Below are 72,089 nucleotides of genomic sequence, written 5' to 3' on the forward strand. Positions count from 1 at the left end.
TTGTTAATCCCTTGTAAGTGGTATTTTTTGTTGTTGTTCCTCATTGCTATTAAGAGGTTTTTGTTTTTTTGTTTGTTTTGTTTAGGTTTTGAGCTTTTTTGTTTGTTTGTTCTGGGATGGAGTCTTGGTCTGTTGCCCAGGCTGGAGTGCAATGGGCACAATCTCAGCTCACCACAACCTCCGCCTCCAGGGTTCAAGTGATTCTCCTGTGTCAGCCTCCTGAGTAGCTGGGATTACAGGCATGAGCCCCTAGGCCCGGCTAATTTTTGTATTTGTATTAGAGACGGGGTTTCACCATGTTGGTCAGGCTGGACTTGAACTCCTGACTTTATGATCTGCCCACCTCAGCCTCCCAAAGTGCTGGGATTATAGGTGTGAACCACCGCACCTGGCCAAGATTTTTAAAAAAATAATTTATTTTTAGAAATTTGTGCCATTTTCTGATTTACTGTGTTTATTTGTCTTGGGGGTTATTGAGATTCATAGATATATGAGATCTTTATCAGAGTTAAAGATATGTTATCAGATAACTTCTACAAATGTTTTTCTTCTCTATTTTCATTTTTCTATTCTAACATATGTGTTTAATACATATCTAATATGTATGTTACTAAACACATATTGATATTATCCAATACATCTGTATTAGTTCATTTTCATGCTGCTGATAAAGAGACTGGGTAATTTATAAAGAAAAAGACATTTAGTGGACCAATAGTTCCATGTGGCTGAGGAGGTCTCACAATCATGTCAGAAGGTGAAAGTCACATAAGTCACATCTTATATTGTGGCAGGCAAGAGAGAACTTGTGCAGGGAAACTCCTCTTACAAAACCACCAGATCTCATGATACTTATTGACTACCATAAGAACAGTATGGGGGAAATCACCCCCATGATTCAATTATCTTCCACTGGGTTCCTCCCACAACACATGGGAATTATGGGAGCTACAATTTGAGATGAGATTTGGGTGGGGATACAGCCAAACCATCTCCATGTCATTGAGTTTCATTCATTTTATTCTGACATGTTGATCTGAATGACTCTGTTTGGAGAGTTTCTATTGTCCTATCTTCATGTTTGCTAATCATCTCTTTGACAGCTTCTAATATGCTTCCAAGTTCATTTAGTGACATTTTTACTTAAATGCTTTTTCATTTTAGATATCAGTTTGTATTATTTTTATATTCTCATTTCTTGCTCAAAATTCCCTATTTGTTCTATAATTTTTATTTGTTTTTAAACTTTAAGTTTAGCATTACATGTGCAGGATGTGCAGGTTTCTTACATAGGTAAATGTGTGTGTCATGGAGATTTGTTGTACCAGTTATTTTAGCAACCATGTATTAAGCTTAGTAGTCATTAGTTATTTTTCCTGATCCTCATCTTCTCCCTCTTCCCACTCTACACCCTCTGATAGGCCCCAGTGTGTGTTGTTTCCCTCTATGTATCCATGTGTTCTCATCATTTAGCTCCCACTTATAAGTAAGAACATGCACTATCTGGTTTTCTGTTCTTGGATTAGTTTGCTAAAGACAATGGCCTCCAGCTCCATCCATGTCCCTGCAAAAGAAATGATCTCATACTTTTTTATAGATGCATAGTATTTTATGGTGTATATATACCACATTTTCTTTACCCACTCTATCATTGATCGATATTTGGGTTGATTCCATATCTTTACTATTGTGAATCATACTCTAATGAATGTATACATGTGTGTGTCTTTATAATAGAATGATTTATATTCCTTTACTTATATACCTCGTAATGAGATTGATTTTTGGGTCAAATGGTATTTCTGACTGTAGGTCTTTGAAGAATTGCCACACTGTCTTTCACAATGGTTTAACTAATATACACTCCCATCAACAGTGTATACGTGTTTCTTTTTCTTTACAACCTCATCAGCATCTGTTATTTTTTTACTCTTTAGTAATAGCCATTCTGACTGGTGTGAATGGTATCTCATTGTAGTTTTGATTTGCATTTCTCTAATGATCAGTGATGTTGAGCCTTTTTTCATATGATTGTTGGCTGGATGTATGTCTTCTTTTGAAAAGTTTCTGTTTGTGTCCTTTGCCCATTCTTCAACGGGGTTGTTTGCTTTTCTCTTATAAATTTAAGTTCCTTATAGATGCTATATATTAGACTTTCGTTGGATGCATAGTTTGCAAAAGTTTTCTTCCATTCTTTACACTGTCTGTTTACTCTGTTGATAGTTTTCTTTTGCTGTGCAGAAGCTCTTTTTTAAAACTGAATCCCATTTGTTAATTTTTGTTCTTATTGGAATTGTTTTTGTCATCTTTCTCATGAAATCTTTGCCTGTTCCTATGTACAGAATGGTATTGCCTTGGTTGTCTTCCAGGGTTTTTATAGTTTTGGGTTTTATATTTAAGTCTTTAATCCATGGATTATACAGAAATAACCCATAAATGTTTGTACATGGTATAAGAAAGGGGTCCAGTTTTAATTTTCTGTATATGGCTAGCCAGTTACCCCAGCACTATTTATTGAATTGGGAATCCTTTTTCTATTGCTTATTTTTGTCAGGTTTGTTGAAAATCAGAGAGTTGTAGATATGTGGTCTTATTTCTGGGTTCTCTATTCTGTTTCATTGGTCTATGTGTCTGTTCTTGTACCAGTGCCATGCTGTTTTGGTCCCTATAGCCCTGTAGTATAGCTTGAAGTTGTGTAACGTGATGTCTCCAGGTTCATTCCTTTTACTGAGGATTGCCCTAGCTATTCAGGCTCGCTCTTATTTCCACATGTATTTTGAAATCATTTTCTTTATTTCTATGAAGAATGTCAGTGGTAATTTAATGGGCATAGCATTGAATCTGTAAATTGCTTGGGTCAGTGTGATCATTTTCACAAAAATGTAAGACAGTTCTTGGTCTTCTTTGCCTTCCACCATGATTGTGAGGCTTCCCCAGCCATGTGGAACTGTAAGTCTTAGTAAACCTATTTTTTTGTAAATTATCCAGTCTCTGTTATGTCTTTATTAGCAGCATGAAAATGGACTAATACAGAGTTCATTCATGATTTGGCTCTTGGCTTGATTATTGTTGGTATACAAGAATGCCAGCAAGTTTTGCACATTGATTTTGTATCTTTAGACTTCGTTAAAGTTGCTTATCAGCTTAAGAAGCTTTTGGGCTGAGATGATGGGGTTTTCTAGATATAGGATCATGTCGTCTGCAAACAGGGATAGTTTGACTTCTCTTAATATTTGAATGCCCTTTATTTCTTTCTGTTACTTGATTGTTCTGGTCAGACTTTAATTTTGCTTATACCTTCTTTCAAATCTTAGAACATATTTATTACAGTTATTTTAAATTTAGTGTTTGCTAATTTCATAATTTCTCTAATTCAATATATATGTTTCTACTGGCCGATTTTTCTCCTGGCTATGTATAAAATTTTCCTGATTCTTCATAAGTTCAGCAATTTGTGATTATGTGTTGGATGCTACTAAGACTGCATTGGTTAGTGTCTAGATTTTGTTATATGTCTTAATAATGCATTGAGTTTTCACCTAGCATGCAGATAATTTGCTTTTGTTTCAGCTTGACGTTGTTGAGGCTTTTAAAATTTTGATTAATATAGAGTACTCTTTAAGGCTTCATAATGCTATTCCAGCTCTGTAAGCTTTCTGAGTTCTCAATGGAATGCTCATGATGTTCATGAAGCTGTCTTCACTTTGGAGACTTGAAACTCTGTTGTCTAACTACAGTGTGGAAACAGTTTTTTATTCAGAAGATTTATGGTAATTTTTGTATCAAAAATCCAAGCTATACTCATAGTTCATTCTTTAATATCTGATTCATTAGTTTGGCAAGATTATCCTGTTGTGAGTTCCTCTCTGCGATCCAGTTAGAATAGTAACTTCATACAGAAATTTAGAGTAATGATTGAGGAAAATTTGTTTACTTTGCTCAAGGAGATAAGTCCTCCACACCCTTTAGCCCAACACATCTAAAAGGCTTATAAAATAATGTATTTTATTTATATAAAATATAATTTTTCTAATTTTAGAGTGATGTAAAACAGGAAGACCAGTACGTTAAAAGTTGGATAATAGTAAAAATGGACAGAAGTGAGTAGATTTAATATCTGTTTTCTTTAAAAATTGGATTAAATGGGCCGGGCATGGTGGCTCAAGCCTATAATCCCAGCACTTTGGGAGGCCGAGATGGGTGGATCACGAGGTCAGGAGATCGAGACCATCCTGGCTAACACAGTGAAACCCCGTCTCTACTAAAAAATACAAAAAACTAGCCAGGCGAGGTGGCGGGCGCCTGTAGTCCCAGCTACTCGGGAAGCTGAGGCAGGAGAATGGCTGAACCTGGGAGGCAGAGCTTGCAGTGAGCTGAGATCCAGCCACTGCACTCCAGCCTGGGTGATAGAGCAACACTCCGTCTCAAAAAAAAAAAAAAAAAAAAAAAAGGATTGAATGTATCAGTATATCTTTCCAGTTCTTAGCTATAGACATTAGTTATAAAAATATTGGTTAATTTATTTTCTGAAAATATCAACACAATCTGAATGAATAAAAATTGGCATATACTCCTGAGTTTCCAAAAAGGTTTTTGTCCTAATGCTTCAAATGTGGCTGATGTGAGTCCCAGGAATTTCATGTTCACTGAGTATTGCTATGAAATAAATATTTTATTGCTATGCTTCACTAATATAATTAAGTCCCTTTGGATATACCATAGGCTTTGAAGGGTGATACATGTGGGAAAAAACATTAAAGACTCATTTATTTTATGTATTTGTTCTCTTACAGTGCTTTTTTTTTTTTTTTTTTTTTTTTTTTTTTTTTTCTTTCACTGCTCTAACCTGTGCTTCTGTGGTTCCAATCTGACACAAGCTAAGGCATCAGGGATTACAGAAAATTGAAGTTATTTGGTGCTAGTATAAATGAGAGGCCATTCTTAATATTTACATTATAAATGTTCACAAGCCATTTTGAAATGATGCTTAAGTATAGAATATTATTTATTTTCAAAGGAATGCAAAAGTATCTAAGTAGAGTTTCAAACTGAAGCCATTGCTTTATTAATAAAAAATATAATCAGCAAAAATATTGCTTAATAGTATTTAGAACTAAATTGAGAAAATCCCGCTTTGATGATTAGGAAGATCATTATTAAGCTCAGTGCTTTTTGATGTATATTTATTTTTACTGGAAAAATAATATAGAAATCTTACCTAACAAGAACATGTTGGACAAATATCTTTGAATTTACCATTGTCTTTAAATAAGTGACAGATCCATTTCAGAACTGCTCTGATTTCTAGCTTCCAATTCTTTCAGACATGCCTGAGATTTTTGCTACTATGTGAGGAGAATCAGTGCATTGATCTGACAGAAAGTAATAGATAAAATAGTTGTGTGACAATGCTACTACTCAAAATAGCTAGAAATAGTTTAACACTTTATTTATTTGACTTCTGTGAGAAAATGTAATAAGGCTTCTGATACTTTTTTCAATCAATTAAAAATGCCTGCGTGTTTTTGTTCAGTTCAAATGTATGCTTCCACAGACATGTCTCTGACAATTCTCTCTTAATTGTATTTGTTCCTCAGAAATACGGGAGTATAATTCTGAGAGAATCTGTATACTTAAATTACTAACTGCTTGCTCATGCCATTAGAAAGCACTTTATTTTGTAATGGAATCTTTGTTAATTGTTTCACATGGAAAATGAACAGTTGTGATAACAAGTAGATTTTAATGGTTACTTTTATATGTTTGTTGGATTGGACCAAGAAATATCCATGTCTAGGTAAATGTAATTATACTTAGAATTTGATTATACCTATAAACAATGTGAATATATGATAGGTACTTTGGTATGTTATCAGATAAAATCCAGCAGTTAAGTTCTCTCTCAGAGATGAAAATATGATTCTACATTCTGGCATTCCTAAGTAACTTCTATCACTTAGGCTAGTTTATATCAGTTTATTTTCTCCTGTCTTGCCTAATTTTTTCTTCTGAACTTACAGTTTTCAGTTTTATATCTTCTTTCTTATCTGAACTTACAGTTTTCAGTTTTATATCTTCTTTCTCAGTACATTGACTCAAAAGTAAAAACAAACCCACCTGTGGTTTTCCAGATAAAAACAATAAAAACACTTCAAAAATTGCAAAAATGTATTAGACTTAACTCTTCAGAGACCATAGGGTAGGAGTACCAAAGTATAAACTTTACCAATCTAGTATGTAGTTGTTCTCATTCGTGTCTCTCCTTGCTTCTCATTCTGTTCTTATAGAAATATCTCGAGGACTTCCAAATATTCTATTTTATATACATATAACAGCATTTACTAGGGGGTCAAAGACACTCAGTTAAAGTCCTCTCAGGGAAATGTATACCTCTGGCATTATAATTATTATATAATAGAGGCCACTTATGTTTTTATTTCCGAAATAAATTAAATACAGTTCTATGTCACTTGTCTTATATACCTAAACATCAAAGATGTATATGTATGTATTTAAAGTATACCTCACTAAATACCAAAAAAATAAATTATATATAGACCCTGTGGATTAGTAATATGTTGTATAAGATATTATTATGATAAAGACACCCTTATGGAAAATGAATTACTTGACACAGAGAGCTCATATTTTTTGAGGGCCATAGAAAGTAGTGATGATTGCCTAGATAAGTGAATGGAGAGGGTGAAAGAAGACAAAACTAATGAGAACTGGATAAGTCTAACTTTAAAAGAATCGAAACTTACGGAAAATTTGGAATAGAGAATAAGAGAGTAGCACAGAGCTGATAAAAGCTCAAAAAGCAAAAAGGATGAAAGGAAACATGCAGAAAAAAAGATTGATGTTGAATGAAAGAGGGAAAAGATGGAAAGGAGAAGGGTTGTGAGCATCCATGAGCAAGGAAGTAAATACAGGCTAGCAGCAAGGGTGTAAGCCAATCCAATATTAACAATTCAAGTGTAAGAAGTGGATTACTTAACAGCAGATATTACAACTTAAAACGTGAGAGTGTGAGATTTTGACCTTTATGACAAAGGAAGATGTATAAATTATTAGGTGAAGGCAATTTATTTTATTAAAAATAGTAAAAATTTCATTGACAGAGAAATAATGTAGAGTTTAGACTCACCACAAAACTTTTAATAATGCAGATATTACAAAGGAAAATGAAAATAATTATAAAATGACAGTAATGAGAAAAGGAGAGATAAATAAAATTAGAGCCGAATTTTATCATTTTGTGGTGCCCTTGTAAGTTTAAAAACAATGAAAGTCATTACAGAATAAAAGTTATGCTTGATTATGATGGCGCTGACAGACTGTCTGGAGAGCCCACTGCGAGGAAGACAGCTGCAGCAGGGGAGGCAAGGCCAGGGCTGTACACTCCATGGAACCATGGGAGCTGGGAACACGCAAGAGCCCCACTCCCAACCCAGTTGGCAGGGAAGGAGCATGGGCTCCTGCCCGGAACTGCAGCTGTCCAATTGCAGCATTACTGAGCTCTTGGGGGTCCAGGAAGCCCCCTACCCCTGCAGGCTTGAAAGTGCCTGCTCCTGCTTGCCATCCTCTCCTGACTCCTGACACCTGCTCTATGGTGGATCTTGGTGAAACCCCACCTTCCAACCAGGGACGGCCTGAAGCCTGGAGGCTGAACTGCCAGTTCCGGGGGAAGTCTGCAGCCTGGAATGAGAACTTCATTGATGACCATTCAGCCAATCGGATGGAACTTTTTCCAGACTTGTCTATGGTCGCCATGGTCCAATCAGCATACACTTCCTTCATTCACATAAAAACCCCAGACTCAGCCAGACTCACTCATCAAGATGACCTGCCTGAAGAAAGAAGCTACTTACTACAGATCTCTTTTCCACTGAGAACTGGACACTCATCAGGACAACCTGCCTGCAGAAAGATGCTATCCACTTTGGGTCTCCTGAAAGCTGTTATGTCACTCAATAAAGCTCCTCTCCATCTTGCTTGCCCTCTAGTTGTCCACGTACCTCATTCTTCCTGGATGTGGGATAAGAACTCAGGACCTGCCAAATTATGGGACTCAAGGAGCTGTAATACAAACAGGGCTGAAACATGCTCCCTCCCTGTGTCCTCCATTCTGTAGACAATGAGAAGAAGAGAAGAGCTGCAGTCCTTTGGGAACCCCAGACCTAGGGACTCCCTGAGCTAGAGCTGTAACACCCTCTTTGGGGCTCTGTGGTTCTTGGTGTCTCCAAGCTTCTGGGTACCACCACGTTCACCTTGCCCAGGCGTGGGTGCCCACAGTGGAAGCCACTTGCAGTACATCTAATCCAGCCACAGCCTTGCACGAAGCCAATGCCTGTGCTGACAGTTGAATCTGCCAGCCCCACACAGCAGCTGGTGTGCCTGGCTCTGCACAGTGGCTGGACAGCATGCTCACTTACTCACACACCCTTCACCACTCCTGCCTGGCTTGCCCTTGGCAGGCATGGGATCTGGGCTGGTAGTATGAGTCGAGTGCAGCCTGCCAGGCTGAGTGGGCAGAACAAGCCCAACAGGCCCCAGCAAAACTCAGGCCAAAGCACCCCTAGCCACAGACGTTTCCATCAGGAAAAGCAACACCCTAAGGATGCTGTGACAGTTACGCATTCTAAAATTAATATCTACACATGAAAAAATGTTATAAAAGGCAACTAAATTATGAGAAATTGATATGGTTTGGCTCTGTGTCCCCACCAAAATCTTATTTTGAATTGTAATAATCCTCACTGCTCAAGGGCAGGAACAGGTGGAGATAATTGAATCATGGGGATGGTTTCCCCCATGCTTTTCTCATGATAGGGAGTTCTCACAAGATCTGATGGTTTTCTAAGGGGCTTCCCTCTTCGCTTGGCACTCATTCTCTCTCCTGCCACCCTGAGAAGAGGTGCGTTCCACCATGACTGTAAGTTTCCTGAGGCCTTCCCAGCCGTGTGAAACTGTGAGTCAATTAAAACTCTTCTTTATAAATTACCCAGTCTCAGATATTTCTTCATAGCAGCATGAGAATGAACTCATGCAAAAATATTTGTAGCAAATGTTGAAAACTATTAATATTTTAAATGAAAATGTTCATATAAATCAGTAATATAATAGTATGGAGGCAGGCATCCCCTAAAATAGCCCCTTAGGATTCTTGACTCCTCATATTCAGTAGAAGTGCATATATGTTATTAGGTGTTTATTGTCAACGCAGAAAATTGCTCTTGATTTCTGTACGCTTCCTTGTTAGAAAGTTGTTTTAACTAAGAAAGAATATTAGTATATATTTTATGGATAAATATTTGCACATATTTATGGAGTACCTGTGATATTTTGTTACGTGAGTAGAAAGTGGAATAATCAAGTCAGGATGCTAAGGATGTCAATCACCATTTATTATTTCTATGTGCTGAGAACATTTTAAGTCCTCACTTCTAGCTATTTCGAAATGTACAATATATTGTTGTTAACTATAGTCACTCTACTCTATAATTGAACACTAGAATTTATCCCTTCTATATAACTGTATGTTTGTGCCCACTAAAAAACTTCTTTATATGCACCTTCCTCATATACACCCATATCCTACCCAGCACCTGTTAACTATCATTCCACTTTCTACCTTGACAATATTATTTTTCTTTTAGCTTCCATATATACAAGAAAGTCTGTTTATACAATCATATCATCAGCAAAAGTGACAGTTTTGCCTTTTTTTCTACTACTTTTTGAGATAATTCTTATGTGGTGATCATAACATATCATTCTTTAGATATATTATTGAATTCTATTTTTTGTTATTTTAATTATAATTTTTGTTTTTGTAATCATGAATAAGATTAATCTGTAGCTTTTAAAAAACTCCATTTGTTTTTGCTGTTAAACTTATCCTGACCTTATGAAATAAATTTGGGGTTATACTTTATGGATTGAAATATTTTAAATAATAATGAAACTGTTCTTTCTTTAAAGGTTAGATAGAACTAATTTTTATTTTTATTTTTTTATTTTTTTTATTTTTTTTTGAGACGGAGTCTCACTCTGTTGCCCAGGCTGGAGTGCAGTGGCCGGACCTCAGCTCACTGCAAGCTCTGCCTCCCGGGTTTACGCCATTCTCCTGCCTCAGACTCCCGAGTAGCTGGGACTACAGGTGCCCACCACCTTGCCCGGCTAGTTTTTTGTATTTTTTTAGTAGAGACGGGGTTTCACCATGTTAGCCAGGATGGTCTCGATCTCCTGACCTCATGATCCGCCCGTCTCGGCCTCCCAAAGCGCTGGGATTACAGGCTTGAGCCACCGCGCCCGGCGATAGAACTAATTATTAAACCATGTGGGTATGGAGCATTTTTTATCCTTAGATTTTTAATCACTCTTTCGAATTCTTCAATAGTGACTGTTCTATCATGTTTTATACTTCTTATCACTATTTTTGTAACATATTTTGTTGAAAAGTATTCATCTGCTATTCTTAAAATGTATTTATTAGAATTGTATTAGGTAATGCTACAATTGGAAAGTTTGCTTCACCTCAAAATTCATATCTCAAAAGCTAATATTCAATGTCATAATATTTGGGTGTGGAGACTTTGAGGGGTGATTAGGTTATGAGTTAGAAATCCTTATGAATGTAATTAGTACCGTTGTAAAAGGGATCCCAGGGAACTTCCTCTCCTCTACTACATGTTAAGTTATGGTTAGAAGATAGCTATTTATGAACCAGACACTAAATCTATAGATGGCTTGATCTTGGACTTCCAGCTTGCAGAACTTTGAGAAATAAATTTATGTTGTTTATAATCCACCCAGTTTATGGTAATTTGTAATATCAACTCAAATGGACTAAGTCTCGTATTTCTTGTCATTCTTTTAATTGTGTCTATATCTATGATTATGTAGCCTTTCTCATCAGGATCAGACATTCTGACCTGGAGGAAAATGTTGAATAAAGTAGGTTTCAAGCAGACATTTATTTTCTTATGTGGATGACATGCCAACTCAGGAAAGTAGACCTTTTAAAATTATAAGAATGATTTAAAAACTTGGTATTAAGCATCCAGGGCATTCATAATACCTTTTTAAACTTTCACATTCCAGAATTCACTCTTTCCAGAGTGATTATATTTACGTTTTTAAAGTATATTCATAATCTCGTTCATAAAATAGTGTTCACACTTAAATCATGATAGCACTTAAGCCAAAACAGTTTGTACGAATTATCTATATTGATAAAATTTCTCCTAAGGATTAATTCCTGAATACACAATGAAATTGGGTATCTTGGTCAAGGCTCTCTCACAATTATATTTCAGTTCATCTAGGCATTCTTTCTAGCATGAGTTTATCATGTCTACCAGTGTTGTCTTCTGATAGAAAATGGCCACATTCGTTGCATCCATAAGTTTTCTCTTCTGTATGAGTTCTCCAGTATTTATTGATGCATCACTTCTGGCTAAAGGATTTTCCATATTCTCTACAACAATAGGTCTTTATACTGCATGTATTTTTCAAAGTACATTGAGGTATGACTTTTTGTGAAATGACTTTCCACATTCATTGTACACAAAGGCACAATGGATCTTTCTCCTGTATGTGTTCTCTGATGTTCTGTGAGATATGATTATAAGTGAAGTCTTTCCCACAAAAAACATAGTGTGAATTGTTTGATGTTTGATGAGGGTTAGCTTACGTGAAAAGCCTTTCCCATAGTTAGTACACCCATGTGGTTACTCCCTAGTGTGATTTCTCTGATGTCTAATGAATTCGGACTTGTGGCAGAAGGCTTTTTCATATTCCTCACAGATGTGTAGTTTCTCGGCAGGTGGATCTTTATTCATTTGTACATAAGATAATTGGTTACTGCTAGTTTATACGTAAGTGCTGTGTTATTCTTGAAATCTTTCTCACAGTGGCTGCATTCCCAGGATTTTTCCTATTATGTCTTCTATCACGGTTTGTACACTTATCTAACAACTTCCTATGCAACTTATTTTTTTGAGTAGTTTACCGTAAAACCCACCAGGTCTAAATTACATTTCAAACTCTTTCCAGAAGTATTTCAATTATTAAAACCTTGAATTGAACAGAAATTATCACTGTTCAAAGTGATATTTTCCTGAACATTATTCATAACTTCTTACCTTGGGCAATGTTTTTTGTTTGTTTGTTTTGTTTTTGTTATTTATTTATTTTTTTAATTGAAGGGCGCACCTTATCTTAAAAGCATGCCTTGCTGTCCTTTCATCTGGAAGTTTACTTGCCAGATACCTTGTCAACAGTGGCAGCCTGGACATGCATCCTTGAAAATCCATTGTGCTTCTTCCTGCTCCATCCTGAGGATCACATCTGATTTGATGCTTTCATAACCCACTGAGATGAGGTTGCTCTTTTAATGTTTTCCCTTACTCTATTATGCTATCTTACAGAGGCTTTGAACTACATTTGGGTGAGGGACCAAGGAGACACAAAGAGACTGTGTATCTTCTAAACCCATTTAGGGAATACAATATCTAGTATATTTCCAGTTAGTCATTTTAGCCTTAGGTGGCTGCATTTGGGATTCCCAAGATCCTTCAGAGTCCTCAGTGGGGTAAAGGAGCATGAAGTTTGAGTAACTATAGGTAGTTAAGTGACTGGAGTAAGGTAGGTGAGATCATGCACATAAGAGCAAAAAAACGCCTTAAAAGTGTTATATAAATATTGCTAGAAAGCTTAGCCCTCATGTTGAGCAGGCAATCTCAACTCATCATAAGTTGCAGTTATGTTAGAGCATAGTTGGTCTTTTTTTTTGTTTGTTTGTTTTTGTTTTTGAGACGGAGTCTTGCTCTGTCGGCCAGGCTGGAGTGCAGTGGCCGGATCTCAGCTCACTGCAAGCTCCGCCTCCCGGGTTCACGCCATTCTCCTGCCTCAGCATCCTGAGTAGCTGGGACTACAGGTGCCCGCCACCTCGCCCGGCGATTTTTTTTTTTTTTTTGTATTTTTTAGTAGAGACGGGGTTTCACCGTGTTAGCCAGGATGGTCTCAATCTCCTGACCTCGTGATCCGCCCGTCTCGGCCTCCCAAAGTGCTGGGATTACAGGCTTGAGCCACCGCGCCCGGCCATCATAGTTGGTCTTATTGTCTCTACTTGGTCAACTAACTACAGTAAATGTTGAAAGGATTGTGGAGTAAATAAAGGAAGGTATAAAGAGGGGATGGTATTGAAGCATTTTGAAATTTTACTGAGGCTGCAAGAGTACCTAGCTCTGTCATTTGTGCTCTTTTGAGTAACTACCAGGCATACTATGCATGACATATTTTTTCCACATAGATGTAGGTTTGACTTGGATTAGAATTATTAAACCATGTCCTCATTTTTTTTTTCTCAGAAATCTGTAGATACATTTCACTTATAATATAAACATGTTTTGTTAAAATTAAATATCTTATATGTTCTTCAAGGGTATGCTCACTTCTAAATTTTTAAAGAGTAGTACATATTGAGAGGCAGTTCCCTTGAAATGGGTGTATCTCAGATATCTGAACCTGAGAATCAGAGGAAAAACCTCAGGTGTCCTGGAAAATGGGATTGGTTTTGACAAGGAAATGTCAAGGTGTCTAAGAAACACATGCCAAAGTGTGGGTGTTAAATGTCTACCTTCTTGAAGAGAGTTCAGGAACTAGAAAGTTAGTATTAATAAGTCAGACAAGTAGACTGTGTAGTTATGCATGTATTTCCAGGAAAAATACATCCCAGCTATTAAGGACCTGTAATGTAATTAGTTTCCGGACAGTGGAAGACGGCGTCTAAAAAATCATGAAGACTCTCAAGTCAAGTCCTCATGGTATAAATTGGATAGTTTGATGCTTCTTGACACTCATCTTGTTTTTGTTGTGTATGATCTTTTAGTGAAATCTTTAGAATGTTTAAAAATTGATAGAACAATATGACTGTGAGTGAAAAGAAGCATCTCTCTGACAGAAGGGCTCAATTCTATAAATATTTGAGGAGTTTTTGGAAAAAAGAATTGATAAACTTGGCTATTGCCTTTAATGTATAGTATAAGGAAAATAAAACTTTAGAAGAATGATATGTTTAAACAGATTTAAGTATCAGCAGAGCAAACTACAACTTTTTAACAGTGGAGAATAAAAAACAGCATTGAAAATAAATTAATGAAAGAAGAATTGATGCAATATGTTTGCATATAGTTTACCAAGCCAAACAGGTAATTTAGCAATTTTAAAAGAATATGGTCAGATGAAAATTTGGATAATCATTATTATGGTGAAGCAGGGTAAGAATATGTGTTTTCTGGCATAGTACTCTGGGATATTACATATATGTGTGTTTCAAGTAAAGAGGAAGTAAAAAAAGGAGTAACCTGATAACTTTGGAACAGTAAGGACACAGTCAAGACCTAATTAGGATAAAGGAAATAGATTCAGGTATTAATCTAATAATGTATAATATATATAATTGGGACAGGTTGGGATCTGCATGTAAAAGGTTACATTACTATTTTTCCTAGAAGTCTACATTTAGATGTCAGTGTTATTTTTAGAATTCCAGAAAAAAGTATTGTAAAATGCCTTTTAATTCTACTTTTATGTGACAGAAACAGATACAAGTGCACTGATAGTTTTTTGAAAAGAAGAGAAATTGACAACCCAGAATTAGAAATGCAGTTTTCTTTGATGATAGGCAGCATAACAAAGAATTTAGTAGCGTGAAATCTGAAAACAAAATGCTTGGGTTCAAACCCCAACTCTACCACTTATTAGCAGAGTGATATTGGGTAATTTGCATAACATCTCACATTGTTTTTTCATTTATAAAGTTGGAGCTGATCATGTTACCTATTTTATAAACTTACTATCAGTTTAAATTAAATTAAAAATGTAAAGCACTTAAACACTGATTAGCACATTACAGTTACTGTATAAATATTTGGTTCATTTTATAATTTTCATCAACAATTATGAAAAATATGTTAGTCACTTAACTATGGTCCATGACTTACTGGTATATTGAAGTGTAGGACAGAGTGAAGTTGAAATATTGCTATTTTAAAAGTAAAAGCAGAAAGTATTGGAAATAACCATCACAATAGTATATAAACTACTTCAGGATGAGGAAATTAAATAGATCATTCAGACTAAAGTGAATTTCAGAAAAAATCAGATTCCCACATTAAATTTCCAAATAGGTGAGGAAAACTCATGGATAGTGACTGAATTATCAAATAGAAATATACTCTGGAGATCATTTAGCCAGGATTATGGTGTTTAAAATGTGAAAAATACCATCTGAGAGCAGAGAAAACTATCTAAAAACATCATCAGGCAAGAAAGCATATGTTTTAAAGAGTAGAAATACAATTTAACATTCCATCAACCAACTAAAATGACAAAATAATACAACAGAATTTAGAAGCATTGGTCTTCAAATAAAACCAAACTAAATATGTTTCCGACCTCTGATACTATGTGAGGAACTACATGAGCCTCAGTTACCTCATCTATAAAATGAGGATATAATATCTATTTTGGATAGTGTCATTAACGTTAAATATGATAGTAAATATAAAGTACCTGGCGATGACCAGGAAAAGAGTGAGAATACAAAGTACAGTAAGTAATTATTAGTTTTTTAAATGAACATTGAAAGTATAGAATGTTAAGATGAAAAAGGAGACTGAAAAAAGAATAATCATGTGACTAACTTGATTTATAAGATATTAATAACCTTTATAATTAGAAATTGTACCTACTGGTCAAAAATATAATCTAAGTATGTTAATGTACTTTATTATTAAAAACCCATGAGGATCATATAGCATACTCTATCCCAAAATAGAAGAATTACTAAGTGCTAATTAAATACATTGGATAAATAGGTACTAAAATATCATTAAGTTAAAGCACCAGGACCATTAACAGATGAGAGAGCATGTATAGTTGAAAATAATACAACGTTGATGTTAGGAATAAAAATATAAATTACTGGCCAGGCGTGGTGGCTCACGCCTGTAATCCTATTTTGGGAGACTGAGGCGGGCGGATCACGAGGTCAGGAGATCGAGACCATCCTGGCTAACACGGTGAAACCCCGTCTCTACTAAAAATATTTTAAAAATCAGACGGGCGTGGTGGTGGGCCCCTGTAGTCCCAGCTACTCGGGAAGCTGAGGCAGGAGAATGGCTGAACCCAGGAGGCAGAGCTTGCAGTGAGTCAGGATCGCCCCACTACACTGCACTCCAGCCTGGGCAACAGCGCGAGACTCCGTCTCAAAAAAAAAAAAAATAAATAAATAAATAAATTACTGTATAATGAAGAACAACTCAAAAGAGCAGGAGAAGGAAACATCATTTTTGAAGGTCTAAATTTAATGAATTTTTGGGACTGTAAGCATGCCTTGTCATTGAGAAGTTTTGACATATGTATATGCCCATGAATCAATCATCATAGTCAAAATATTGAATATATTCGTTACTCCAAATATTTTTGTAGCCAATTGCTATTACTTGCTTTCACCTTTCCCTGTCTTTTTAAACCAACAACTGATGTGCATTCTGTCACGATAGATCAATCTGAGTTTTCTAGAATTATAGAAAATTCTATACATGGAATTATGTATAGAATTTTACTGTACTGTACATGGAATTATACAGTACGCATTTTTGTCGTTTAGTTTCTTTCAGTCTAATTACTTTGAGATTCATTAATGTTGTGGCATGTGTTATTAGTTCATTCCTTTTATTGTTGTGTAGTATTCAAGTGTTTAGGTATAGCATCAAATGTTTACTCACTTTTCCATTGATGGTCATTTGGTGTTTCCCATTTTCCCATTTTTGACTATTATAATAAAAACTTATAGTAGTATTCATATTCAGCAAGAAGACCTAACTATCCTAAATATATATACACCCAACACAGGAGCACCCAGATTCATAAAGCATATTCTTGGATACCTAAAATAAAGACATAGACTCCCGCTGTTAATGTTAATGACCCTTTGTGCATGATAAGTTGGATTTCTCTTGCTTCTTTTATAACTGTCTGGCTTTGTTTTTTAACAATACTTTTGTTCACCTCTCTTTGAGTTGACCTTTTGTAGACTATGTTGACCTCCTTGGATATGCAGATAAATGTTTTTCATCAAAATTGAGAATTATTTATCCATTATTTAACTACTGTTTTGAGTCTATATCTTCTTTTATTCTGGGATTCTATTGTGCATACATTTGGTAGTGTTCCACAGGTCTCTAAACTCTATTTCTCTTTATTGTTTCAGTGTTCCTAAGACTGGTTAAACTCAATTGACCAAGCTTCAAGATTGCCTATTCTTTCTTCTACCAGCTCAAATATATTGTTGAACCCCTATAGTAAATTTTCATTTCAGTTATTGAAATTTCCAACTTCAACATTTCCATCTGTCCCTTTTTATAATTTAAATTTCTTTATTGGCATTCTCAAGTTGTTGTCATGTTTCCCTATAATTCTTTGACAATGTTTCCTTGAAATATTTGTACATATGTATAATGCTGACTTAAAATACTTTTCTAATAATTCCAGCATGTATAGTTCCTTAGGGAAATTGTCTATTGTCTTTTAATTTGTCCTGTATATGGGCCAGATTTTCTGTTTCTTTGCATGTCTGCACATTTTAAATGATAATGTGGCAACTGTGGAAATTAAGGATCCCATGTCCTGGGTTTTATGTTATTGTTGTTGTCAATTGTTTGTTTAATAAATTCCATGAACAACTTCTGTAATTGAGAGGTGAGGCCAGCTAGACTTCCTGGGCCAAGTGGGGACTTGGGGAACTTTCCTTACAAGAGGATTGTAAAATGCACCAATCAGCGCTCTGTAAATTGCACCAATCAGCACTCTGTAAAACACACCAGTCAGCAGGATTCTAAAAGTAGCTAATCGCGAGGAGGAATGAAAAAAGGACACTCTGATAGGACAAAAATGGAATATGGGCGGGGACAGAAAGTGAATGAAAGCTGGCCATGCCAGCCAGCAGCTGCAACCTCTCTGTTCTCCTTCCAGCTGCGGTAGGTTTGTCCTTTCACTCTTCACAATAAACCTTGCTACCGCCCACTCTTTGGGTCAGTGCCATCTTTAAGAGCTGTAACAGTCACCTTGAAGGTCTGCAGCTTCATTCTTGAAGTCAGCGAGACCACCAACGCACCAGCAGGAACCAGCTCCGGACACATAATGACTGTATTCATTATTGCATGTGGCCACTGAAATCTCTTTTTGATTAGCTTAGTGGCCTGCTAATGACTTGACAGAGATTTCTTAAATAACCTGGAGCAGTTTCTCACACAATTGCTGGAGCGCTGTGTGTGTTTGTTGGGACATGCTTTGAATGATCAAGGAGTTTACAAGGCTCTTTTAGCCTTCACTTCCTGTTTTTACAGAGGCCTCAAGCTCGGACAGAAGTGAGAAATTGGTGCCCTCTCAGGTCTTTCCGCACATGTATCTTGGATAAGTATTTTTGTCTGCCTCTTTTCTCCCAGGGATATTACCACCTCAGATAATACGTTCAGCTGCAATGCTGAACAATTGTTAACATTTTTCAACAAAATCTCTGGGGATAGGGCTTTCCTCACTGAGCAAGTCCTCAGGTCAAATGAAGGGAAGCAGTAAGAATAGGAATTTTCCAGGTAGCTGCTACACAAGTCATTATAATTCCCTTAGGTTTGGGCGTGGAGGGATCTCCAAATCCATTCGGTTTTCTCCAGGTGATGTTAGGTTTTCTTTTCTTTTTTTACTTTTCTTTTTTTTTTTTTTTTTTTTTAGAGATGGGGTTTTGCCATATTGGCCAGGCTGGTCTTGAACTCCTGACCTCAAGTCATTTGCCTGCCTCAGCCTCCCAAAGTGCTGGGATTACAGCCATGAGCCCCTGCGCCCAGCCAGGCTTTTTTTTTTTAAATGAGATCCGAAGAAAAAAAATCAAAAGTGAGGAGTTCAGGAAAACACACTCTGTAGATTGATTTTATGGGTTACTATTATCAAAAACTATTATCAAAGAGGTAGGTGACGACCTATGGAAGTTATCAATGAATGACTTACTTATGAATTTCATGAAATATTTTGAATTTTATTTTCTGTTAAAAAAATTTATAGAAACCTTAAAATCAAATTTTGTATACATTAAAAAATTTAAAAAAATTATGTTTCGAGGGCTTATTTCTTGTATGGAAAAGAATTATATCTTTACAAATTAAATATTTGGAATTGGCTGGTGATAAATGATTCAATATTAATTGTTAAAACAGACTTTTTTTCATTGTCGATAAATTACATTAAATATTTTTAATTTTTTAATTACAATCTCATCAACGTACATGTGTAAAAATGATTTCTCCTCACTGAATGCTATTAAAACAAAACGTGGAAACAGTTTAGCTACACGTCATCCCTTGTGGATACCACTGTTATCAATCTGTCCAAGATTAGATAATGAGCAAGAAGCAAGTTCATTTATTATATTACAGTACTTTAAGTATAGATACACACAGTGTTTGTTCAAAGTATGTGTATATATTTGTCGTTCAAAGTATCTATATATAAGTATATATGTGTGTATATATACATATGTGTGTGTGTGTATATATCGATATACACACAATACGAGGAAATCATTATTTCACTTATAATTTTTGTTTCATTATAATGGCAGAATGACAACCTTGCAAGTATAATGGTGGTTTGCCACAGTACCTATCTTTGTGTTCTTGTGCTGCCTTTGTGTTCTTTCAGTGAATGTTATTTACAGGTTTCTGTTACATGCTACTGATTATATTTACTAAAATGCAATTTTCTTTGTAGCCTCCTATAATTTAAAATGTGCTTGGCTGGGCGCGTTGGCTCAGGCCTGTAATCCCAGCACTTTGGGAGGCCGAAGCGGGTGGATCACGAGGTCAGGAGATCAAGACCATCCTGGCTAACACGGTGAAACCCCATCTCCGCTAAAATACAAAAAAATTACTGGGCATGGTGGCGGACGCCTGTAGTCCCAGCTACTCGGGAGGCTGAGGCAGGAGAATGGCGTGAACTCAGGAGGTGGAGTTTGCAGTGAGCTGAGATCGCGCCACTGCACTCCCGTCTGGGTGACAGAGCAAGACTCCATCTCAAAAAAAAAAAGAAAAGAAAAGAAAAGAAAAATGTGCTTATAATTTGTATATCTGTGGCTTTTCAACTTATTTGATTCTGGTAATATTTTTATATTACTAGAACTACTAGTATTATTTTGATAATAAAAATAAAACTGATTGGAAATGCAAACATTTGTTAAATAGCTGCTTATCACAGATGCTTAAACAGTAATGCATAAGAGGTCTCCTGGTCTGTTCCTTCTCTTTCCAATGTCTTTCTTGGAAAATAAGAAAGCAAGAAAGCACCTGCAACCAACCACTCTCCTCTGCTAAACAGGGCTCCTGAGAACGGATACCCTTGATTTTCTATCAAAAAATTCTCAGACCATTTCTGGGGCCTCTACCAGCCTCTTTCCTAGATATGACTTCAGGTGGGCAAATCACACTCCTGATTTGTGTACCCTGACAGTGATCAAACGGTAGACGTTTCAGGGAGTGTTAACAGAGTAACTATTTATGAACTAGGACAACTATATTGTTCAATGTAGCTGTGTATCTCAGGCGCTCCTGGACATCCAAGTCACTTAAAAAAATACAGTTGTTAAGGGGAGAAAAATAGAATTTGTTTTATTTAACAGCTTCTTAGCTTTCTTATAATTTTAATATGTTCATACATACGGAATGTGTGCTTCCATTATACTCTCCTGCCTTTGTCCGAGGAAATGGTTGGGGTGGATTTGACTATCACCATTATGGTCAATATTCATTGATTGATTCATTCATTCATTCAGTAAATGTTTAATTCCTACCATATGTCAAGCACTTTATTTGATGTTGATAATACAGCAGTAAAACACCAGAGTCTTATACCTCACCGACTTCATATTTCTGAGGAAAAAAAGTGCAATATTTTAATTTGAACATTTCCTTATTAAATGGCACAGCAGTTCCCATTTCTAGGGATATTCTCCAGATAATGTCTTACATCTTTACATGAAAATATGCAAAAACATGTTTGTATCAAAAAATGGAAATAACCCAAAATACATTTGCAAGAGATTTATTGTATACTGTGCTATATCTATAAGTGCAATACTATAAAGCACTGTAAACCCCCACAGGAACTAAGTCTACATGTATTTTTTAAATTTTTAATAAAATTAGTGACATAATTTTAGAATATGTATTTATTATAATATTTAGACAGCATTTTAAAACATGCACAGCTCTTAGGATAGATATAAATGGAATTTATAAATGAGAGATATAAATGGGATTTACAAAATCATGGAAATAATAAACCTCCATTCTGGTGAATGTTTATTCCAGCAGGTAGGTGCTGTAATAAGATTAGATAGAAGATTGCACTGAAGGGTCCAAATATTTTGATTTCATGTTAATTTTTAAACTGTATATTGGTTATATGGGTGCTCAGTATATTATTCTTTACATCTCTTCACCGGTCTCAAAGTTTTTTACAATAAGTTAGAAAAGAATAAATATTGTCAAGCAGTGATGTATTGGCTTCCATCATTGTGGACTGTGGACTTACTCCAACAGGGCTTGTTAGCTCATGTATTTAAACAGATGATTATGATTATTGGATTTATGAAGCCCTATAATGTTTTTCTTTTCCCAAGGGTGAAATAACAGTGGTGGCATGACTCTGTTCTGATGAGGGCAAGGCCATGTTGATGGGCCTGGAAGTGTGGATGGAATGTAGTAGAGTAATTTTAAAGAAGAATGCTAGAGGCCAGATGGATTTCTACTTGCTATTCCTAGTTGTCTCTTTCTCTTTCTCTCTCTTACTCTCTCTCTCTGTCTTTGTCTTTCTGTATCTCGTTTCTATGCATATTTCCTTCCAACTCATTCTGTTTTAGAAAGATAAAGGAATAATATTTTGGAAGAAAAATGATACCAACTTTTGAGCAGCACTTATAGCAAATACAAAGTAGTAAATCTAAAAACAAAGGAAAGTTTCCATAAAATAAATCATTCAGTAACAAGTTGGAAGATGTTTGATTATTTGTTTAGAATAGCATAAAGTTCCAACAGGCACTTGAAAAATTTAGATGGGCAGAAATCAATGCTGGGGAGGGTGCATGTCAGGGAACAGAAGCTCGGGCTTCCTTCTGCAAGAATTTTGGAAAAGGTAGGCACTTTTAAACAATATACACCATAGAGACTTACAACATATTGTTTATACGATTTTTGGTGTTCAAAAGACTTTGTTCCCTAGGTGGAGAATAGAGATGTGTCTTAAATACCTATTACAACCTCTGTGGTTCATGCCATGTCATCTTGTAGCAAATGTTCAATAATTTGTATTTCAGAAGTACATAACTGTGGAATGTTTTAATAAAATACATTGGAAAGACCATTCTTTGTTAAAGAGCACTAAGGTGTATAAAAGGCAGTAATAAATTATAGTTTCAAAATATTCCTCAGGGGTTGGAGAGTTCTCAAATAACTGAAAATAGAATTGCCATTCAACCCAGCAATCCCATTAGTGGGTATATACCCAAAGGAAAATAAATTGTTCTATGAAAAAGACACTTGCACTATACATTCATTGCAGCACTATTCATAATAGCAAATATATGGAATCAACCTAGGTGCCCATCAACGATCGATTGGAGAAAGAAAATATGGTACACATACAACATGGAATATTACACAGCCATAAAACGGAATGAAATCATGTTCTTTGCAGCAACATGGATGAGGGTAGCGGCTATTATTTTAAACAAATACTTGCAGAAACAGAAAACCAAATACCACATATTCTCACAGTGGGAGCTACACATTGGGTGCACATAGATACCAAGGTGGGAACAATAGACACTGGGATTCCAAAAGAGGAGGGAGGGCAGGCGTTGAAAAACTACATCTCAGCTACTCTGTTTACTACTTGGGTGATGGCATCATTAGAAACTCAAATGTCAGCATTATGCAGCATACCCATGACACAAACCTGCACATGTACTCCTTGAATCTAAAACTAAAAGGAAAAATTTTACAGGGCTATGATTCTATTCCAATGTTAATTAATATAAAGTCTACCCTGTTTCCAAAAAGAAAAACCCAAAATAAAATAAAATAATAAAAATCACTTGAGATCTTATCAGGTATATAAGCCAAGATACAGGTCATCAATATCTCAAATGAAAAAGTTGTAGCTTAATGATTCATGTGTTCATTCCATCAATATTTTTACAAACATATGTATTGAGTATTCTATGTATGATAATAAATACATTTTTTAAAGATTTAAACATATTTGACAAAGAGATGAGAGGAGGTAAGAGACCAAATTACCAAGTTTCTTAGTCTTCAACTCTGTGAGATTTGATAGATGATTGCTTTTGTTTATATTTATTTTATTTCTATAGCACCATTCCATAATATGGTTAAATCCATTATACATAGGATATACAAAAATTAATTTTTAGCATTTTTTATGTTATAACAAATAAGTGCTCAAGGAGTTCCTTTCTGATATTATAAACATGTCTTTGTCTTTAACTATAGCCCCCATCATAATACTGAACTAGCACCCCAATCCACTTTTATTTATTCACAAAGTATCAATCTAAGTTTGCTTTCTTATGAGAATTGTTCACATAAAATTTTTATTTCAATTCTTCACAATAATCTGACATCTGTATTCCTTATTCATTATGTGTCACATAGCTTGTTTTCTGACATTCATCTTGTTCTCTTTTGTCTAGAGTAAACACATTTTAAAATTACATTTCAGATTCATTGAGGTCTGTTGCCTTTGGCAGAAAGGTTTCCTTACTCTGGTTTACAAAACTCACTCAATGGTTTTTAACATAATTTTCCTTTATTGTCCTTCCGCAAAATTTTTCATTCTTTGTACTACAAGCCATGTGCTTTTTGAAAATTTCAGAGTTTATTTTGAACCTACCTTATATTTATCAAGGTTTATGATTAAATTGTCCTGAATATTTATAACTAGGTATGTGGTCAAATTGCATTATCACGTCAGAAGACATTGTTTTCCTGACCACACAGAATATTCACATACACATATACAAAAACATATGAATTCAAGCTATTTCTATCAGCGTCCCAATAAAATTAATGCACTGTATTCATTCTATGTGATTTTGTTCAGTGCATTTCAGTTTCTTGACGATTTACTACTGTGTGCAAAAAAGCCTACTTTGGCACTGTTAGATTGTGGTATTTATGTCAAGCTACTTTCCAATAACAAATGCTTATGAGAACTCCAGATGAAAATTTCTTTGTTTATCTGCTGTACTACTGAGATATCATAGCACAAAAAATGTGGATAGACTTTAGAAGTCATCAGGACCACATTGTTATTTCTGCCTAAATCATCCTGGCGACATTGTGCCTATCCTGTAGTCATTCATTTTTCATTTGCATCTATTTAGGTTAGAGAATCTATTACTTTCTCAAAGCAGAATGTTATATTTCTGGACAGCGCTGCTATTAAGCCAGGTCATGAACTTCTTAAACCCATTAATTTGTCCTAATATAAGAAGAACTATTTGATATTTTATTTCTCCATGAGAGCTATGCGAATTCCTGAAGCCATTGGTCTTACCATCCTTTGTATCTATTCTAAGTCACACGTACCCATTTTAAGTCATTTTTCAAACTCTAGTGAGGTTATTTCTGTCAGCACTCCTTAGATTCTTCTATATCATTTGTGTTTATACCCAAGATAGGTGTCTCTCATGTTGCTAACTATCTTGGAATGAAAAATAAATGCAAAACATATTATAATAATACTTATGTTCCATGTGTCCATTTTAGTTTCCATCAGCCCTCTGTACCCTCACTCTTCTGTGTAATTATGTTTTATCTTGTCTCTTTTTTCCTGTAATATTGTAAACACCGTTGAAGATACGCACTCTGAGTGATTTGTGTTTGTATTCCCCATGTATCAGAAATTTGTGCTTTGCAAATCTGAGATACTCCATGCATGCCCCTGAAGTAACATTGATAAGTGCACCTACAGTTTCCATAAGAGTGAGGTGATAGCATACTATTAAGCTTTGAGTTATTGGTCAGAGCTCATTAAATAATTTGATAATTTTGTAATAGAAAATTTTGGAAGATTAAAAGAAAACATTTTACACTTTCTGGGTCTCTGTTGTGATAGACTTTTTAGAGTAAACTTGTGTTTAATATTAGCCTGAGGTACTGAATCACATTGGTTGCCAGAAACTATCAGTCTATTCTCATAAAATAATTGAGTATGCATTTATAACTTCAATTTGTAAACAATATGTTTCTAGTTTGCCTGATTCAAGATGCAATAGCTCAACTAGCTTTTTAAATCTAATAAAATAGTTATTAATTATATAGTTATATATTATAAATATATATGTATATTATAAATATATTTATAATATATAGTTGTTAATTATATATTAGTTAAAATATTAATTTTAAGTAATTAATAATATTAATATAGGAAATAAAGTCTTCTATTTGGATTGACTTTAAAACAAACTTGTTTTTTATTTACATATCATCTTTACCTCACACCTTCTTGTCATATTTAAGTACTACTCTATTGATACTTTATTAGTTTGTTTTTAATTGAAACTAAATCAACTTACTTTTCAAAGTTAGTTTCATTCCAAAATAATGTTTTCATGAAATCATGAGTTTTCTATGCCAATTATATTTATTTTAATATGCATTAAAATTGATGTTATTAAAATTTTTTAAGTGCTCATTTATGTATCACATAAAAATCATCTCACATATTATCACTGATACACACCTGTAAAATAATGTGTGGGAAGATTATTCTTACCACTTCCCAATGTAATTGTAACTCAAACCTGAGGTTTATAATACCCTCTTTTATAAAGAGAGATATACTAGGAGCTACAAAAATTGGTTGCGGGCACTTATCTTAATGTTTATTCAGAGATGATGGCATACAGTCTGGTAATCTAAATATTACATAAGCAGAAGCATGAAAAGTAGTTTTGAATTGTGATCTGGAAGAGAGTACTCTGTCTGCTACCTAGACGGGCATTAGTCCAGTACATAGTAACCAAAGAAGCAATACATCCAGCAACCAGCTGAATTGTTTAATGAAAGACTCATTTCTTTTCCTCTCATCTGCCTCCAAGCTTCCTCCAATCCTAAAGCAGTTTAACTTAAAACAATATAGAGTTAATCTATAACCAGATCCAGCTGCCCACCTTTCTTCCAGTATTAGAGGGGAAAGGAATAGACGTGCATTGCATATCGTCTTCCTTTCTTCATGTACTTGAAGGGACAAGTTGATTAGCAATGGGGGGAGGAGGACAGGGGATGTTTTGAGAATCAGATAAGAGTTTGGAGCTTAAAACTGAATAAAATTTTAGTAATTGAAATTGACAGGAAATTATGGGCCAAGATCAAGATATAACTAAATGATCCTCTGCCCATTGACGAAAAAATAGGTTGACATGAAACTGTTAGAGAAAAAGAATAGGGGAAAAGGTAATTTTCTTGTAATCATACTCCATCAAATTGAGTTAACTGGGTAAATCCATTGCATAAATCCACTGTGTTGATTACAGCAAAGTGGAAAATGAGCTAAGGACACAAGGTTGAAACATAGGTTTTGGGAATTCAGTACATTTAGTGTATTAGTCCATTTCACACTGCTATAAGGATACTACCTGGACTGGGTAATTTATAAAGAAAAAAAGGCGCCGGGCGTGGTGGCTCACGCCTGTAATCCCAGCACTTTGGGAGGCCGAGGTGGGCGGATCACAAGGTCAGGAGATCGAGACCATGGTGAAACCCCATCTCTACTAAAAATAGAAAAAAAAAATTAGCCGGGCACAGGGGCGGGCGCCTGTAGTCCCAGCTACTCGGGAGGCTGAGGCAGGAGAATGGCGTGAACCCGGGAGGCGGAGCTTGCAGTGAGCCGAGATTGCGCCACTGCACTCCAGCCTGGGCGACAGAGCGAGACTCCGTCTCAAAAAAAAAAAAAAAAAAAAAAAAAAAAAAAGAAAAAAAGGCTTAATTGACTCACAGTTCTGCATGGCTTGGGGGTGCTCAGGAAACTTACAATCATGATGGAAGCTGAAGGGGAAGGAAGACACATATTTTCATGTTGGCAGGAGAAAGAGAGCACACAGGGGAAGTGCCAGAGTTATCAAACAACTAGATCTCATGAGAACTCACTATCATGAGAACAGCATGGGGAAAATCGCCCCCATGATCCAATCACCTAAAACCAGATCCCTCCCCGAACACATACATTGGGGATTTCAATTTAGATTACAATTCAACATGAGATTTGGATAGGGACACAGTCAAACCATATTATTCTGCCCCTGGATCCTCCTGAATCTCATGTCCTTTTCACATTTCAAAACCAATCATGCCTTTCCAACAGTCCCTGAAATTCTTAAGTCATTTCAGCATTAATTGAAAAGTCCAAGTCCAAAGTTTTATCTGATACAAAGCAAGTCCTTTCTGCCTATGAGCCTATAAAATCAAAAGCCAGTTAATTACTTCCAAGATACAACGTGAATACAAGCCCAAAGCAAGTCTGAAAGCCAACAGAGTAGTCATTAAACATTAAGACTCCAAAATAACCTCTGTTGACTCCATGTTTCACATTGAAGGTGTGCTTATGCGAGGGGTGGGCTTCCAAGTCCATGGGCGTCTCTGCCCCTGTGGCTTTGCAGGGTACAGCCACTGCAGCTATTCTCACAGGCTGGTGTTGAGAGTCTGTGGCTTTTACAGGAACATAGTGCAAGCTCTCAGTCAATCTTATTCTGGGGTCTGGAGGGCAGTGGTCCTCTTCTTACAGCTCCACTGGACAGTGCCCCAGTGACAACTCTGGGTGGTGTCTCCAACCCCACATTTTCTTTCTACATTGCCCTAGTAGAGGTTCTCCATGAGGGCTCTGTCCCTGCAGTAGACCTCTACCTGGACATCTAGGCATTTCCATACATCCTCTGAAACCTAGGCAGAGGCTCTCAAGCTCAACTCTTCTCTTCTCTGCACATGCAGGCCCAACACCACGTGGAAGCTGCCAGTGCTTGGGGCTTGCACCCTGTGAAGCAATTACTTGAACTGTGCCTTGGCCCCTTTTAGCCATGGCTGGAGCTGGAGGGCCTGGAACATGAGGCACCAAGTCCCTAGGCTGCACACAGTAAGGGGGACCCAGGGCCCAGCCTAAGAAACCATTTTTCCTTCCTAGGCCTCTGGACTTATGATGGGAGGGGCTGCTGTGAAGATACACTGGAGATACTTTTCCCATTGTCTTGGCAGTTAACATTCAGTGTCTCATTACTTAAGCAAATGTATGCAGCTGACTTGAATTTCTCCCCAGAAAATGGGGTTTTCTTTTCTACCACATGGTTAGGCTGCAAATTTTCCAAGCTTTTATGCTCTGCTTCCCCTTTAGACATATTTCAAACCAAATCTTTGTGAATGCATATAGCTATATACTGTTAGGAGTACTCATAGCATATAGCTGTTTACTGTTAGGAACACCCAGACCACATCTTGAACACTTTGCTGCTTAGAAGTTTCTTCTCCCAGATATCCTAAATCGTCTCTCTTAACTTCAAAGTTCCACAGATCTATAGGGCAGGGGCAAAATGCCACCAGTCTCTTTGCTAAAGCATAGCAAGAGTGACCTTTGCTCCAGTTCCCAATAAGTTCCTCATCTCCATCTGAGACTGCCTCAGCCTAGACTTTATTGTTCATATCATTATCAGCATTTTGGGCAAAACTATTCAACAAGTCTCTAGGAAATCCCAAACTTTTCCTCATCTTCCTATCTTATTCTGACCCCTCTAAACTGTTTCAATCTCTGCCTGTTACTGGTCCCAAAGTCACTTCCACATTTTCAGGTTATCTTTATAGCAGTCCCCAATCCTACCAGTACCAATTCTCTGCATTAGTTCATTTTCACACTGCTGTAAAGATACTACATGGACTGAGTAATTTATGAAGGAAAAAGGCTTAATTGTTCTGCATGTCTAGGAAAGTGAGGAAACTTATAATCATGGCAGAAGGTGAATGGGAAGCAAGGCACATCTTCTTATGGTGGCAGGAGAGAGACAGAGGGAGAGAGAGTGTGAGAGCGCACAGAGGAAGCACCACACACTTATAAACAACCAGATCTTGTGAGAACTCACTCACTCTCATGAGAACAGCATGACAGAAATGGCTCCTATGATCCAATCACTTCCTGCTAGGTCCCACCCTCAACACATGGGGATTACAATTTGAATTACAATTCAAGATGAGATTTGGGTGGGGATGCAGCCAAATCATATTACTTGGATTTATATTTTGAGAATTCTACTTAATTGATTTGAGTATAAATCCCTAAATTAGATGGGGTGGCAGTGTTTGTGGTGATGAGAAACAAATAACAAAATAGATGGAAAATACAATAAAATATCTGATATATATTAGGAACTCTATGACAATTATTTTATTCTCATTTTTATGTTGTTTTTTTCATAGCAAATCATGAAGTTTTTATCCCTCATTATCTTTGCATAGATGGAAATGTACTCCTTTAATCCAAAACAAACTTCAGCCAAGTTTCTTTTTTTTTCTCATGCCTTACTTGGTGCTGAGCTACAAAAATGACTTGCACATGTCTCTTGAAATTACACATTTAATATTGAAGTGGAGAAAAATTTTGCCAAATGAATTTTATTCATTGTGATCAAATTGAGAACTGACTTATGGATATTTGATAAGGTACAAATATGAGTTACTTCTAGAAAATAATTTTTAGATAATTTACCATCATAAATGGGCAGATTTAGATGGAGGTTAATTTACCTCATATCTGTTCTTTCCAGTTATATAATAGCAAAACTACACCAAATTCTGTTACATAAATATTTATTAGGTAGTATATGCAAAAACGGTCATATAATCCACTCTATAGATTCAATTATATCTCATATATATGCCATCTTAAGTAACCAATCAGATTAAATGAAAGATATAGAAGAGGCAAATGAAGAACACTCTGGATGCAGAATTCTGTTAACAACTGGAAGCCTCTTAGTACAGATCAGTTTAAGAATTCAACATCAGGCATTATCCTGGAAGGAAAATAATATGAAAGATTTTTATGCCTCCCTTTTTCAAAGGGTGGTGGGTATCTCTAAAACATTTTGATCAGTTTCTTAAAGTATTTTTGAGACACTTTCCTTTTTACCTAATAAGAGACCATTTCTATAATCAATGATACTAGCAGTAATATTCATGGGAAATAAAACCAAGTACTTCTAATAACCACTCTTTGGACTTTCTGATTAAATGCTACCTCATACCACTTAGCCATGATGTCCTGATTAGTGTATCTGACACTCCCTCAAGAATATAGCTTAAATTAAACTAAAACATATATAATGCAATATTTTCTATGTTGAAGTGTTTTTAGTGAAACCGCAGACATCATGACAGACAGTCCTCATATAAGTATGGAATAAGTATTAGAAAGTTACAAATGGCTGAGCTGAATCAGTTGTATACTGCAAGACTAATGACATCCATTTTGTTATCCAAATATCACAACCAGATGATAAAACTAAGAATACACACTTAACCTCTCTGAAATCATTCATTTGTTAACTGAAGAGCTATGTCAATGTGCGTGTGATCTTACAAAATTTCATCATCACTCAACTTATGAACAGAGACTCTAAACTTGAGCAATTTTTGCATGTTTCTTTTTACTTTTTTACTCTAGAGCATACTGAAAGCCTTGTTTGTATAACTATATTTTGGATTAAGAGGCTCACTATAATTTTAAGGAAGATTAAACAATAAGGCTAAATTTAATTCAGAATTAGTTACTTTAGTTAGCAGTATATATTTAAAAAATGCTTTTCAAAATTTAATGATCAGCTAGTATGTTTTTTTGATTATAAGATATGATTGATTCATTAAGAAAAAATATTCTAATATAAAAATTCTGTTTTCCTTTAAGCTGCATGAGGTTTGTTTGTTTGTTTTTGGTAGAGACATTTGTTCAAATTAAATTGCTCAAACTTGTATAGATAGTATAATTTATTCCTCTGAGATTAGTTTTTGCTAATATATTGTATAGACCTTTATAATGTAGAATACAAGATCATAAATTCATATATTTTAATTCATCCATGATTTAAATAAAAGATGACGTGAAACTAAACAACATTTTAAGAGTGGAAAACTTGACCTATTAGCACAAAATTTTCTTTATACAAATTAATGAAAACCTATTATGACTTGAGATGTTAATAGAAACATACACACACACACACACACACACACACACACACACACACGCAGAATCAGGAACCACTTACTGACAGGGATATGCTCTGATAAATACATAATTACACAATTTATCATTGTGTGAATGTCTTAGAATATACTTATCCAAACCTAGACAGTATAGCCTACCACACACCTAGGCTATACGGTGTAGCCTATTGCTCCTAGGCTACAATTCTGTATAGCACATTACTCTACTGAATACTGTAGGTAATTAGAACAAAATGGTAAGTATTTGTGTATCTAAACATATGTAAACATAGAAAAGATACAGTAACAATGTAATATTAATGATACAAAATGACACTCCTGTGTGGAGTATTTACCACAAATGGAACTTGCAGGACTGGGAGTTGCTCTGGGTGATCAATGAGTGAGTGGTGTATGATGTGAAGGCCTAGGACATTACTGTCCATTACTGTTGACCTTATAAACAGCATACACCTAAGCTACACTAAATTTATAAATATATTGTCTTCACTAATAAATTAACCTTAGATTAATGTAAATGTTTTACTTTATAGACTTTTTAAAAACTTTCTGTGATAACACTTAGCTTAAAACACAAACACATCATACAACTTTACAAAAATGTTTTCTTTCTTTGTATTCTTATTCTGTAAGCTCTCTTCTAATTTGTATTTTTTTCTTTTTCAACTTTATAAATTTTAAAAACTAAGTCATAAATGCATACATTAGCCCAGCCTTACACAGAGTCAAGATCATGGATATCATTGTCCTCCACCTCCACATCTTGTTCCACTGGAAGGTCTTTAGGACAATAACATGCATGGAGCTGTCATCCCCTACGATAATGCCTTCTTCTAGAAAACTGCCTGATTTTGTTTTACAGTCAACTTTACATATGTGTGTGTGTACACATATATAAAATTTTATATAAATATAACTTTATAATTTAATTATATATAAATAAATTTCTCAGCTCCATTATAATCTTATGAGACCACTGCTGTATATGCACTCCATTGTTTACTAAAATGCTATGTGGCAGAATACTCTATTTATTTATATATATGAAGTTATGTAAGTAGAAGGAATGCACACTAAAATGCTGATAAAATGTAGTAAATTGGTAATTGTATAAGCCAGTAACATAGTCATTTATTGTACTTAAGTATTATTATTATATATAATTATATATGCTATACTGTACTTTTACACCCCTAGAAGCACATTTTGTTTATACCAGCATCACAACAAACACATGAGCAGTTACATTGTCACTAAGCAATAGAAAATTTTCAGCTTCATATAATCTTATGGGACTCCTGCTGTATATGTCCTCTATTGTTAACTGAAATATTATGTGGAACATGACTGTGTGTGTATTTGTTTGTGTGTGTATATGTACATGTATATATGTATATGACTATATATATAGAAATATTAACTTGTAGAATCACTTTTTAAACTTGCCTTAAATTTAATTTCATCTCAAAAAATTATAAATGACTTAGGCATCAATATTATTCAGATTTTTAAACCAAGTAGAGATATTTTAGATCTGATATTACTAACCCATTAATAATCACTTCCTGCACCTTAACAATTTCTTTTCTCTTGAGTTCTAAAACAAACACTTTATGCATTTTATCTGCATCTTTGTGATTTCTACAGTCTTCAATTAGGCCATCTATGATCTATGGGAATAGACCAAACTTGTTTAGCTACATACAGTTTAGATTATTTGGGTAGTGTCACAAGAAAAAGTAAACAAATTAAATTTAATAGAGTTTAATTTAACAAAGAATGATGGTATGGTTTGGCAGTGTTCCCAACCAAATCTCATCTTGAATTGTAGCTCCCATAATTCCCACATGTCGTGGGAGGATCCTGGTGGTAAGTCATTGAATTATGGGTTAAAGTCTTCCCTGTGCTATTCTCATGATACTGAATGAGTCTCACGAGACCTGATGATTTTAAAAACAGGAGTTTCCCTGCACAAACTCTCTTCTCTTGTTTGCTGCCATGTGAGATGTGCTTTTCACCTTCCACCATGATTGTGAGGCCTCCCCAGCCATGTGGAACTGTAAGTGCAATAACCCTCTTTCTCTTACAAATTGCCTAGTCTCAGGTAGGTCTTTATCAGCAGCATGAAAACAAACTAATACGGTAAATTGGTACCAGTAGATCGGGGCGCTGCTGATAAGATACCTGGAAATGTGGAAGCGACTTTGGAGCTGGGTAACAGTCAGAGGTTGGAACAGTTTGGAGGGCTCAGAAGAAGACAGGAAAATAAGGGAAAGTTTGGAACTTCCTAGAGACTTGTCAAATGGCTTTGCCCAAAATGCTGATAGGGATATGGACAATAAAGTCCAGGCTGAGGAGGTCTCAGATGGAAATCAGGAACTTGTTAGAAACCAGAGCAAATGTGATTCTTACTATGTTTTAGCAAAGAGACTGGCAGCATTTTGCCCTGCCCTAGAGATTTGTGGAACTTTGAACTTGAGAGAGATGATTTAGGGTATCCAGCAGAAGAAATTTCTAAGAAGCAAAGAATCCAAGAGGTGAATTAGGTGCTGTTAAAAGGCATCTAGTTTTATTAGGGAAGCAGAGCATAAAGGCTTGGAAAATTTGCAACCTGACAATGCCATAGAAAAGAAAATCCCATTTTCTGGGGAGAAATTCAAGCCAGCTGCAGAAAGTAGCGTAAGTTATGAGAAGCTGAATGTTAATCCCCAAGTCAATGGGGAAAATGTCTCCATGGCATGTCAAGGTCTTCATGGCAGCCCATCCCATCACAGGCCCAGAGGTCTAGGAGGAAAAAGTGTTTTTTGGGGGCCAGGGCCAGGGTCCCTGTGCTGTGTGCATCCTGGGGGGCTTGGTGCCCTGTGTCTCAGCCACTCCACCCATGACTGAAAGGAGCCAACATAGAACTCAGGCCATGGCTTCAGTGGGTGCAAGCCTCAAGTATTGGCAGCTTCCACATAGTGTTGTGCCTGCAGGTGCACAGAAGTCAAGAATTGGGGTTTGGGAACCTCCACTTAGATTTCAAAGGATGTATGGAAACACCTGGATGTCCAGAAAGAAGTTTGCTGTGGAAGTGGGACTCTCATGGATAACTTTTGTTATGGCAGGGCAGAAGGGAAATGTGGAGTTGGAGCCCCCACAAAGAGTCCCTACTGGGACACTGTCTAGTGCAGCTATGAGAAGAGGACCTTGGTCCTCCAGACCCTACAATGGTAGATCCACTGACAGCTTGCATCATGTGCCTGGAAAAGCCACTGACACTGAATGCCTGCTTGTGAAAGCAGCCAGGAGGGAGGCTGTACCCTGCAAAGCCACAGGAGTGGGCCTGCCCAAGACTGTGGGAACCCACCTCTTGCATCAGCATGACCTGCATGTGAGACATAGAGTCAAAGAAAGTCATTTTGGAGCTTTAAGATTTGACTGCCATGCTGGATTTCAGACTTGCATGGGGCCTGTAGTTCCTTTGTTTTGGCCAATTGTTTTACTTTTGGAATGGGTGTATTAACCCAGTGATTATATCCCCATTGTATCTAGGAAATAGCTAACTTGCCTTTGATTTTACAGGTTCATAGGTGGAAGGGACTTGCCTTGTCTCAGATGAGACTTTGGACTGTGGACTTGTGGGTTAATGCCGAAATTAGTTAAGACTTTGGGGTACTGTTGGGAAGGCACGATTGGTTTTGAAATGTGAGGACATGAGATTTGGAAGGGGCCACGGCTGGAATTATACGGTTTGGTTGTGTCCCCGCTCCAAAAATCTCACCTTGAATAGTAACTCCCACAATTGCCACATATTTGGGAGGAACCCAGTGGGAGGTAATTGAATTATGGGGGCAGGTTTTTCCTATGCTGTTCTTGTGATAGTGAATGAGTCTCAATCGATCTGATGGTTTTAAAAATGGGAGTTTCCCTGCACAAGGTCTCTCCTCTTGTCTGCTGCCATGTGAAATGTACCTTTCCCCTTCCATCATGAATGTGATGCCTCCCCAGCCTGTGGAACTGTAGGCCCAATAAAACTTTCTTTTGTAAATTGCCTAGTCTCACGTATGTCTTTATCAGCAGCATGAAAATGAACTAATAGAATGATTTGTGAATCAGGCAGTCCTGGGAACCACCATAGGTTTAGAGTGACTCTGAGGCTGCCACATGGTTGGATAACATTTATAGACAGAGGTAAAGTGACATATAAAAAGCAAAAGTGAGATATAGAAATAATTGGATTGGTTATAGCTCAGCATCTGTCTTATTTGAACATGGTTTAAACAGTGGACTTCCTATGATTGGGTAAAACTCTGGGATTGTTATAAGCATATGTTGTAGTCTGTTTATGTATCTATTTAGGTTATATCTTGTTATGTATGGAGAAACCTTTAGGCAGAACTTAAAATATGTAAGGAGGAAGTGTTAGGCTAAATTAAAATTTAGTCTCAGCTCTCACCAGGAAACAGCAAAAGAGTAGGTTTTGTTAGGTGGAAACAAAGGAACAGAGCCACAACAAAAACTGATTGGTTATTTCAGGTTACTTTTTATGAGGGTTAGCACAAAGGTGACTTCCTTATTATGTTGGAACCTTGTATTATTAGAAAGAATAAAAAAACTAGTCTGTTTTAGGTTTGTCTTTTGTTTTGAAGTTTCAGCTTGATTACATCAAAATTCATAAGTATCTCCATTTTAGTTTGGTTTGGTCTGTTGGAACCTAGTTCAGGAAATCAGTCTAGAGCAATAGTCTCTTGTAATTTTATTTGACAATAGACAGTGATTGCCTTCAAAATATTTTGAGGAAGATTGCTATTCTACCATATAAGAAGACTGAAATGAAAGCAAGTCTCAGAAAAAATTTTGCCTCAATATGTAGCAATTTATTGAACAAACATCTATTTGCCCTTTATTTTTTGGGGTCATAGACCACTACCTATCAGAAAGGTGTACTTAAGTCAGAAAGGAGAACACTTACAAGACAAATCCAATCAATTGTATTTATATTGTGAAACAGCCAACAAGAAAACTTCTTAAATAAGTAGCCAGACCCAGGAACATTTAAGTATCAAGCCTTCAGAGCTCACTCCCACAGTAACTGTATAGGTTTCATAAGGATTTTTAAAATTTGTTAAATTTATGTAACACTGAGAGTGTTACTGGAACAAAGAATACTTCTTGGATCTCATGTGAGAAAGAATTCAAGGCAAAACCATAGAGTAAAGTGAAAGCAAGTTTATTAACAAGGTAAAGGAATAAAGACTGGCTGCTCCATAGGCAGAACTGCTCCAAACGGCTTCTGGTTTGCAATTTTAAAGGTTATTTTTTGATTATATGCTTAACAAGGTATAGACTATTCATGAGTTTTTCCAGTAAAAGAGTGGGCATTTCCTTGAACTGAGGGCTCCTTCCCTTTTTAGACCATATAGGGCAACTTCCTGATATTGCTGTGGCATTTATAAACTGTCATGGCATTGGTGGGAGAGTTGTTTTTATCATGCTGATGCATTAGAATTAACACATAATAAGCAGTGAGGATGACCAGAGGTCACTTTTCATTGATATCTTGGTTTTGGTCAGATTCTTTATTGCAACCTGTTTTATCAGCAAGGTCTTCTTGACCTGTATCTTATTCTGACCTCCTATCTCATCCTGTGACTTAAAATGCCTAACCTTCTAGAAATGCACCTCAGTGGGTCTCAGCCTCATTTTACCTAGCCCCTATTCAAGATGGAGTCACTCTGGTTTAAATGCCTCTGACAAGAGCATCACAAATATAATTTTACAATCTACATGTATAAATTACATTAACTTTACAAACAGCTTTTTTTTTTTTTTAACACTTATTGTGTTAACAGGCTATTTTACTAAAAAAGTTTTTCCTCATATTCTAAAGTGTAAATATGAATTGAGATAGAGATAACAGACACCTTGTAGCATCCTTTTTAAAAGTATGTATTTTATGATTCTAACAGTAGGTGACCACTTCTGAACTTGTTTTTTTTTCTTTTTTTAGAGAGGGTCTCACTATTTTCCAGGCTGATCTTGAATTCCTGGGCTCAAGCAAAACTCCCATCTCACCTTCCTGAGTAGCTGGGACTGCAGGCTCTTTATTCTTTAGTCATAGCTTCATCACAATACATTCATACTATATACACTTTGCCCATTTAAAGTGTATCATTCAGTGGTTTTTAGTATATTCATGACTTTGTGACATGATTACCACAATGTATTTTAAAACATTTTCATAACTTTAAAAAGTAATTCTATACCCATTAGCAGTTACTCCTCATTTCCTTCCGCGCTCGCCCACCATTGTTTAGCTTCAGGAAACCACTTATCTTCATTGTGATTCTAAGGATTTCCCTATTTTGGTCATTTCATATGAGTAGAATAATACAACATGTGCTCCTTTGTGAGTGGTGTATTTCACTTAAAATAATGTTGTCAAGGTTCATCCATGTTGGAGTATGTATGGATAATAAATTTTTTTATTGTTGAATAATATTTTATTGTAGAAATAAGCCACTTTCTATTTCTCCATTCATTATTTGATGGACATTTGATGGTCATTTACACTTTTGGCTATTATGGCTGTGAACATCTATGTACAAGTTTCGTGTGAAAATAATGTTTTATTTCTTTTGAGTATGTGCCTAGAAGTGGAATTGCTTGGCCACAGTTTACTGTATATTTAACATTTAGAGGAACTGCAAGACTATTGCCCAAAGTAGATGCACCATTTTACATTCTCACAAGTGGTGTATAAGGGCTCTAATTTCTCTACATCCTCACAACACTCTTTATTTTGTCTTTGGAATATAGTCTTTCAGCTGGTCATGAAGTGGTAGGTTATGGAGGTTTAGATTTACATTTCCTTGGTAAATAATAATGTTGAGCATTTTCCTGTGCTTATTGACCATTTTCATATCTTCTTTTGAGAAATGACTCTTCAGATAGCATGCTTATTTTTTCATTTTTTTATTATTTAATTCAAAGAATACATATTCTAGATACAATTTCCTTAACAGAAATGATTTTCAAATATTTTCTCCCAATTAGTGAGTTATCTTTTTACTTTCTTAATGGTGTTCTTTGAAGAACAAAAACATTTCAATTTTGAGGAAGAATTTATATTTTTGTTGTTATTATTACTTATGTTTTAAAGTGGTTCTAAGTAATCATTGCCTAATTCATGTTCAAGAAGATATATGTGTATGTTTTTTTCTAAGATTTTTATAGTTTTTGGTCTTATTTTTTGACCTTTGATCTAATTTAAGTTAATTTTTTATATGGTGTGGAGTAGAGATTGGTGTCATTGTTTTGCATGTGAATATCTAGACGTAGAACCATTGTTAAAAGAACAATTCATTCCAACATTGAATTGTCTTGAAACCTTTGCCAAAAATCTATCGAGCAAAATTTGAGGGTTTATTTATGGACTCTCAGTTGCGTTCCATTGATCTATTGGTCTACTTTTGTGTTAGTATTTTACTTTAGTTTTGTAGTCAGTTTTGAAATTAGAAAATGTGTTTTCTCCAAATTTGTTCTTCTATATCAAGAATATTTAAGCAATATTGAGTTCTTGAGAATTTAAAATACATTTTAGGATTATTTTTGAAATGAACTCATTGTCTGGTGTAACACCCAAGGTTTGTTGTCCCATTGCCAAGGAAAACAAGGATGTGGACACACAAAGAGTCAGGTTGACAGCAGAAGTTTAATGTGTGAAAAAGAGAAGATAGCTCTCTGCTGCAGAGAGGGATCTGAGAAAAATGGGTTGCCAGCCCGTGGCAAAATGCAGGGGATTTTGTAGATGAGCTGCTGAGAAGATGGTGTCTTATGTACAGAGGGCACAAAAGACTGGTTGGAACAGGTGTGCCATTTGCATAGGGCATGAAAAACTGGTTAGAACTAGGTGTCCAATTTGCATAGGGCATGAATTTCTGGCTGCCTCCATTGGAATCTTTTATAATGCAGGTGGGTTCTCTGACTGAGCTGCCTCATGTTGCCCATTCCTTACTGTACACATGGTAACAACAAAAAAAATGCCTGGCCCCCAGGTAGCCCTTCTCTATGAGCACACCTGCTGTCATTCCCTCGTGAAAACTTCCAGCTTGCTTATCTATGTTTGCAGCTCGATTTTTCAGGCTATTTCTTGTTAGAAAAGACATGTTTTGGGGGGCTCCTTTTTTTTTTTTTTTAGAAGGGAAGCTCTGCCGAAGACTCTATTGCCCTCACTATCTGCCTAAATAATTTCTTTCTAGCTCCTGTATTATTATTTATTATTTATTATTATTATTATTATTTAGACGGAGTCTCACTCTGTCGCCCAGGCTGGAGTGCAGTGGCGCAATCTCGGCTCACTGCAAGCTCCGCCTACCGGGTTCACGCCATTCTCCTGCCTCAGCCTCCTGAGTAACTGAGACTACAGGCACCCACCACCACGCTGGGCTAATTTTTTGTATTTTTTTTAGTAGAGACGGGATTTCACCGTGTTAGCCAGGATGCTCACCATCTCCTGACCTCATTATCTACCCGCCTCAGCCTCCCAAAGTGCTGGAATTACTGGCGTGAGCCATAGCGCCCAGCAGCTCCTGTATCATTTTGTAAATTTCCAAATTTGTCCAGCTAGAATTTTGAGACAGATTGTATTTAATCTGCAGACTAATTTGTGATTATTGTTATTTTAACAACATTAAGACTTCTGATCCATTTACGTGGATTCTTTCCATAGTTTTAGGTGTTCTTTAATTTCTTTTCACAATGTTTTACACATTTTAGTGTACAAGTCTTGCATTTATTTTGTAAATTTATATCTGTATATATTATTCTTTTTGCTGCTTTTCAAAATTGAATTTTTAATTTTTTTTTATTATTTCTTAGAAGTATATAAAAATGCAATTGATCTTGGATCCTAACTTTGCTAAACTTGTTTATTAGGTGTAACAGTTGCTGTGGATTCCTTGGGATTTCATATATAAACCATAATTCAATTAATAAATAAAGATAGTTGTACTTTTCCCTTCCAATTCTGGTGTCGACTCTTTGGTTGTTGTTGTTACCTAGTTTATCTGACTGAAAATTCTAATCCAATGTTTAATAAGAGTGGAGAGGATGGCCATCTTCATCTTATCCCTAATCTTTCTGGTAAAAATTCGGTCTTTCACAGAGAAGTATGATGTCAACTATCAAATTTTTATAGATGTTTTTAATCAGTTTGATAAAGTTTCTTTTTTCATCTCTACTACTGCTTTTAATGTGAAGGGTTCATGAATTTTATAAAATACTTTGTCTTTCTATATTGGAAATGATCATTTTTTTTTTAATTTTATCGTTTGCTGTGTTACTCAAAGTTTTACAGAGAAACACAAGCAACAAGATATTGTTTAATTGTATTTTCTGTAAAGTATTGGCTCACAGGATTATGGTGACAGAGATCTACTGTCTGCAAGCTGGAGATGCAGAAAGACCAGTAGTGTGGTTCAAAGTCTTGAGAGTCAGAGAACCTGTGCCATAGATTTCAGTCCAAGTATAAAGGCCTGAAAACTAGGGGCAGCAAGGGCAAGAGAAGATCAGTGTTCTAGCTCAAGTTCTCAGACAGAGTGAGAGAAAACAAATCCTCCCTTCCTCCACCTTTTTCTTCTATTCAGGCTCTCAATGGATTAGATGATGCCCACCCAAAAGGAGACGGCAAATCCACATATTTAGACTACCAATTTAAATACTAATATCTCCCAGAAGCACCCTGTCAGACATGCTAGTAGTGGCAGAGATTCGAGTTACCCTGAGTTACTGGTGGTGGATCCGTACAGGTCTGCAGCAACTTCAGTTTTGCCTCTTCAGAAGAAATAATTCTACTGAGGGGCATACAGCAGAAAAAGAGACCAAGGCAAGTTCCAAAGCAGGAGAGAAAGTTTATTTTAAAAGGCTTTTGAACAGGAAAGAAAGGAAAATTTACTTTCAAAAGACCCAAGTGGACAAAAATGGGCATTTAACCTTGATCCTAGGACTTTATAGGCTTGCCTCTTTTCCATGATTCTTCTTTTCAGGTGTGCTTCCTGAATGCTAAGTGCTCTCCTTACGCTTTGGAGTTGAGCACGTGCAATGTGTTTTAGGAAGTTATATGCATGCTCATCAGAGGTTTTCTTTCCTTTTCCGGGTTAGTGTGTTCCAAGAATATCTTCACCATTTTGTCTGTAACACGCATGCCCAAGAAGTTGCTTCTCTCTGGGGCCTACCTTCAATTAACATTTTGACATTAACAGGTGTAATCCATCAGGAAATGGCCTCTCTCTGGCTGCTGAATTCTCATTTTTAAAGAGGAAATGCAATAATTGCTAAACTATCACCCAACATTCCTAGTGGATGGAGAGTCCTCTTCTACCCCTCTCACTGACTATCTAACTACCTGTAACAGACACACCCAGAAATAAGGTTTGACCAGATATCCGGGAAATCCATGACTCAGTGAAGTTGACATAAATAAACTATCAAAATTGACTTTTGGATATTAAATCAACCTCGCATTCCTTCTCAAGCCAGAGACCTGGAAGTCATCTTAAAATTCTTCTTATTGCTCTTAACTATCACATTGTATTATCATATAGTCAGTAACATATAGTTTATATCAGTAACATATTTTCATCTCCACAGCCTCTGCTTGGGCCTAGTAAATTTCCTGTAATTTCCTACCTAAATTACTATGAAAGCCTATCATTTGTCTATAAGTCTTCTTTTGTTGTTTCATTCCAGTATATTTTCCACAGTGATATTCAACTAATTGTTTTGAATCACAAATAAGATCATGTTACTCTCATACTTGAAATCTCCCAGTGACTTTCCATGTTGTTACTGTTATGGTTGTTGTGTGGGGTTTTGTTTTGCTTTTACTAAAAAAAAAAAAAAAATGACCTCCTTAGAAGGTCTTTAATCAGTTTTGCCACACATTTGACTCTCTAACCCCCATAATTTTGTGATTAATTCCCATTTGTTTGAAATGTTGATAAGTTATAATGCCCTACTTCCAACTACAATAGTGAAAATGGAGCTATTTTATTTCTGCCACACCTGGTTACTCAGGCTCATTCATGAGAAGTAGATTCTATTTAATGAACTGTCACACCTGAGATTACATTTGAAACAAGTGACAGGGATATAAATGATTGATTTGGGTGCTCTGGGACAGTGCTAGCACTATGTAGAAGTAGTAGTGTTTTCTCCCTGTCCTGGAACAGTAAAAACAGCATACTGAAGATAACTTCTCTGCTAAAAAGTAAAAGGTTATCATTCCTTCATTTTAACCAAAAATAACAGCTTTATTTTTGGTCTATTTTCAGTCCGATTCTTCAGTTGCTCCTTGATTCTGTGAACATTTAATTTTGCTATAATAATCAGATAGGAACATGTATTCTGTTGTTTATAACCCAGAATACGGGCAGATACATGGATCCATTTCAATACCTAGCTGCTACATAACTTATTAAGATTGTTTTTACACTCTCCTTTCTACTGCATGCCTATATCTCAGCTACAGTGAGATACGTTGTATTTATTATTTTTTTCTCATCCCTCCATGTCTTTACATTTTCTGTGAATCTATGGATTTATGTATTCCACTATTTGCTTTGATAATGTTTATTGACCGTTAGCTCTCATCTCACTCAATTATCTCTCATTCAACATATACTTGCTGAGCCCCAACACTTGCTTGCACATAAATAAACAATTTATTGTTTCCTAGAGTCATATTGTGAAACAAATAATGGAACCATCAGATTACCAAAGCACTATTCATATTATGGATTATGAATGAAAGAAAATGATGATTGAAGTGAGATGAAAGCACAAAATAAAATAACATAGGACAGTCTTTGGGGTATTGGTTCCAGGTTCAGGTTCCTTCCCACAAAGTCTGTGTTAGGTCCCCTTCTCTATTATATCTTTTTTTTTTTTTTTTTTTAATACTTTAAGTTCTAGGGTACATGTGCACAACGTGCAGGTTTGTTACATATGTATACATGTGCCATGTTGGTGTGCTGCACCCATCAACTTGTCGGCACCCATCAGCTCGTCATTTACATCAGTTATAACTCCCAATGCCATCACTCCGCCCTCCCCTCTCCCCATAATAGGCCCCGGTATGTGATGTTCCCCTTCCCATGTCCAAGTGATCTCATTGTTCAATTCCCACCTATGAGTGAGAACATGCGGTGTTTGGTTTTCTGTTCTTGCGATACTTTGCTGAGAATGATGGTTTCCAGCTGCATCCATGTCCCTACAAAGGACACAAACTCATCCTTTCTTATGGCTGCATAGTATTCCATGGTGTATATGTGCCACATTTTCTTAATCCAGTCTGTCACTGATGGACATTTGGGTTGATTCCAAGTCTTTGCTATTGTGAGTAGTGCCGCAATAAACATACGTGTGCATGTGTCTTTATAGCAGCATGATTTATAATCCTTTGGGTATATACTCAGTAATGCAATGACTGAGTCATATGGTATTTCTAGTTCTAGATCCTTGAGGAATTGCCACACTGTTTTCCACAGTGGTTGAACTAGTTTACAATCCCACCAAAAGTGTAAAAGTGTTCCTATTTCTCCACATCCTCTCCAGCACCTGTTGTTTCCTGACTTTTTAATGATTGCTGTTCTAACTGGTATGAGATGGTATCTCATTGTGTTTTGATTTGCATTTCTCTGATGGCCAGTGATGATGAGCATTTTTTCATGTGTCTGTTGGCTGTATGAATGTCTTCTTTTGAGAAATGTCTGTTCATATCCTTTGTCCGCTTTTTGATGGGGTTGTTTGTTTTTTTCCTTGTAAATTTGTTTGAGTTCCTAGTAGGTTCTGGATATTAGCCCTTTGTCAGATGACTACATTGCAAACATTTTTTCCCATTCTGTAGGTTGCCTGTTCACTCTGATGGTAGTTTCTTTTGCTGTGCAGAAACTCTTTAGTTTAATTAGATCCCATTTGTCAATTTTGGCTTTTGTTGCCATTGCTTTTGGTGTTATAGACATGAAGTCCTTGCCCATGCCTATGTCCTGAATGGTATTGCCTAGGTTTTCTTCTAGGGTTTTTATGGTATTAGGTCTAACATTTAAGTCTCTAATCCATCTTGAATTAATTTTCGTATAAGGAGTAAGGAAAGGATCCAGTTTCAGCTTTCTACTTATGGCTAGCCAATTTTCCCAGCACCATTTATTAAATAGGGGATCCTTCCTCCATTTCTTGTTTCTCTCAGGTTTGTCAAAGATCAGATGGCTGTAGATGTGTGGTATTATTTCTGAGGGCTCTGTTCTGTTCCATTGGTCAATATCTCTGTTTTGGTACCAGTACCATGCTGTTTTGGTTACTGTAGCCTTGTAGTATAGTTTGAAGTCAGGTAGCGTGATGTTCTTTTATTCTTTTGACTTAGGATTGTCTTGGCAATGTGGGCTCTTTTTTGGTTCCATATGAACTTTAAAGCAGTTTTTTCCAATTCTGTGAAGAAACTCATTGGTAGCTTGATGGGGATGACATTGAATCTATAAATTACGTTGGGCAGTATGGTCATTTTCATGACATTGACTCTTCTTATCCATGAGCATGGTATGTTCTTACATTTGTTTGTGTCCTCTTTTATTTCACTGAGCAGTGGTTTGTAGTTCTCCTTGAAGAAGTCCTTTACATGCCTTGTAATTCGGATTCCTAGTTATTTTATTCTAGTTGAAGCAATTGTGAATGGAAGTTCATTCATTATTTGGCTCTCTGTTTGTCTGTTACTGCTGTATAAGAATGCTTGTGATTTTTGCACATTAATTTTGTATCCTGAGACTTTGCTGAAATTGCTTATCAGCTTAAGGAGATTTTAGGCTGAGACGATGGGATTTTATAAATATACAATCATGTCATCTGCAAACAGGGACAATTTGACTTCTTCTTTTCCTAAGTGAATACCCTTTATTTTTCTCTTGCCTGATTGCCCTAGCCAGAACTTTCAACACTATGTTGAATAGGAGTGGTGAGAGAGGGCATCCCTGTCTTGTGCCCGTTTTCAAAGGGAATGCTTCCAGTTTTTGCCCATTCAGTATGATATTGGCCATGGGTTTGTCATAAATAGCTCTTATTATTTTGAGATATGTTCCATCAATACCGAATGTATTAAGAATTTTTAGCATGAAGGGCTGTTGAATTTTGTCAAAGGCCTTTTCTGCATGTATTGAGATAATCATGTGGGTTTTGTCTTTGGTTCTGTGTATATGCTGGATTACATTTATTGATTTGCGTATGTTGAACCAGTCTTGCATCCCAGGGATGAAGCCCACTTGATCATGGTGGATAAGCTTTTTGATGTGCTGCTGGATTCGATTTGCCAGGATTTTACTGAGGATTTTTGCATCGATGTTCATCAGGGATCTTGGTCTAAAATTCTCTTTTTTTGTTGTGTCTCTGCCAGTCTTCGGTATCAGGATGATGTTGGCCTCATAAAATGAGTGAGGGAGGATTCCCTCTTTTTCTATTGATTGGAATAGTTTCAGAAGGAATGGTACCAGCTCCTCCTTGTACCTCTGGTAGAATTCGGCTGTGAATCCATTTGGTCCTGGACTTTTTTTGGTTGGTAGGCTATTAATTATTGCCTTAATTTCAGTGCCTGCTATTGGTCTATTCAGGGATTCAACTTCTTCTCGGTTTAGTTTTGGGAGAGCGTAAGTGTCCAGAAAATTATCCACTTCTTCTAGGTTTTCTAGTTTATTTGCATAGAGGTGTTTATAGTATTCTCTGATGGTAGTTTGTATTTCTGTGGGGTCGGTGGTGATATCCCCTTTATCATTTTTTATTGCAACTATTTGATTCTTCTCTCTTTTCTTCTTTATTAGTCTTGCAAGCGGTCTATGAATTTTGTTTTCAAAAAACCAGCTCCTGGATTCATTGATTTTTTGGAGGGATTTTTGTGTCTCCATCTCCTTCAGTTCTGCTCTGATCTTAGTTATTTCTTACCTTCTGCTAGCTTTTGAAAGTGTTTGCTCTTGCTTCTCTAGTCTTTCAATTATGATGTTACGGTGTCAATTTTTATCTTTCCAGCTTTCTCTTGTGGGCATTTAGTGCTATAAATTTCCCTCTACACGCTGCTTTAAATGTGTCCCAGAGATTCTGGTATGTTGTATCTTTGTTCTCATTGGTTTCCAAGAACATCTTTATTTCTGCCTTCTTTTCGTTATGTACCCAGTAGTCATTCAGGAGAAGGTTGTTCAGTTTCCATGTCATTGAGTGGTTTTGATTGAGTTTCTTATTCTTGAGTTCTAGTTTGATTGCACTGTGGTCTGAGAGGCAGTTTGTTATAATTTCTGTTCTTTTACATTTGCTGAGGAGTACTTTACTTCCACCTACGTGGTCAATTTTGGAATAAGTGTGATGTGGTGCTGAGAAGAATGTATATTCTGTTGATTTGGGGTGGAGAGTTCTGTAGATGTCTATTAGGTCCACTTGGTGCATAGTTGAGTTCAATTCTTGGATATCCTTGTTAACTTTCTGTCTCGTTGATCTGTCTAATGTTGACAGTGAGGTGTTGAAGTCTCCCATTATTATTTTATGGGAGTCTAGTTCTCTTTGTAAGTCTCTGAGGACTTGCTTTATGAATCTGGGTGCTCCCGTATTGGGTTCATATATATTTAGGATCATTAGTTCTTCCTGTTGAATTGATCCCTTTACCATTATGTAATGGCCTTCTCTGTCTCTTTTGATCTTTGATGTTTTAAAGTCTGTTTTAGCAGAGACTAGGATTGCAACCCCTGCTTTTTTTTTGTTCTCCATTTGCTTAGTAGATCTTCCTCCATCCCTTTATTTTGAGCCTTTGTGTGTCTCTGCATGTGAGATGGGTCTCCTGAATATAGGAGACTGATGGGTCTTGATTCTTTATCCAATTTGCCAGTCTGTGTCTTTTAATTGGAGCATTTAGTCCATTTACATTTAAGGTTAATATTGTTATGTGTGAACTTGATCCTGTCTTTGTGATTTTTTTTTTTTTTTTTGAGACGGAGTCTCCCTCTGTCGCCCAGGCTGGAGTGCAGTGGCGCAATCTCGGCTCACTGCAAGCTCCGCCTCCCGGGTTCACGCCATTCTCCTGCCTCAGCCTCCCGAGTAGCTGGGACTACAGGCGCCCACAACCGCGCCCGGCTAATTTTTTGTATTTTTAGTAGAGACGGGGTTTCACCGTGGTCTCGATCTCCTGACCTTGTGATCCACCCGCCTCGGCCTCCCAAAGTGCTGGGATTACAGGCGTGAGCCACCACGCCCGGCGTCTTTGTGATATTAGCTGATTATTTTGCTCGTTAGTTGATGCAGTTTTTTCCTAGCATCGATGGTCTTTACATTTTGGCATGTTTTTACAATGGCTGGTACCGTTTGTTCCTTTCCATGTTTCGTGCTTCCTTCAGGGTCTTTTGTTGGGCAGGCCGGGTGTTGACAAAATCTCTAAGCATTTGCTTGTCTGTAAAGGATTTTATTTCTCCTTCACTGATGAAACTTAGTTTTGCTGGATATGAAATCCTGGGTTGAAAATTCTTTTCTTTAAGAATGTTGAATATTTCCCCCCACTCTCTTCTGGCTTGTAGAGTTTCTGCCAAGAGATCTGCTGTTATTCTGATGGACTTCCCTTTGTAAGTAACCTGACCTTTCTCTCTGGCTGCCCTTAACATTTTTTCCTTCATTTCAACTTTGGTGAATCTGACAATTATGTGTCTTGGAGTTGCTCTTCTTAAAGAGTATCTTTGTGGCATTCTCTGTATTTCCTGAATTTGAATGTTGGCCTGCCTTACTAGGTTGGGGAAGTTTTCCTGGATGATATCCTGAAAAGTGTTTTCCAACTTAGTTCCATTTTCTCCTTCACTGTCACGCACACGAATCAGACGTAGATTTGGTTTTTTCACAGAATCCCATACTTCTTGGAGGCTTTGTTCACTTCTTTTTCCTTTTTTTTCTCTAGACTTCTCTTCTCGCTTCATTTCATTCATTGATCTTCAATCATTGATCCTCTTTCTTCCAGTTGATCAAGTTGGTTACTGAAGGTTGTGCATTTGTCACGTATTTCTCATGTCATAGTTTTTATCTCTCTCAGTTCTTTTATGGCCTTCTCTGCATTGATTATTCTAGTTATCCATTTTTCCATTCTTTTTTCAAGAATTTTAGTTTCTTTGTGCTGGGTACATAGTTCCTCCTTTAGCTCTGAGAAATTTGATCGACTGAAGCCTTCTTCTCTCAACTCGTCAAAGTCATTCTCCATCCAGCTTTGTTCCGTCACTGGCGATGAGCTGCATTCCTTTGAAAGGGGAGATGCACTCTGATTTTTTGAATTGCCAGGTTTTCTGCCCGCTTTTTCCCCATCTCTGTGGTTTTATCTGCTTTTGATCTTGACGGTGATGAACTGATGGGGTTTTGGTGTAGGTGTCCTTTCTGTTTGGTGTAGGTGTCCTGACTCTTCCTAAGAGTCGGACCCTCAGCTGTAGGTCTGTTGGAGATTGCTTGAGGTCCACTCCAGACCCTGTTTGCCTGGGTATCAGCAATGGAGGCTGCAGGAGATAGAATATTGCTGAACAGCGAGTGTTGCTGTCTGATTCTTGCTCTGGAAGCTTCGTCTCAGGAGTGTACCCAGCCGTGTGAGGTGTGAGGTGTCGGTCTGCACCTAGTGGGGGATGTCTCCCAGTTAGGCTACTCAGGGGTCAGGGACCCTCTTGTTTAGGCAGTCTGTCCATTCTTGGATCTCAACCTCTGTGCTGGGAGATCCACTGTTCTCTTCAAAGCTGTCAGACAGGGTCATTTACATCTGCTGAGGTTTCTGCTGCTTTTTGTTTAGCTATGCCCTGTCCCCAGAGGTGGAGTCTACAGAGACAGGCAGGCCCCTTGAGTTGTGGTGGGCTCCACCCAGTTCAAGCTTCCTGGTGGCTTTGTTTACCTACTTAAGCCTCAGCAGTGGCGGGCACCCCTCCTCAAGCCTCGCTGCTACCTTGCAGTCAGATCTCAGACTGCTGTGCTAGCAATGAGGGAGGCTCTGTGGGTGTGCGACCCTCCAAACCAGGCACAGGATATAATCTCCTGGTGTGCCGTTTGCTAAGACCCTTGGAAAAGCGCATAATTAGGGTGGGAGTTACCCAATTTTCCAGGTGTTGTGTGTCTCCATTTCCCTTGGCTAGGAAAAGCAATTCCCTTCCCCCTTGTGCTTCCCAGGTGAGGCTATGGCTCGCCCTGCTTCAGCTCTCGCTGGTCGGGCTGTACCAGTTGACCAGCACTGATTTTCCGGCACTCCCCAGTGAGATGAACCCAGTACCTCAGTTGAAAATGCAGAAATCACCCATCCTCTGTGTTCCTTGCACTGGGAGCTGGAGGGTGGAGCTGCTCCTATTCAGCCATCTTGCTCCGGAGTCTGTACTATCTTATCAGCAGTCTGAGCAGCCTCTATCATAGAACTTAAAAAAAAAAAAAAGTAAGCCACTTTGTCTTTTTTGTTGTTGTTGTTTGTTTGTTTGTTTGTATCTTTCTTGCTCACCAAACTATTTATTTATCGGGAACAAGGACTAATTATTATTTATCCTTATTTTGTCAAATAAAAATTTTGTTATATGAGCTATTATAGAAGTATATATTAGGGCATATCCACATTTCACATTTATGTACATCTTCCTTCTTTTTTCCTTCTGTATTTTTGCAGATCGAGGTTCATAGAAATGCAAAGCCTAAGCAGTTTTTGCATTGCACCACCAATATTAACAGCTTTTCTTTCTACATATTATGAGGTGATTTTATGTGTTGGAAATGTCCTCAGGTCAATCTTTATGTAAATGCATGTGAGTTTTGGGAATAGATAACCTCAGGCTGCTCTGGTCAGAACTGGCTTCATGTGTATATGACCTGAAGATTTGCACAAATTATATGAACAGAAAAAATACTGGGTAGAGGAGGGTGGTTCCCCAGCAAAGGCCCCGCTCATAAGCTTGAGCCTGTAGCCCTAAGTGAGAACTTCACGCCCCTATTTTCCTGGCTGAATGTTGCTTTTCCAAAACCACCCTGGCCCACCACGCCCATCTTGTACCCATGAAAACCCCAAACTCCATTGGCAGAGGAGCAAAGCAGTGCAGCAGAGAGGGAAGGAAGAGAAGAGGCATCTGAATGTCGAAGAGGCATCTGAATAATTGGGTAGGAATTTGGATGGGGATGGCCAAACTTCAGGGGAAGATTACCTTCCACTCCATCCCCTTTCTGGTTCCCATCCCCCTGAGAGCCACCTCCATCATTCAATTAAATCTCTGCTTTCACCATCCTTCAAGTCCGTATTACTTGTTTCTTCCTGGATGCCAGACAAGGACCTGGGTATCAAGAGGGCAGAGTGTAAAAGGTTGTCACCCTGACTCTCCATTAAGCTGATTAACACTTAGCTGTCAGTGGATGGCAACTGCTAAAAGAGCATTAATTGTAACACACCCCTAGACGCTGGCATAGGGCCAGAGCCCAAAAGTGTTTGTCTGGCCCCATCACCCACTCGCCTGCGTGATCTCCTTCCACAAGCGGTTTGAGCATGGCAGCCGAATAAGCAAGCCACACTCCTGTCACAAGTGTCACCAAGGGGTCCAGGGAATTTTCTTTTCTCACAAGGTCCTGCCCTTATGCAGGTCCCATACTTAGTTTAACATTCTGATACTATTATCTTGAAATTCTTAATTTTTGAGCAGAGGGACACATTATTTTACACTGTGGTCCCCAAATTACATAACCAGTACTGGTTGGTTTACATGGCTTGCAACCATACATTTCTTTCTCTTGCATTATGTCTTAAATGATTCTGCATTTTGCCCCATCACATAATAGAATGATGTGAAATTTAGTGTTTCAGTCTGCGCATTCTAACTTCACAGGTCCTTGTAACATTTGGTCACACTGTTCATTTTGATTTTGAGTCCCAACAGTATCCATGGAAAACCCTCTTAAACCCCTTACATTTTTCAGTCTGAAATCTGAAGTGATTTTCTGTATAAGGTCTCTAAATTTTTCAGTGTTGTGCACAACACACATATTACTCTATATTTACCTCTTTTACTACAATGATTTTTGCATTTTTAAATTATTGTTTATGTGCAACTATCATCACCATTAATTTGAATAGAAAGTTTTTGCAAATAGGAACTCTGTCATACTTAATCTTTATATTCCCCAAAGCAGTTGTCCTAGAGCTTTGTATAATACAAAGTAAAATGTTAATAAATACCTCAATAAAAATTTGTGACACGGTTGAATTAAAAAACAGCTAGTCATAAAATAACACTGTGGGATGTAAAATACATCTTGATAATTTTATAGTACACAAAAAAGGTAGTTGTTAAAAAACATTTCAATGATAATTCCTTGTGATAACTAAAAGTATTTACCAAAATACCACTATTTCCTTAAACATGTTGACCAATAAAAATATTTCCCTCATTTTATGTAAAAATTAGCTGTAATAATGCATAGATACATATCTAAGTCTTTATATCTACCTTTTTCCAAGCCTATGCTTTAAGTTACATCACAATTTTATACTTAACCATTTTGAAGTGAGTACCTGTTATGTTCCAGAAGTACAAAGAAGTATCTATTTGATAATGAAGGATGTCATAGACTAAGAACAGTGACATAAATTTAAAAGAAACAAGGGTTAAAAGGACTGAATTATATGGAAAAAATGCATCACTACACACTTAATATCACAAAGAAGGACATAATTGGTTTTGACAAGAGGAAATGGTGAAGATATATTCTAAAGGAGTTTATGGATGAGTCCTGGAAGATCAGGTAATTCTATACTGAGTATTTACTCTTTCCTTTGTGTTTTCCCAAGGACTTTCTATGTTGTATCTCATCAGAATCTTTTAACAAGACAGAAAGTAAGTTTATTACTACTCTTTGGATTTCAGTTGTAGAAATGGAATCTTACACAGTTTAAATAACTTGGCCAATATCATTTAACTGGCTGGTGGCAAAACTAATATCCAATTAAGTTGGACTGTCTCTGAAGTCCAAACTGTTAAACATCACATGAAACCCTGCCTCACTGCCTTCCAAGGGGAGATTTTTTTTTTTAGGTTAATTTTTGTTTTGCTTTATTGCTTTTTTTTTTGTCTCTCAGATGAAAAGGGAGCAGAATATTCCAGACTGTTAAAAAAAAGTATGAAAACACACTCAAAGAGGTATGAAAATAATATCTAGATTGTGTACATTTGGGGAAAGATGTGAGCAAGGAGGCAGGCATATGTCTAAATACTTTCAGTTTATTATTATTATTATTTTTAAATTTTGAGATGAAGTCTCGCTCTGTTGCCAGGCTGGAGTGCAGTGGCACAATCTCGGCTCACTGCAACCTCTACCTCGAGGGTTCAAGTGATTCTCCTGCCTCAGCCTCCCGAGTAGCTGGGACTACAGGTGCCTGCCACCACGCTGAGCTACTTTTTGTATTTTTAGTTGAAACGGGGTTTCACCATGTTAGCCAGGATGGTCTCCATCTCTTGACCTTGTGATCCACCCGCCTCAGTCTCCCAAAGTGCTGGGATCACAGGCGTAAGCCATTGAGCCCGGCCTTTCAGCTTATTTTTATGACAACTTAGCATACATAAAATTTGATATTAGCAAGTAGTAACAACTTAATAAGATAATAAAAGTGTTGTGTAATAAAAATAATAGAAACTTTTAGTTAATATGTAAGCCCTCACAGTAGTTGGGGTGCTGAAATTTTTAGATATATTAATTTATTTAATCCTCACAAACCTGTATGGAATAAGGTATGTTAACTAATTTACAAAAGAGAAAACCAAAGCACAGAGAAACTTGTAGAGCTATTAAGTAGTAGAGTCAGTATTTGAAGCTAAGCAGTATGACTCTGCAACCGACCTTCTGAACCTTTAAATTACCTTGTTTCTCAAATGAATATGTCATCATTATTATTAATCCATCTAAAAATTGTACACGTTTTAAGAAATTATTTATTTCCTCTTCTTGTTGATCATCTTTCTTAGATATAAATGCATGTCAGAGTTCTTTTAAAAAGTGAGCCTAATGAGAAATAATATATAGTTGAACCAATTGTGCTGAGAATATACTCAAGACACGACAACGTCATTTTTATACAGGCTTTAGTGCAGGTCATGGGTAAGGTAATGGGCCTTTGAAGATAAAGACAATTTAATGTCCTGATGCCAGAGGTAAGATGGTCTTAAATAATTGACACCAGCTCAATGATCAGCAGCATTAATAACTAAATAGTGCGGATTTTCTCCTATCAATACAGATGATAAAGATACACAAAGATAAAAATGTTTGCTTTTTATTGAGTTAATACTAATCTACATAAATATAAATGCTTCATACATCTGTGCAAAAGAAAGACAAATGTAAATGGGAATTACTTTTGTTGAAAAGTTATTGGCCCGGGCGCAGTGGCTCACACCTGTAATCTCGGCACTTTGGGAGGCCGAGGCGAGCGAATCACGAGATCAGGAGATTGACATCATCCTGGCTAACACGGTGAAACCCCGTCTCTACTAAAAATACAAAAAATTAGCCGGACTTAGTGGCGGGTGCCTGTAGTTCCAGCTACTTGGGAGGCCGAGGCAGGAGAATGGCGTGAACCCGGGAGGTGGAGCTTGCATTGAGTGGAGATTGCGCCACTGCACTCCAGCCTGGGCGACAGAGCGAGATAATATAATATAATATAATATAATATAATATAATATAATATAATATAATATAATATAATATAATACAATACAATACAATATAATCTATTAAAGCTAAATAAAAGAAAAGCTAAGCTATTATGTGTAATGGACACAATATATACAACAATTTCAACCATTTCATCAGCAATGTTTTGTTGATTCAGGAAGCATAGCTCTGTGTGTGTGTGTGTGTGTGTGTGTGCGTGTGTGTGTGTGTGTGTCTGCGTGTGTGCACGTGCATGTGACGGCATTTGTTTCTGCATGCATTATGCCCTATCCTTGTTGCATTTTAGTATAGTTAAATATGTCCCTTTTTCCTAAGATAAGCAATCTTTGCCATAAACACATTCCCATAATTAATTCTTAAAGTTTATAATTAAATAGCTATTATATGTGAACCAGTAGTGCTTTCCAAAATACAATATCTGAACATCTAAGTAAAAAGCTCAATGCATTAAACATATATTCCATGTTTGGTTTCGAAAGTGCTCTTCTTCACCCCTACCTCTCTGAATGAGCAAAACTCATGAAGACCAAATTTCCTTCAAAATCTTAAGTATTTATGAACTCCATTTAATTGCAGTCATGTTCAAGTTTCTTCTCGTGAAAGACAGGGAAAGAAGAGATTCCATTGCCTTTTTTAGAACACCATGACTTTTTTTTCAAGATTTAATATTTCAGACATCATTTCCCTATTTAAAAGTAGATGTACTTCTACAACTTTAGATAAGATTGTTAGATGTACACATTACCTTCTCCTGAAAGCCTTAATCAATATTTATATTCAAAAGAAAAAATAATCAACTATATATTTTATTGTAAGCCCGATATGTTTCAAAGTAATAATAAGCACTTAATGTTGTGAATTAAAGGTTTTTGTACAAAATTTATTGCAACAATTTTTATGAAAGGAAAACAGACTAATGATTCCATCAAGAAAACAAATGTGCAGTGCACATTAAATGAACTTTACTTAATGATAAATATATCTATGTTTTAATTTCTTAAACTTCCAAATGTGTATTTGCTTATAGAGCAGTATTTTTCTCACATCGTTACCAAAGATGAGTTCTTCTTCTTTAATTATGTTCATGTTTTTCTTCCAATTTGTTTATTTTTAAAAATTCCAATTTTTATTTTAAGTTCAGGGGTACATACGCAAGATGTGCAGGCTTGTTACCTAGGAAAGCATGTGCCATGGTGGTTTGCTGCACAGATCATCCCATCACCTAGGTATTAAGCCCAGCATCCATTAGGGATTGTTTTAGACTCTAGACAAACTTACATATTCTTTCTCTAATTTATATTTTATTTCATCATAAAAATCTACTATCATATGAATAAATATTTCAAATTATATTGCCTAAGATCTATCTCTAAGATGTTCTTTTAAAAACACTGCTATACTTCTCACAATTAAATTTGTTGTTAATTCTTACAGCCTGATGCAATTGCATGCGCTCTACAAATCATCCAGTTCGTTTGCTTCTGTACTTATTCCTTGAAATTTCAAGATTCCTGAAGTTATTTCATTACTAAGTAGAGTATATTTTTATTTCAGTCTATGTACTTCAGTATTAAAAAACAAATTTACATAGATTTGATTTTATCTTAAATAGATATATTGAAATCTATAAAAGCTTGCAATAAAGAATTAAAATATAGGAAGGAGGAAGAAGATTTGATTATAATAATGGCACTTTACTAAATAAGAAAATTTGGTCATAAATCTTAAGAGAATTGAAGGTCAGAATCTAAAACAGGTTCCAGGATTCATAGACATACTAGTTATGGGCCTGGGCTTTAGAGTCATATAGACCCCATTTAAAATCCTCCCATTGCTTCCCCTGGATTTAACTTATTTTTTCTAAGTGTTTAATGAAAAATTGTCTCACTATAGGAGTACTAGTGCAGTGATGACTTCTGTTTTGCTCATATAACAATTGAGGACCAAATACTAAGAATATCATAGACACACACAGTATACTTGGGAAGAGTGCTAGTTTAAAAAGATTATTTATTTCAGTATTCAGTCATTCAGTATTCATTTACTGAAATGACTAGGTCATCTTTGCATCACAGAATCTGCAATCTACAAAAGGTAGAAATATGTTCTGCATAATTCTTTCTAATATAAATAAAAACATTGAAATGTTCCAGTTGTCAGAGATGGAAATAAATATTTTGAATTGTTTTAAAGACTAGTTATTTTCATTCTCTCCTGATTCAAAACTTCTGTGTTTCAGGTCATCCTACTTACAAATTCTTTTTAAAACATTGTATTTTCAATCTATGGGGAATGTAAAACTAAAAATCTCTAGCACTTTGGTGTAATTGACTTTTTAGAAAACCTTAAAATATAAAAGTGCCATTTCTTGTGAAGATTTATAAGCATGTATATATCCTAAATTTTCACATTTTTGTCATGTCTGCATATTTGAGGACATTTATGTTATTTTCATTTTCTAACTTTCTAAAATGTGTATAATGCTTTCTTGTTACATATATGTTTATTCCAAACTCTACAGATCTATGGGGCCTGGAAAGTGGATAAAAACACCCTTATGTTTTGTCCTTGTACATTTCTCCTTTTTGTCTAATTTTGGATATTCTTCAACCAATTTAGTGAGCTGGACATTCAAATTTTACCAGACATGATGGATGGTTTTTACCTCATATTTTAGTCTGACTAAAAGAAGAACTGAATATGTCATTTTTTACAACATTCAGTTGTGAGCAAGAGTATTGTTTTGTTTGTCCTTTAGTAGATTCTTACATTTGGTCTCATGATTAAACATATACATTAACTGTACAGTTGTCTTCCTATGGTCAGACCGGCATTTGGGCTTATTCAATATTTCTTTTGTCCACTTGTTCATTCATGTCTCAGCTTCCCATTGAAGAAATATTAAAAATGACAGTTCCAAATAAGTGTGGTTGGCATGGAATCTCAGAACTTAGTTGACTCTGTTGTAAAAGGTGCATTTATTTCTTTTCTTTGGTATTTAAAAATAGACCTACAAGAATAAAAAAGGAAAATAATAGTGACAAAGTTTAATTAATCTAAGGCAACAAAATGCATAATACTAAATAAAAATCCATAAAAATCCAACAATTAATTATTGTCATGTCTATTATTTACTTACTGCCCACACACAGACACACACACACACACACATACACACACACACACAATGTACTCCCAAAGAGAACCTGGGATAGTTGAAAACAGACATTAATATAATTTCCATGCATACTTTTTATTGAATTTAATTTGTGGTTTTTTTTTTTTTTTTTTTTTTTTTTAAATTTATTTATTATTATTATACTTTAAGTTGTAGGGTACATGTGCATAACGTGCAGGTTTGTTACATATGTATACTTGTGCCATGTTGCTGTGCTGCACCCATCAACTCGTCATTTACATCAGGTATAACTCCCAGTGCAATCCCTCCCCCTCCCCCCTCCCCATGATAGGCCCCGGTGTGTGATGTTCCCCTTCCTGAGTCCGAGTGATCTCATTGTTCAGTTCCCATCTATGAGTGAGAACATGCGGTGTTTGGTTTTCTGTTCTTGTGATAGTTTGCTAAGAATGATGGATTCCAGCTGCATCCAAGTCCCTACAAAGGACTCAAACTCATCCTTTTTTATGGCTGCATAGTATTCCATGGTGTATATGTGCCACATTTTCTTAATCCAATCTGTCACTGATGGACATTTGGGTTGATTCCAAGTCTTTGCTATTGTGAATAGTGCTGCAATAAACATACGTGTGCATGTGTCTTTATAGCAGCATAATTTATAATCCTTTGGGTATATACCCAGTAATGGGATGGCTGGGTCATATGGTACATCTAGTTCTGGATCCTTGAGGAATCGCCATACTGTTTTCCATAATGGTTGAACTAGTTTACAATCCCACCAACAGTGTAAAAGTGTTCCTATTTCTCCACATCCTCTCCAGCACCTGTTGTTTCCTGACTTTTTAATGATTGCCATTCTAACTGGTGTGAGATGGTATCTCATTGTGGTTTTGATTTGCATTTCTCTGATGGCCAGTGATGATGAGCATTTTTTCATGTGTCTGTTGGCTGTATGAATGTCTTCTTTTGAGAAATGTCTGTTCATGTCCTTTGCCCACTTTTTGATGGGGTTGTTTGTTTTTTTCTTGTAAATTTGTTTGAGTTCTTTGTAGGTTCTGGATATTAGCCCTTTGTCAGATGAGTAGATTGCAAAAATTTTCTCCCATTCTGTAGGTTGCCTGTTCACTCTGATGGTAGTGTCTTTTGCTGTGCAGAAGCTCTTTAGTTTAATGAGATCCCATTTGTCAATTTTGGCTTTTGCTGCCGTTGCTTTTGGTGTTTTAGACATGAAATCTTTGCCCATGCCTATGTCCTGAATGGTACTACCTAGGTTTTCCTCTAGGATTTTTATGGTATTAGGTCTAACATTTAAGTCTCTAATCCATCTTGAATTAATTTTCGTATAAGGAGTAAGGAAAGGATCCAGTTTCAGCTTTCTACTTATGGCTAGCCAATTTTCCCAGCACCATTTATTAAATAGGGAATCCTTTCCCCATTTCTTGTTTCTCTCAGGTTTGTCAAAGATCAAATGGCTGTAGATGTGTGGTATTATTTCTGAGGACTCTGTTCTGTTCCATTGGTCTATATCTCTGTTTTGGTACCAGTACCATGCTGTTTTGGTTACTGTAGCCTTGTAGTATAGTTTGAAGTCAGGTAGCGTGATGCCTCCAGCTTTGTTCTTTTGACTTAGGATTGTCTTGGAGATGCGGGCTCTTTTTTGGTTCCATATGAACTTTAAAGCAGTTTTTTCCAATTCTGTGAAGAAACTCATTGGTAGCTTGATGGGGATGGCATTGAATCTATAAATTACCTTGGGCAGTATGGCCATTTTCACAATATTGATTCTTCCTATCCATGAGCATGGTATGTTCTTCCATTTGTTTGTGTCCTCTTTTATTTCACTGAGCAGTGGTTTGTAGTTCTCCTTGAAGAGGTCCTTTACATCCCTTGTAAGTTGGATTCCTAGGTATTTTATTCTCTTTGAAGCAATTGTGAATGGAAGTTCATTCCTGATTTGGCTCTCTGTTTGTCTGTTACTGGTGTATAAGAATGCTTGTGATTTTTGCACATTAATTTTGTATCCTGAGACTTTGCTGAAGTTGCTTATCAGCTTAAGGAGATTTTGGGCTGAGACAATGGGGTTTTCTAAATATACAATCATGTCATCTGCAAACAGGGACAATTTGACTTCTTCTTTTCCTATCTGAATACCCTTGATTTCTTTCTCTTGCCTGATTGCCCTAGCCAGAACTTCCAACACTATGTTGAATAGGAGTGGTGAGAGAGGGCATCCCTGTCTTGTGCCAGTTTTCAAAGGGAATTTTTCCAGTTTTTGCCCATTCAGTATGATATTGGCTGTGGGCTTGTCATAAATAGCTCTTATTATTTTGAGGTACGTTCCATCAATACCGAATTTATTGAGCGTTTTTAGCATGAAGGGCTGTTGAATTTTGTCAAAAGCCTTTTCTGCATCAATTGAGATAATCATGTGGTTCTTGTCTTTGGTTCTGTTTATATGCTGGATTATGTTTATTGATTTGCGAATGTTGAACCAGCCTTGCATCCCAGGGATGAAGCCCACTTGATCATGGTGGATAAGCTTTTTGATGTGTTGCTGAATCCGGTTTGCCAGTATTTTATTGAGGATTTTTGCATCGATGTTCATCAGGGATATTGGTCTAAAATTCTCTTTTTTTGTTGTGTCTCTGCCAGGCTTTGGTATCAGGATGATGTTGGCCTCATAAAATGAGTTAGGGAGGATTCCCTCTTTTTCTATTGATTGGAATAGTTTCAGAAGGAATGGTACCAACTCCTCTTTGTACCTCTGGTAGAATTCAGCTGTGAATCCATCTGGTCCTGGACTTTTTTTGGTTGGTAGGCTATTAATTGTTGCCTCAATTTCAGAGCCTGCTATTGGTCTATTCAGGGATTCAACTTCTTCCTGGTTTAGTCTTGGAAGAGTGTAAGTGTCCAGGAAATTATCCATTTCTTCTAGATTTTCCAGTTTATTTGCGTAGAGGTGTTTATAGTATTCTCTGATGGTAGTTTGTATTTCTGTGGGGTCGGTGGTGATATCCCCTTGATCATTTTTAATTGCGTCGATTTGATTCTTCTCTCTTTTCTTCTTTATTAGTCTGGCTAGTGGTCTGTCAATTTTGTTGATCTTTTCAAAAAACCAACTCCTGGATTCATTGATTTTTTGGAGGGTTTTTTGTGTCTCTATCTCCTTCAGTTCTGCTCTGATCTTAGTTATTTCTTGCCTTCTGCTAGCTTTCGAATGTGTTTGCTCTTGCTTCTCTAGTTCTTTTAATTGCGATGTTAGAGTGTCAATTTTACATCTTTCCTGCTTTCTCTTGTGGGCATTTAGTGCTATAAATTTCCCTCTACACACTGCTTTAAATGTGTCCCAGAGATTCTGGTATGTTGTATCTTTGTTCTCATTGGTTTCAAAGAACATCTTTATTTCTGCCTTCATTTCGTTATGTACCCAGTAGTCATTCAGGAGCAGGTTGTTCAGTTTCCATGTAGTTGAGCGGTTTTGAGTGAGTTTCTTAGTCCTGAGTTCTAGTTTGATTGCACTGTGGTCTGAGAGACAGTTTGTTATAATTTCTGTTCTTGTACATTTGCTGAGGAGTGCTTTACTTCCAATTACGTGGTCAATTTTGGAGTAAGTATGATGTGGTGCTGAGAAGAATGTATATTCTGTTGATTTGGGGTGGAGAGTTCTATAGATGTCTATTAGGTCTGCTTGCTGCAGAGATGAGTTCAATTCCTGGATATCCTTGTTAACTTTCTGTCTCGTTGATCTGTCTAATGTTGACAGTGGAGTGTTGAAGTCTCCCATTATTATTGTATGGGAGTCTAAGTCTCTTTGTAAGTCTCTAAGGACTTGCTTTATGAATCTGGGTGCTCCTGTATTGGGTGCATATATATTTAGGATAGTTAGCTCTTCCTGTTGAATTGATCCCTTTACCATTATGTAATGGCCTTCTTTGTCTCTTTTGATCTTTGATGGTTTAAAGTCTGTTTTATCAGAGACTAGTATTGCAACCCCTGCTTTTTTTTGTTCTCCATTTGCTTGGTAAATCTTCCTCCATCCCTTTATTTTGAGCCTATGTATGTCTCTGCGTGTGAGATGGGTCTCCTGAATACAGCAGACTGATGGGTCTTGACTCTTTATCCAGTTTGCCAGTCTGTGTCTTTTAATTGGAGCATTTAGTCCATTTACATTTAAGGTTAATATTGTTATGTGTGAACTTGATCCTGCCATTATGATATTAACTGGTTATTTTGCTCATTAGTTGATGCAGTTTCTTCCTAGCCTCAATGGTCTTTACATTTTGGCATGTTTTTGCAATGGCTGGTACCGGTTGTTCCTTTCCATGTTTAGTGCTTCCTTCAGGATCTCTTGTAAGGCAGGCCTAGTGGTGACAAAATCTCTAAGCATTTGCTTATCTGTAAAGGATTTTATTTCTCCTTCACTTATGAAACTTAGTTTGGCTGGATATGAAATTCTGGGTTTAAAATTCTTTTCTTTAAGAATGTTGAATATTGGCCCCCACTCTCTTCTGGCTTGGAGCGTTTCTGCTGAGAGATCTGCTGTTAGTCTGATGGGCTTCCCTTTGTGGGTAACCCGACCTTTCTCTCTGGCTGCCCTTAAGATTTTTTCCTTCATTTCAACTTTGGTGAATCTGGCAATTATGTGTCTTGGAGTTGCTCTTCTCGAGGAGTATCTTTGTGGCCTTCTCTGTATTTCCTGGATTTGAATGTTGGCCTGCCCTACTAGGTTGGGGAAGTTCTCCTGGATGATATCCTGAAGAGTGTTTTCCAACTTGGTTCCATTTTCCCCCTCACTTTCAGGCACCCCAATCAGACGTAGATTTGGTCTTTTTACATAATCCCATACTTCTTGCAGGCTTTGTTCATTTCTTTTTCTTCTTTTTTCTTTTGGTTTCTCTTCTCGCTTCATTTCATTCATTTGATCCTCAATCGCTGATACTCTTTCTTCCAGTTGATCGAGTCGGTTACTGAAGCTTGTGCATTTGTCACGTATTTCTCGTGTCATGGTTTTCATCTCTTTCATTTCGTTTAGGACCTTCTCTGCATTAATTACTCTAGCCATCAATTCTTCCACTTTTTTTTCAAGATTTTTAGTTTCTTTGCGCTGGGTACGTAATTCCTCCTTTAGCTCTGAGAAATTTGATGGACTGAAGCCTTCTTCTCTCATCTCATCAAAGTCATTCTCCGTCCAGCTTTGATCCGTTGCTGGCGATGAGCTGCGCTCCTTTGCCGGGGGAGATGCGCTCTTATTTTTGGAATTTCCAGCTTTTCTGCCCTGCTTTTTCCCCATCTTTGTGGTTTTATCTGCCTCTGGTCTTTGATGATGGTGATGTACTGATGGGGTTTTGGTGTAGGTGTCCTTCCTGTTTGATAGTTTTCCTTCTAACAGTCAGGACCCTCAGCTGTAGGTCTGTTGGAGATTGCTTGAGGTCCACTCCAGACCCTGTTTGCCTGGGTATCAGCAGCAGAGGCTGCAGAAGATAGAATATTTCTGAACAGCGAGTGTACCTGTCTGATTCTTGCTTTGGAAGCTTCCTCTCAGGGGTGTACTCCACCCTGTGAGGTGTGGGGTGTCAGACTGCCCCTAGTGGGGGATGTCTCCCAGTTAGGCTACTCAGGGGTCAGGGACCCGCTTGAGCAGGGAGTCTGTCCCTTCTCAGATCTCAACCTCCGTGTTGGGAGATCCACTGCTCTCTTCAAAGCTGTCAGACAGAGTCGTTTGCGTCTGTGCAGAGGTGTCTGTGTGTCTTAGTTTACTGTGCCCTGTCCCCAGAGGTGGAGTCTACAGAGACAGGCAGGTTTCCTTGAGCTGCTGTGAGCTCCACCCAGTTCGAGCTTCCCAGCAGCTTTGTTTACCTACTTAAGCCTCAGCAATGGCGGGCGCCCCTCCCCCAGCCTCGCTGCTGCCTTGCCGGTAGATCACAGACTGCTGCGCTAGCAACGAGGGAGGCTCCGTGGGTGTGGGACCCTCCCGGCCAGGTGTGGGATATGATCTCCTGGTGTGCCTGTTTCCTAAAGCGCAGTATTGGGGTGGGAGTTACCCGATTTTCCAGGTGTTGTGTGTCTCAGTTCCCCTGGCTAGGAAAAGGGACTCCCTTCCCCCTTGCGCTTCCCAGGTGAGGCAATGCCTCTCCCTGCTTCAGCTCTGGCTGGTCGGGCTGCAGCAGCTGACCAGCTCTGATCGTCCGGCACTCCCCAGTGAGATGAACCCAGTACCTCAGTTGAAAATGCAGAAATCACCGGTCTTCTGTGTCGCTCGCGCTGGGAGTTGGAGACTGGAGCTGCTCCTATTCGGCCATCTTGCTCCGCCTCCCTAATTTGTGGTTTTTACAAGTATTATAATTCTTTGTCTTGATGGGCCTTGTATGGTTCACAAATTGCATGCGACTGATCTTGGCAGCATAATATCCAAATGTAAAATAAATGAACTTTAATTTTATATATTTAAATTATTAAAGAAATGAATTATTAATTTAAAGCATACTTATATATGAAGCTGATGTCATTTTTTCCTGCCATAGTGTCTCTGTGTTAAGAGTTTTGTTAGTGGGCTTTCTTGAGTTTTTAAGTAAAATTTAATTTTAAAAAGTATGAGTGTCTTTTTGTTTCTGATTTTGTTTTACAATACCTAGATATGGTAAGACATCTTAAAGTCTGATTTTTAAGTAATGGTGCAATGGATTCTCAAGCATAAATTTTTAGGAAGGCTTTTACACATACAAATAATTTCCATTTATGTAAATTGCCAAATTATTTCTCAAACAATTTTACATTTGAACTTAAGAGCAGTATTCTGTCTAAGAGGAAAGACAGTTTTTTTGATTCCCTATTATAGATATGGAGAATTAGAATTTAATAGGGATAGTTCACCAAATCCCACACAAAACTTAAATTTGTGGCTCAAAAACAATGACATTTCCACTGCAATTGTTATATTTGATGTGATTGGTGTCTAATTTTTATTTGCTTCTGAGGATTAATGAAAGTCCAAATGGAAGATATTAAAATCTTCTGAGCTACTGTGTGGCAGTTACAATTTATTATCTGTTTTCAAAGTTGTATTTCCCAAAATCATGGTGTTTTGATAGGATATAGATATTTATAGGATTTCTCCAAAAACTGACATTTAATTCAACTCATCAATTATTTAACTCCTAATGTATGGCAGCACTCTTCTAGGCACTGTGAGAAAAAGTATTTTTGGCCGGGCGCGGTGGCTCAAGCCTGTAATCTCAGCACTTTGGGAGGCCGAGACGGGCGGATCACGAGGTCAGGAGATCGAGACCATCCTGGCGAACACGGTGAAACCCCGTCTCTACTAAAAAATACAAAAAAAAAAACTAGCCGGGCGAGGTGGCGGGCGCCTGTAGTCCCAGCTACTCGGGAGGCTGAGGCAGGAGAATGGCGTAAACCCGGGAGGAGGAGCTTGCAGTGAGCTGAGATTCGGCCACTGCACTCCAGCCTGGGCGACAGAGCCAGACTCCATCTCAAAAAAAAAAAAAAAAAAAAGTATTTTTAATCAAATAATTTTTATTATGTTGAACAAATTGGCCAGGCACAGTGGCTCACACTTGTAATCCCAGCACTTTGGGAGGCCGAGGCGGGTGGATCACCTGAGTTCAGGAGTTTGAGACCAGCCTGGCCAACATAGTGAAACCCCATCTCTACTAAAAATACAGAAATTAGCTGGGCGTGTAGTCCCAGCTACTTGGGAAGCTGAGGCAGGAGAATCATTTGAACCTGGGAGGCAAAGGTTGCAGTGAGCCCAGACTGCTCCATGGCACTCTAGCCTGGGCAACAGAGTAAGACTCTATCTACAAACAAACAAACAAAACAAACAAAACAAACAAACAAAAAAATTAGCTTGAGGAGAATTTTTTTTTTTTTTTTTAATAATCAACATTGCAAGCGTGACACAACTAGTATTACCTATTAAAAGTTTTTAAAAATTCCTGTTAGGGAATACATTTGGGCGTGGTACCTATTATGCTAAAGGCAAGAAATCCAGACATTTTTATAGACAGAAAAATGACATATTGAATGGTGCGTTTTCTGAAACCTGATCATGTGCAGTACCTATAAAATAGATCAACTGTATGCAAGTGGAGGACACATCTTAGTGTCTTATCCCCACAGAAAGGAGATTGAACAAGAGAATGCATGAATGCTGTAGTTTGTAGACGTGGAGTCTGGGGAGCATAAAACAAAGAAGAATGAAAAATAATACAAGTGTTCCAGAATCTTCTGAAAGAATGTGGATAAACCTGTCTCAGTACTTTCTACCTGAGTAACCGAAGACAGGAACACACATTCACCTTTTTCTCTACTGTGCAATGACTAACTATGATGTGTTCACTTCTCCATGCTTCTAGGCTGCACATACATGAGTGTCACGTGTGTTCCTAGAGGCATCCTGCATAGTGGATCAGAGAAGTCCTGGTGTAGAAAATAGGCGGTGCATGCTTCAGCGGAGGGAAACTTTGGCTACATCTTTATAAAGTTAGTGATAGTGACAATGGCTAGTATAAAGAGGGGGCCAGTAGGATGTGAGATGGATCCCAAGACATTTTCAATACACACCATAGGAAGGCAGATTTAGAAGATATCTCAGCAGCCCTAATTTTAATGGTAATGATCAGACCTCTTAACTCATTCAGTAGAAATTTCCCTCAGAATCTGCTTTATACCCTGGAAGTTGTGTCACAAAGAAGAATCAGAAACATACCTCAAAGAATTCAAAACAAATTAAGAGAGAAACAAACTGTGAAAAACTGAAAAGTATTGTCATGGAGATTAAAATATAAAAATAGCAAGGACAGAAACTTAGCTAAATCTGAATATAATACAATTAAAAATGTAAGTGTCTAAACAAGTTTAATAAATATTTTGTAAATTGAAGGTGACTATGCAAATCTTGTTGGCATAAAACCTGATTCTTGGACTGAGCTTTTAGAAGGTAAGGTTCATATTTAAATTAAAGTAGGAAGACATAGTTAAAAGAATACTAATATGGCACAGCAGTAGAATATGATGCTATTGTATGAAAATTTACTCAGTAATAATGGTGTAAGATTCAAAGGCAATTGGCGTGCATGAGTATAAATTACAAACTCTTAAATTCAAGAAGAAATAAAATTAATGATCTCAAAATCTAGAGCATCAGAAATGTTAAAATCCAATGAAATAATGGAGTCTTTGCAAAATGTATACTTCAAAATTTGCATGGTGATGTTATTTACTGAGAATAGCTTACCAAAAAGTATTTTCTACCATGATAAAATATACAAAAGGCCTTGTCCCATAATCAGCTTTATTCAATTGAAATACGTAAAATCAATTTATTTCTAGAAATGAGAATTAGAAGTGTAATGCACATCACTAAATAAGTGAATGCACTTTGATTTCGCAGTGAATTTTTTTCTAAATTTGGTAGAAATTTAGTTAATCCAAATTTTTCTAAATTTGGTAGCCAAAGCCTCCATCCGCTGAAGCATGCACCACTTATTTTCTACACCAGGACTTCTCTGATCCACTATGCAGGATGCCTGTAGGTACACACGTGACACTCATGTATGTGCAGCCTAGAAACATGGAGAAGTGAACATATCATAAGGCAGTCATTGCACAGTAGAGAAAAAGGTGAATGTATGCTCCTGTCTTTGGTTACTCAGGTAGAACGTACTGAGACACGTTTATCCACATTCGTTCAGAAGATTCTGGGACACTTACATTATTTTTCATTCTTCTTTGTTGTCAAGCTCAGACAAATTATATACAAATTACTGAAAATAAGTAGTTAATATAAGCCTGAATGGATAAAGTGTTACACTTACTAAAATAATCCATAACCAATCAGATTAAGCAGCTTTTTTCTACTGAGATGTTAAAGTGTTGATTAAAGGAGGGACATTATTGAATGGGGAAAGAACACAACTAAAACCTCATATTTGTTTTGTTGTATGTTCTCATTACAGTGCACTGCACATGTAAGAAATATATCACAAGTGTTTAATAAAAATGCTATTCAGAGCATATTTAGGCAAAATGAGAGTTAAAATATTAAATAAAGAGGAATCTATTTTCATCAATGAGCCTAAAATTTATTAAATTTTTGAATATTATTAAAATGTTATATAAGTCAGAAAGTAATATAAATGTAAGGCTAGAACTAACATTTACTAAAAATATTTTTATAAACATTTTATATGTATTATCTCATTTAATCCTAATAACAAATCCAAAGGGAAGTATATTATTATCTTCATTGTTCAGAGAAGAATATTAGGCTTACCACAAGTAATAAGTTGCTCATAATAATGTATATTAGAAGAGCCTAGATTTATACCTGACAGCCTGACCACTACATTGTAGCGATACATTAAACTATTTGTTTTCCCAAAAGCCATTCAAGAGCAAGTTATTTTGTTTCCATGTAATTGCGTGGTTTTTGAGAGATCTTCTTGGTATTGATTCATATTTTTATTCCATTTTGGTCTGAGAGTATGCTTGCTATAATTTTGATTTTTTAAAATTTATTGAGACTTACTTTATGGCTGAGCCTGTGGTCAATCTTAGAGTATGTCCTATGTGCAGATGAAAAGAGTGTATATTCTGTGGTTATTAGATGAAGTATTCTGTAAATGACTATCAGGTCTAACTGGTCAAGTATAGAAATTAAGTCTACAATTTCTTTGTTAGTTTTCTGCCTTGATGATCTGTCTAATGCTGTCAGTGGAGTGTCGAAGTCCCTCATTATTATTGTGTGGTTGTTTAAGTCTTTTTATGGATCTACAAGTACTAGTTTTATAAATATGGGTGCTCCAATGTTTGATGTGTATATATTGAGGATAGTTAAGTCTTCTTGTTGAATTGAATACCTTACCATTATGTAATGCCCTACTTAGTCCTTTTTAACCATTGTTAGTTCAAAGTCTGTTTTATCTAGTATGAGAATAGTGATCACTGCTCTTTTTTATTTCTTTGTTTTCCATTAGTGTGCTAGATCTTTCTCACTTTACATTGGGACTGTGGGTGTCATTATCTGCAGGATGGGTCTCTTGAAGACAGCAGATGATTTTTTGTTTTTTAATCCAACATGCCAAATTGTACCTTTCAAGTGGGGCATTTAAAACATTACATTCAAGGTTAATATTGTTATTTGAGATTTTGTTTCTGTAGTAGTACTGTAAGCTGATTGCTTTGTATTCTCAATTGTGCAGTTGCTTTATAGTGTCTGTAGGCTATGTACCTAAATGTGATTAAAAAAAAAAAAACCCTCAACAAACTAGGCATTGAAGGAACCTATCTCAAAATAATAAGAGTCATATATAACAAGCTCAAAGCCAACATCGTACAGAGTGGACTAAAGCTGGAACCATTCCCCTGAAGAACTAGAACAAGATAAGGAAGCTCTCTGTCACCAATTCTGTTCAACATAGTACTGGAAGGCTTATCCAGAGTAGTCAGGCAAGAGAAGGAAATAAAAAGCATCCAAATAGGAAAATAAAATATCAAACTATCTTTACTGATGATATGATTTTATATCTAGACAGCTCTAAAGACTACACCAAAAGTCTCCTAGAACTGACAAATGACTTCAGTAATGTCTCAGGATATCAAATCAATGTACAAAAATGAATACCATTTCTATACAATGATGACATTCAAACTGAGAGTGAAATCAAGAAAGCAATCTCTTTTGTAAGAGTCAAAATCAAAACACTTAAGAGTACATCTAAGAAAGGAGATGAAAAATCTCTACAGGGAAAACTACAAAACACTGTTGAAGGAAGTCATAAATGACACAAACAAACAGAAAAGCATTTCATGCTTATGGATTGGAAGAATCAATGTCTTTAAAACGACCACACTTCCCAAAGCAATCTAGAGATTCAACACCATTCCTATAAAATTAATGAAGACATTTTTCACACAATTAGGGGGAAAAAACTAATCTAAAATTCACATGGAACTAAAAAGAGCCCAAATAGCCAAAGCAATCCTAAGCAAAAAGAACAAATCTAGAGGCATCACATTACCTGACTTAAAACTATACTACGAGGATACAGTAACTAAAGCAGCAAGGTACTGGTACAAAAATAGACACGTAGACCAACAGAACAGAATAGAAAACCCAGAATTAAAGCTGCATACCTACAACCATCTGACATTTGACAAAACTGATAAAAATGAGCAGTGGAGAAACGTCTTCTTATTCAATCAATAGTGCTGTATATGGCTAGCCATATGCAGAAGAATGAAACTGGACCCCCACCCTTCATCATACACAAACATTACTGCAGTATAGATTAAAGAGTCAGTAAGACCAAAAACTATAAAAATCCTAGAAGAAAACCTAGGAAATTTCCTTCCTGATTTGGCCTTGGCAGAGAATAAATGGCTAAATCCTTAAAAACAATTGCAACAACCAAAAATAAATGACAAGTGGGAACTAATTAAACTAAAGAGCTTCTGCGCAGAAAAAAAAAGTCGTCAACAAAGTAAAAAGATAACCTACAGAATGAGATAAATACTTGAAAGCTATGCTTGCAAAAAGGATCTAATATTCAGAATCTAAAAGGAACGAATAAATCAACAAGCAAAAAACAAATAACGCCATGATAAAGTGGACAAAAGATGTGAACAGACATATCTCAAAATAAGATATACAAGTTACCAACAAAGAAATGAAAAAAAGGCTTATCATCAACAATCATCAGAGAAATGCAAATCAAAACCTTAATGTGATACTATCTTATACAAGTCAGAATGACCATTATTAAACAGTCAAAAAATAACAGATATTAGTGAGAATGCAGAGAAAAGGGAACACTTATACATTGTTGGTGGGTATATAAATTATTACAGCCATTGTGGTTAATTTCTCAGAGAACTTAAAATAGAACTATCATGTGATCCAGCAATCCTGTTACTGTTACTGTGTATGTGTCAAAAGTAAAATAAATAATTCTACCAAAAACAGACATATGTCCACATGTTTATTACAGCAATATTCACAATAAGAAAGACATGGAATCAACCTAGATGCTCATCAATAGTAGATTGGATAAAGAAAATGAGGTACATATATGTGATGGAATAAAAATCTAGTCATAAAAAGGAACAAAATAATGTCCTTTACAGCAACATGAATGCAGCTGGAGGTTATTATCCTAAGCAAACTAATGCAGAAACAGAAAATTCAATTCTGCATGTTCTCATTTTTAGGTGGAAGCTAAACATTAGGTACTCATGGACATAAAGATAGGAACAATAAACACTGGGGACTTCAGCAGTGGGATGAGAGGGATGGGGGCAAGTGTTGGAAAACTGCTGCTGTTCACCACCTGGGTGATGGGTTCAATCATGCACCATCTAAATCAACGTTGAAAAATAAAATAATAGTCATCCTAAAATAATATAAATTTAAAATAATTGTTTCAAAAACTCCAAAGTCAAAAATATTTATGTTAGTTTTTTTGAAGGCAGAAAAACATGTATCTTTAGATCTAAGAAAATGAGGACTTTTGGGAAAAAAAATCTCTGGATATTCAGGAAGAGTGAAAGAATAAAATCAGAATCTTTCAGATAGTATTCCTGTAATTCAGGGTGTTAAAGGTACTTTAGAGTTTTTAACTTGAAGTTGGGCGCAGTGGCTCATGCCTGTAATTCCAGCACTTTGGGAGGCCAAGGTGGGTAGATTACTTGAGGTCAGGAGTTGGAAACTAGCCTGGCCAACATGGTGAAACACCATCTCTACTAAAACTACAAAAATCAGCTGGGTGTGGTGGTGGGTGAATCGCTTGAACCTGGGAGACAGAAGTTTCAGTGAGATGAGATCTCACCACTGCACTCCAGCATGGGTGACAGAACAAGACTTCATCTAAAAACAAAAGAAAATTAAAATTAAAAATAAATAAAACTTGAAAAAGTCACAAAAAAATGAATTCTTGTGAAAGCTATTATACCAGAAAATCTACCTCTTGTAAATTATGGAAGGATAAGAAAAATGAAAATGATCAATACTAATAGAAAAATAGTAGAAATGTAATCATGAATGGTTGTCAAAAACTGATTTTTAACTTTATATTAAACTCTTTATGTTTCTGATATACATATTTTTGTACATCATTTGAATACTTTTTTACTACAACTTCACAATCAAGTGTTGTTCAGAAACCTTGATTTTTTAACTTTATATGCTTGAGGTATTTTTATATCCTTCTTATATGAACTTGTGATGAAAGATTTTCTTAAAATTTTTTATGATTTTTGTTGTTTTTATTTACCTTTTCGCTTATCACTTATCACTGTTTACCTTTTCACTTATCATTATTCTTTGGAAGAGCAGTTTAAATGGAAAATCTAAGTGTCTTGTGACACTACTGACTCATGGGTACCTTTCGGGCATTTATTCTGTGGCAGAAAAAATGAGGTCATTGTCTTCTACATTTTGTACATGTACAGTGAAGTGGATTGAGAATATATGTCAAAAAGTGAAATAATCTTTGCATAACTTTGAGCAAATATCTAGAGGCTATTGAATTTTTTTGGCTAAAGAAAAATGTTACTGCTAAAGTTTTAGAATATTTGGAAAAATAGTTTGTTTTGTTTTGTTTTGTTTTGACGGAGTGTCACTCTGTCGCCAGGCTGGAGTGCAATGGAGTGATCTCAGCTCACTGCAACCTCCACCTCCTGGGTTCAAGCGATTCTCCTGCCTCAGCCTCATGAGTAGCTGGGACTATGGGCACATGGCACAACCCCAGCTAATTTTTGTATTTTTAGTAGAGACAGTGTTTCACCATGTTGTTCAGAAAGGTCTCTACCTCTTGACCTGG

This window comes from Macaca mulatta, chromosome 14, assembly GCF_049350105.2.
Source record: "Macaca mulatta isolate MMU2019108-1 chromosome 14, T2T-MMU8v2.0, whole genome shotgun sequence".
Lineage (NCBI taxonomy): Eukaryota > Metazoa > Chordata > Mammalia > Primates > Cercopithecidae > Macaca > Macaca mulatta.